The sequence below is a fragment of the Haliotis cracherodii genome, unplaced genomic scaffold (genome assembly GCF_022045235.1).
Source record: "Haliotis cracherodii isolate W230 unplaced genomic scaffold, xgHalCrac1.p SCAF_33, whole genome shotgun sequence".
Lineage (NCBI taxonomy): Eukaryota > Metazoa > Mollusca > Gastropoda > Lepetellida > Haliotidae > Haliotis > Haliotis cracherodii.
Window position 1 is genome coordinate 263,367 of NW_027266290.1, and position 72,089 is coordinate 335,455.

Here is a 72,089-nt window from a genome sequence, read left to right on the forward strand (position 1 = left end):
GAGAAACCCTTCTAGGCACACATTGGATTTGTCTTTTTAAAATCAAGGTCAGTTGTCAAGCATAGATATCAGAATTTGCTTCGGGAAATTTGAAAAAAGGGTTTGTTATGTCAACAACAATGACTGTCGTGCAGTTAAAGTTATTCGCTGGTATCTGAGAAACATATGTTAACATAACATGTTCTATTCAATTCTTGGATGTTTGAATCAAATCATGACTTAACTCTGAAAACGGTTTGTACTGGAAAGGTTGATAATAGAATCTGCATTTTATATTTTGTAAGAATTCGTGTAGTCTTAGTAAAAAATAAAAATAAATAAATAATAATCATATATGAAATGGAATCACAAAGTTTCAGTTCTTCCAATGGTATTACTAACTATATCGATATTACCTGATTATGCGAAATGTGCAGCAATATTAGATTCTAGATCATTATAAATTCTGGTCATTTACTGTATAAACAACACTGCTCATTGTCCAGTTTAATAATAATCATAACCATGTTGAAATTGCATAGCAAATGGAAATGTAAAAAATTGTAAGTTCAACAAAAAAAGCGCTATGTTTTTTACAACGTTTGTGTGCTTTGGTTATCAATGTTGTATTGATATTAACGGATATTTGTGTATATTAAATTATGTTTTGGTGGCTATGATTTTGTTGTTGTCAATGATCTTAATTTCTATTTCTGCTTTTGATTTTGGGTTGGTTTTGTTCTTCTGGGGTTAATTTTTCAATAGTTCAAATAATATCGGTGGACAATTATATGCACGATCGGAAAAGATTTATCACTGTAATGTTGATGGTATTCACAACATGGACGGACCGCCTCCGTGGTCCAGAGGGTTAAGCGTCGGCCCGGAGAGCAGGGGCCACTTGCACAAAGCCATCTTATCGCTAAGGTTATCTTAAGCCTATGTTAAAGTATGGGAGTTACAATCATCTTAGCGCTGAGATCGCTTTGTGCAAGTGGGCCCAGAAGGTCGAAGGCATAATCTCCGTCCTCGTCATACCAAAAGATCCGGGGAAGAATTGGTCTTCAGCAACCCGTGTTTGTCGTAAGAGGCGACAACGGGATAGGGTGGTCGGGCTCGCTGACTTGGTTAAGGTTGATGCATGTCATCGTCTCCAAATTGCGTAGATCGATGCTCATGATGTCTATCACTGGATTGTCTGGTCCAGATTCAATTATTAACAGATTGCCATCGTATAGCTGGAATATTGCTGAGTGTGGCGGAAAACAACAAACAAACAAAGATACCAAAAGACGTTAAAGGGGTACTTGTTGTTTCCCTGCCTGGCACTCGGCAGTGAGGGGCTTGAACAAGGACTGGTCGGCTCGGAGTCAATATACTGTGTCTGAGTGAGGTATCCATGTTAAACGGTGGCATGGAATCTCAGTGGGCTAGCACCATAAAACCGGCATTGGTCCGGGACAAACACATTTCTGCTCATGGACCAAGCTATACTGTTATCATATACGTTATATGCCTATCAAAGAGAAATATCGCGTATGGTTTTACGCTGCTTTTAGCAATATTCCAGCCATAATTATCACATCGCGGGAAACCAAAAATGAGCGTCACGCATTATATCCATGTGGAGAATCGAACCCGGGTCTTTGGCATGACGAGCGATCGCTTTAACCATTAGGCTACCCCACCGCCCCATTGAAATAGAAAACAGGACCAATTATGAAAAAAAAGTCGGCTAAACGTGGCACATGAAAATTGTCAGTATCCGATTCGTGTGAACCGAAACGATACAGATCTAACATTCAATGAAGGCTGCTTTGCATACGTACATGTTTCAGCATTAAGCAATCAGCTAGTGTCAATGCTTCGGTAAATACATCAGTTTTAAGAAATATCCGTGAAATACGCCATCGCAACCCCCTTGAGCGATCAATGTCTATATCTGCTTTGAACAGGCTATATCTGATTCTACAAACATTACATGTCCGACTCTCCGTGCATTATGAGTTGCTAAGATTAATCTCAGATGTCAGGTGATGTTTTAGATTAATCTGACGGGATATGATTGGTCAAGATTAATCTTGAAAACGCCGATTGGCTGAGATTAATCTTAATGGTCACGTGACTCTTCAGATTAATCTGTTGAATTCCGATTGGTCCAGATTAATCTCAGGGATCACATGACCAGTATAAGTTGCCGTGCCATATATGGAGAGGAGGCGTGAAGACGGCAAGGGTGTACAGTATGTCAAAACGAAAACATATTACACAAATTGTGCAGTCTTTGGGTCAGTTTTACCAGCACTACGAAACTCTAAATGGAGAAAGAGCTTGACAAGATGTTTTAAAACGTTTTATTGATAATACCAAGAATCCTACACTGATTACTTTGTTACGCTCGATAAGTTGCACCCCTCGAATTCGGACTGTTCCATTAACATCGCAATATATTGTTTGATCAAACTATGACGTCACCAGAAGCCCGCCTACACACAGACAGCATACAGTACCATACATCATTAATTTGACACTTAAATGTGAACCTAATATCAGTGTTTATAACATATATACTATGAGAGTGCTCTGTTTTATCTTATATCATTACTCGTTTAAGAGAGAACACCTGATTTTGACAACAAGCAAGCAGCAAGCAGGTTTTCACAATCGTGTCGTGAAGAGCAGTGTCGCGACTTATTCGGTCACGTGATAGTGCAGGGCCGTAAAACGTAAACAACACCACGTGGCAAGTCGTCTGAAATCACAACTCGGCTGTTGACGGCTGCTCGCCCGAGGAAAACGTGCTGATGGCTTGAAACATTTTATGTGTGTTTTGATGTGTTTCTGTGTGGACGTATAATATGGCATGGGCAATATATTTTTTATAGGAGAAGGCTTATGGTTAATGTGTTTTTGCTTATTGTTTTGTGTATTATGACCAACCAAAGGTGTATGGACGCATATATGTCTTTGGACCAACGATGTAATGGCTATATAAACATGGGAGAAAGGAAGACACGGAATGTTTTGCCGTCTATATGGAGGCCCAATATCTATAAAGCGCTGTCTGAAGCCGGTAAGCGGATGTCGTTTAGGAACTGGTCATTTATTACAGGAGAGGGGAGCCGATGAGATTGGCCTTAGAACAGTATCATATTTTGCTAATTTTAAAAGTCATATCCTGTATATTTCTCACGAAACCCACTGACTTATACTGAAATACAGATCGAACTAATGTCGAGTATGTATGGAATATTAGAAGGGACATCGTCGCTTTGTCACCCGTACAAAAACAAGCAAAAAGTGTCAAACTTAACACCAAAGCGCAACAATGCGACATTTTGACCATTTGTCGCATTGTCGCTCATTTTAACGCATTTAGCAGATGAGGCAACATTGCGACAACGCCACATATTTTGACCTTGACTTATTTTGACGTTATTAGGATTCCGTAATTTTGTAATCACATGGTTTGAAACTGATCTATGGCAATAGATGTATGTTTACCCTTTATGTTTCTTCTGCATCTTTGTATTACCCCGTACTTGCGACTGAAACTGCCTTTGCATTCTACAATACACCCCCCCCCCCCCCAAAAAAAAAAAAAAACACAAAAAAACCCCCAAAAAACAACAACAAAAAACAAAAAACAAAAACATTAAAAAAAACCAAAACAAACAAAAAACACAACAAAAATAACAACTACAAAATACTGTACCAAGCATACGAAAAGAAACAAAACATAAAACCCCAACAAAACAAACAAAGCAACTAATAAAAAACAAAAATGTATAATTGTGAGAGTTTTTTAATGTGAGACTCAGTTCAATATCGGAAGGCAAAATAACTGAAAATCGACTACAGGCACTCTACCACTAAACACGGCCTGGGTGTAAGGGGAGATAAAAAGTGTATGCTTCCTGTGAAAGATGGCGTCGATTTTTCGGCATTTTGTCTGTCGTGTTGTTGCTCCAGTGAGATGTACTGCCACCAAAAAGCCCTGTCACAGATATCTGTCTACCAGGTGATCCATTTAACTCTAAAGGGATATCTTATTAAAGGGATAGGGCATCTACAGTAACAGTATAGATCGACTAGATTAGTAAACTGTAAAACATTAGGCTCCAGACGGCGTGATGACCAAAATTAAAAAAAACCCAAACCAACATGGTCTAGATTCGTGGTCATGGTAGTGTGCAGCTGGTGAGTTTTTCAGGAGTGCACTTTCCTGGGTGCTGTGCTGTTATTCCATTATAATTAGTGCTGTCACCTAAAGTGGGCACATTTGGTCCCTGACAATAAAATTGGTTACGAAATACGTGACCCGTAAAGACTCGGGGTAGAATAGTTTTTCAGCAATCCATGCTTGCTGTAAAAGGCGACAATGCTTGTCATAAGAGGCTACTACCAGGATCGGGTGGTCAGGCTCGCTGACTTGTTTGTTGCATGTCATTGTGTTCCAGTTGCGTGGATCGATGCGCATGATGTCAATCACTGGATTGTCTGGTTATCTGACTCGGGATACACCAAACTCGCCTAAAATCCGACTCGCCTAAAAAGGTTTTGACCCGACTCGCCTAAAAAAAATTTGAGCGAACTACGGTCGGTTTTTGTATTTTAGAATAAGTATGTAACTATCAGAAATGCATAGTTATGCATTTTATACACATAATGTAACTAAATGTTAGTGTTGTAGTCTCGGTCTCAATAGGGTAACCGACTTTTCATTTGCTGTTTTTATAACGTCATTGGGCCATTGGCTGACCATATCCAGGACCCGGGTTCGATTCCCAATATGGGAACATTGTGTGAAGCCCATCTCTGGTGTCTCTGGCCGCCACAGTTCTGGAATATTGCTAAAAGCAGCCTAAAAGTATACTCACTCTATCAGCATATCTGATATCCATGTTATTAGCAATTTTGAAAAAATAGGGGCATTATCGGTGATAATGTCAGTGTGCTTGAGCATGAAACATGGAGAAACCCTTCTATGTGGAACAGTGGAACAGTTGAGCTCCATTTAAATCATTTTCATTTGGTTTCAGATTGGCAGAAGTTGGGATACTAGAAACACCGAAAGAACATGGAAATTCCTATGAGACTGGGCAGGTAGGTGAGGGAGGGGGAGCCTTTTATGATTGTTGTTCAGAATTGCCACTTTGTACATGCTGTAGGACATAGGGCCTGTCTGGCTGAGGCAGCATCTGCTGACTCTGGGTTTTCAATCCCAGTTTATACTGATTAGGATACTTGGTTTTACCGCTTAATACCGACTCAATGGTTTCACTTTCGCCAAAGTGGTCATCTTGTCTTGCTTGCATCACTTTGGGCTTTCTCCATTATTTCATTGTCAGAACACATGGTATAAGCTTCCTGTGTCCTTTGGGGCGGTCGGGTAGTCTAGTGGTTAAAGCGTTCACTCATCACAGAGAAGACCCCGGTTCAATACTTCAAATGGGTACAATGTGTGAAGCCCATCGTGATATTGCTGGAATATTGCAAAAAGCAGTGTAAAACAATACTCACTCACTCACCCCTGTGTCCTCTGCCAGGTCAATGTCATTGTGTATGGGTATTGTGTACACACGCACAGAAACTCAGACACACACAGACATACACACTCCTTCACAATCCTGGCTCCACCTCTGAAGCTGAAATACTATTCAAAGCTCTGTTAACATGGGTTAAAGCCAAATTCCCCGCCTCTGCTCACTCTCCATCTTGTACATTGATTGATTGTTTGTTGTTTAACGCCACACTCAGCAGTATTCCAGCTATATGACGGCAGCATAAATAATCAAGTCTGGACCAGACAATTCAGTGATTGATCTCATAAGCATTGATCCACGCATTTGGGATACGATGACATGCATCAACTAAGTCAGCGAGTCTGACCACCCGATCCCGATAGTGGCCTCTTACGGCAAGCATGGGTTGCTGAAGACCTATTCTACACCGGGTCTTCACGGGTCGCAACTTGTACATGCCGTATTATGATTATCCATGTGTAGTTCTCTGACAGTGTTAATCAGAGGTTATAGGAATAGGAGATGTAGGTGTTTGTTTCAATTACAGCATTTGCTTAGAACTCTGTTTCTTATAATCAGATGCCCAATACTATCCATGCCATATTGGACCTGTGAAGATTTGGGTTAGAATAGCTCTTTAGCATCCCAGGGGGGCGGTCCGGTAGCCTAGTGATTAAAGTGTTCGCTCGTCACGCCGAAGACCCAGGTTCGATTCCCGACATGGGTACAATGTGTGAAGCCCATTTCTGGTGTCCCCCGCCGTGATATTGCTGGAATATTGCTAAAAGCAGCTTAAAACCATACTCACTCATTCACTCACTTAAGCATCCCATGTTTGTGGTAAGAGGTGACTATGCTTGATGTAAGAGGTGACTAATGGGATCGGGCTTGTTGATTTGGTTGATGCATGTCATCAAATCCCAATTACGGGGATCGATGCTCATGATATCAATTACTGGATTGTTTGATCCAGACTCGATTGTTTACAGACTGCCGTCATATTGCTGGAATATGATGAGTGCAGGGTTAAACAACAAACAAACATGCAAACAAATATGACATATTACATATATAATCATGATAATGAATCGTTATTGTTAATCATTTTAGTCACAGGTTATCGTTATACTTAAGTGAGAACGTAAAACTATTAACATTTGTAAATGTTTTTCACTTTTGAGTGAGTTGGGTTATATCACAGCGTGTCAGCTTGGTGTCGTAGGAATGCCCAAAGTGATGCAGGTCTCAGACATTTACCACTTTGGTGAAACCCACCAGAACAGGTACGGTGTTGACAAACCAAGAAACATAATCGGGGTGAACCGGGATTTGAATCCATGAGCCTTGGTTTCTGGTGTACCCAAGGGATGCAACTCTGCACAACTACTAGGTCACCCATGCACCATTTTTCTCTAGATTCCAAGGCAGGCTTTAACAAGATGAATGGGAGGAAACATTCCTGTTGCTGTATCGGGGGCTGGGGTAGCCTAGTGGTTGAAGACTCGTGTTGGAATCCCCACATGGGTACGATGTGTGAAGCCCATTTTCAGGTGTCCCCCGCAATGGTATTGCTGGAATATTGCTAAAAGTGATGTCAATCCGTACTCACTCACTCACTCCTGTTGCTGTAGAATGCTGTATTATAGCAGTAGGGCTGAGACGATAGACTAACTGTGGGATCATATACATATCACGATACCTTGCTCACTATCCGATACGTATCACGATACTTGCATGTGCTCTTATCAGTGGTGCATAAGCCATCTTTTTTATAGACAGGATGGCCAAATACCTGGCACACCAACAAATTACTGTTGACAGTATGGCGCAATGGGTGAAAAACTATACCTTTTCACCATGTTCACTGCTCATTTTCACTTGTAATTAGTGTTTTGTGCAACATTTATTAAAGAATACTTTTAAGGTTAGAATCGATTCTTTTTACTCAGTGTGTGATTGTGATCGATACTTTTATCGAGAAGTAAGATATCGCGATCCACTGATGCATCGTTGTATCATCCCACTACTATATACCAGTAAGGCAGTCAGACATGAAGACAGCTAGATCTGTAGAACTGTCTAACTTAGGACTAAACAATTCCAGTGTCAACCAATTGCTAATCAAGGTGATGTCATAAATATACAATACATAATTGTTTCAGCTGTTCCTGCATCGCATATTTGGTTATCGTGGTATTGTCCTCTTTCCATGGCTGGCCCGAGTGTATGATCGAGACACAGCCACGAAGACTGAGGAGAAGTAAGTAACCATGGTAACAGAAGCTGTAGACAGCGATCTAGACAATCCGTCTGACCTCATCCTCAAGTATGTCAAGACAATGACTTGTTGGATTCGATAACATGGTTAAGTTAAGCATGTTTAGCAGAAGAACATCAAATGAAGAGGCTTTTATCATCATCCTGTTGTTACCCTGTCTGGCACTCGGCATTAAGGGGCTAAAGCAAGGACTGGTCGGCTCGGAGTCAGTATACTGAGTGGGGCATTCATGTTAAAGTGCAGCATGGTATCTCAGTGGGCTAGCACTATGAATCGGCATCAGTCCGGACTAGTACAAGCAGCATCACATACACACACGTGCATGCACGTCGCTATATAAGTGCAATAATCTTGGACGCGACGTTCAACCCCATTTCACCTCACCTTTATCATCATCCAGAACTTTCTTCAGCAGGAGATAATGCTCAATCAATGTCACCTTGGCATTATCGCTTCAATGAAATTGCGTCATAATGCTTTGGTGACCATTGTGACGTCACCGTCAGTGGCAGAGAGATCAATTGCGATGCAATTACATTGAAGCAATATTTCCTAGGTTTTCTCCCAAGGTATATCTTCTGTGGAAGCCAGTTGTGGTTGATAAATAAAGTATAGACACATCATGCATATATTCCTTTTTATAGCTGTCCATGTGTTCTGTGTAGAGGGTGCGGACATCTTCCCAAGGCAAGGGGGCAACTGACTATAAAAGTCCAGTTTCCACCCTTGCCAAACTAGGCCAAATTTATGGTTTGACTGGACTAACAAATCGTTGCATAGTCCAATCAAAATCGCGTAACGAAATCAACATCCGATTCGTAAAATGCTGTGCAGATTTTGGTCGACTGCAGAACTTGCAATGCATGTGTACTGTCAAGTTAGCCTTAAACGATATTTTCGAAATATTTTCATGTTTTTAATCAAGGTTCTCATGTGATTCAATGTACTTCGTGAAGTAACACCCGTTTATTACAATATAGATCTTTATGATCAGATCGTCTTGACTAGGTGCCGCCATTTTGTTTGAAGCAAATGCAAGTGATATGAGAGGTAGTCAATTGAAGGGACATAGCAGGGACATAACTCATACTAGTCCACTGGTGGTGCTACGATAAAGCCCACATATTCCAGCCTCGTTCGGTAAGATTGGAAACTGGACTTTTGCAGTCAGTTAACTCCCTTGCCTCAGGAAGATGGGGTGCAGACAACCACACTACAGCTTCAGGGCAAGGCATGCAATTTACAGTTGTCATTAGTTCCATGTGTTCTGTGTTACAGGAGTGTGGATGACAACACCACAGCTATAGGGAAGGAGGTTAAGGGCAAGAACCACTTGTACTACCAGGTGCTCATCGATGCCAGGGACTGCCCACACATTGTATGTACTCCATTCTTATATATGACAACATACCACCATGTCTTATATGTACCTGTAGGTTCCCAGTAACCTATTCTAGTAAGGCGACTATGCTTGTCGTAAAAGGCGACTAACGGGATCGGGTGGTCAGGCTCGCTGACTTGGTTGATGCATGTCATCGATCCCAATTGCGAGGATCGATGCTCATGATATCAATCACTGGATTGTTTGGTCCAGACTTGATTATTTACAGACCGCCGTCATATAGCTGTAATATTGCTGAGTGTGGCGTTAAACAACAAACAAACAAACAATCAAACTGGTTGCAGAAGGCAACTTAATGGATTGGGTGGTCAGGCTTGTTGACTTCATTTATTGCGTTCATCTTACCTCAATGGATCTTTGCTCACAATATCAAGCACAAGTTTGTCTAGTCCAGACTTGATTATTTTCTGCCTTCATATAGCTGGAGGAGCGGTCGGGTAGCCTAGTGGTTAAAGCATTTTCTCATCACGTCAAGACCCGGGTTCGATTCCCGACATGGGTACAATGTGAGAAGCCCATTTCTGGTGTCCCCCGCCATGAAATTGCTGGAATATTGCTGAGAGCAGTAAAAACCATACTCACTCACTCACTCATATAGCTGGAATATTGCTGAGTCCTTCATTAATCATTAAGCAAGGAAATATTTGACATAATGGAAGACGTTTCATCTCAGTCAGAACACAGTTATCATGCTTATATACTTACAGTGTCTAGAAAGTGAATCGACTAATATACCTACACATGGAAATATGTCAAACAAACTTTGAAGTTACCTTAAGAGTGAATAATTTTACCTTATCCTGACTCATACTAATTTGTTTATTTCTTCTTATTCCTGAAAGGTAGTGGAAACTTCCTGTGCTACGTTTCTGGAGAACAGAAAACATCTCATGCAGATGCACCCCTCTCATGGGCAGGTGTACCTTAACCACATAACCAACCTGCCTGACTCATCACTAAATTATTATTTTCGAGCCAACTAGCTAGTTGAGAATATTTTTTCTGTACTTACTATCTGAACCATCCAATCGAAATTATCCATTCCCATTAAATTGTTTGGTTCAGATGGCCTTTTCCTGTCATCCCTTCATCAAATTAATCGATTATTTTTTTAATTTGGCAAGAATTTTTTTTAATTTTCGCCCTTTGAAATTCTGCCTGTTTTCATCATGAAATTGTGGATAAAGTGTCTGCTTCATATTTCTGATCACAACCCGGACCACCTCTGCGCAGCATCAGTTATTCCACAAACCTCCGACATTTTCACAGGCTCAGCCTTTCACGCAGGCACATACCTTCGCGCGGCCATAAACCTTTGTGCAGTCTCCGACCTCGGGGAAGCCCCTGACCCTCGCGAAACAGTTTGTCCTCAAGCAGCTTTCAAAATTCGCACAACCTCCTTTTTTTGCGGCTGGGCTCTGTACCTGCTTTTTCATCAAACACTGACTTGGTAGCTAGTGTTATTCTGCAGGTCGTTTTAGCCATGCAACAGGATCAGCCTTTGAGCTTGACAGCGGTATAAGGATCTATACCGAAACGTTGCCTTTACAGTAATAAAAGCAGTTATCCATAAATTGTGTGTACTTTGTCACCTTGACCATTGCTCTTATCAATCCAATCTTTCAAATAGATAAGTATCTTGATGCTTCTTTTATCAAGGCTATCCGGACTCAGTGTACTATGCACTATGGTACTATGCAGTACCACCACTAAACTTCAATGCCAGAAGTTTCCCTTTACAGCATGGCAACTTTTCTCCTGGCTCTGGAGATTGATGAAGATTATATACTTTGATGTCGGATTAAAAACACAGGACATGTTGACGACGTGTTGACGCAAAGAAGTTAGCGCAGCGATGATTACACAAAGAATCAAGATGTCAGTTCCAATTCAGCTGGACCAACTCTTCTTTGTCACCATGGCTTGATAGCCAACTCCCATTAGTGTGATCTTTATGCAAAGCCTCAACTGCGTCAGTCATGGGATTCCTCTGACATCTTTGATGGCCACATCCGCAGTATTAGTGAGGTGGTCCAAGATTACAAGGAGGACCAGATGTTCATCAAATCAGTTTAGACAATGAACTCTATGTGCAGACAATCAATGCAGAAGACACAGTTCAAGAGCCTCTTCTCTGGAATCCAGAAAGCAAAGGACAAGGGTTCCACTAGCTATCCAGGAGGCATGACCACAGCCTTTCAAAGACCCTAAGACAGACCAAATGAAGCAGAGCTGTTGAATGACTGGGACCTTCCACTTGTAGGTGGAAGACTGGCAAGATATTGGAGAAATTGGGACGTCTTGGATGACCCGTTTGTATCAAACATTCTCAGAAAGGGCTACGGTCCAGAACCTCCTCTCTTTCTCTCAATCCACTGATTGTTCAATATCCATGGACACTGCAATACATGCTGACAGACGTGATAGGCACACTTCTTATGAAAGGAGCAGTAGAGATAGTACAACCAAACTCCCAAGTTATTATCCACCTATCATCTGAGTCCCCAAATAGAGCTCAAATGAGAGGTTTCATTTAATCTACAACAAGAAAGAATTCAACAAAAAAGTATTTTCAAAAGCCAGACAAATTCAGACCTACCACAACTAAAACAAGTGATAAAGAAGGACGATTACCTGGCAAGCATCGATCTCCAAGATGCCTACCTTCACATCCCAATCCATCCAGCCTCCATGAAATATCAGCATTTCCTATGCAAAGGACACCATCACCACTGGACAATCCTACCCTTTGGAATTTACACGAGGGACGAAACCAATCTTGACCCTTCTGCACAACAAGGGAATCCTTCAAAAGCAGAGCTACTCAGACTCCAACTGAATTTCACTCTGAAATTACTAACACAGTTAGGATGGTAAGTCAATTATCAGAAGTCCGACCTCCAACCCTCTCAAGATCCCCCGTTCATGGGGGTTCAGGCTCCTGACGGGACAGAACCTTATCCAGGTTCCAGAAGATCATAGGATCAAAATTTAAAGTTACCTTCAGCAGCAATTCACAAACAGGTATCAGTCTACCCACTTCCTCCCAAGCTTTGAAAAAACAAGGTAGACTTCATCTGCATCCCATACAAAGATTACTCAAGCCGTTCTTAGATCAACAAGAACTCAAACTTCAACTCCCACAACACCTGAACAAACATCTCCGATGGTGGACAATTAGGTCAAATGCTTGTGTACGAACTAATTTGAACGAGCTGGAATACAACAACAGCTATTTGTAGATGCCGTACTCCAATGATGGGGCCCACCTCGACTCAGAAGTAGCATCTGGTTGTGGTCCACAGAAGAAAAGAAGCTCTTCCACATCAACCACCTAGAGTTTAAGAAAGTAATCTGGGCAATATCTCAGTGGGCATCACTGTTGACAGAATCTGATGACAAGAACGAACAACTCAACTGTGTCCTTCTACATAAACCTCCAAGGCACGACATGGTTGGTAACCCTTCTGAGGTTAACATTTCAGCTGTACAAGTTAACAGACAGCCTGAATCTAAGAATCAAAGCAAGACACATCCCAGGAGCATCCAGTGTCTTAACAGACATCCAGTCCAGACCATCAGTACCGTCACCAACAGAATGGATGCTATAGCACGCACGAATACGGTGTTAGCGCTGGGCGTCTCAACATGCGTGATTTCCGTGCACCCTTTCGAGTTAAGTTGATTTGTTCAACTGGGTCATATGGCCCTGTGACGCAGGGGTAGCATTATGCAGATGTCTGTTTCAATGAATGCTCGTTCCACCCGTGACGAACAGGTCTGGTTGTTGATGAAATAAAGTGATAGCTAAATAGACAGATTTTTTATTCATCCTCCGATTGTCTTTAAATGTAATATCCAGTTATGTATGACTGTTTAATAATCTCATACCAACTTTGACTGCAGTAGGTCCGATAGTTTTTCAGATATTGTAGTAAACGTCAGTACCTTAAATTACCTTCCAGACTATTCATCAAGAAGCATTCCAACTGGCGACAAGGGTAGAAGATTGCCCATAAGTGGACCTGTTCATAGCCAGGTTCAACAGACAGATAGCAACCTTCATGTGCCCAGTACCAGATCCTCATGCTTTGTCCACCAACATGCTGGCATTATCTGTGGTGAGAACATGCTTCCTAGACCTCTACCCAGATCTTTAAGAGCTTCAAGTATGGAGAATATTATGAACAACCTCACAAGATAAGGCTACTCGACCAGGGCAGCTAAGGCAGTCTCCTTACCTCTTCGAAGATCCACTAGGAACGACAAGTGGAAGAAATTTGTCCAGCTTGTGAAAAGGGTTCACAGCAACAAAGCTACTTCACCACAAGTTGCGGAAGTCTTGTGTCATCTAAGGAGCACAAGAAACCTCAATGGCTCAATCTTTGGAACTTAATTAGCAGCAATCATCTCCGTCTTAACTATGACTACCCGAGAGAAACTCACCAAAGTTCCTGACTCATAGCCCTGCTGAGATTCTACAAAGTTTAGGATCTACAGAAAGAGTTTAGAGCCCCAGGTTGGGATTTGGACATAGCAACATCTTACCATCATCTGAGAACCACTTGAAGATGAAGATGACTTCGACCATCTGACACAAGAGACCTTTTTTCTCCTGGGACTAGCTACAGCAGCCAGAATGTCAGAAATACATGCACTCAACTGATTTGTCAGCGGTGGACGTATGTCGGAGATTGGATTTCTTCACGAAAAAAACAGTCGCCCAGTGTGTTCGTCCATTCTTGGATCAGAGGACATTGAAGACTGTCCCTTTGCCCAGTTAGGTCCCAACACACCTATCTTCAAAAGTCAAGCTCTAAAAGAAAAAGACTGCGAAGACTATTCATCCCGTTCATGAGAAATGCTTCCTCAGAAGTCTCCAGAACAACTGTCTCCTTCTGTATGAGAGCAGTCATCCTAAGAGCTTACAGAGCAGCAGGTCTGGACCCACCTAAAGCATCCCACCCACATGAAGTAGGAGCGATAGCAGCAGCTTTAGCCTCGAACAAGAGTTGCTCTATTCCAACTATTGTGGAAGGATGCTTTCCGGAGATCTTTCCGAATCATTACCGAATCATTACCTTGGAGACTTGGCCACTGAAGATGTCTCTGGCATGCAGCAATTCTGAGACCTGCCCCCATCTGTGAGATTAAAGCAAATTAGTATGAGTCAAGATAAGTAAAATCTGCATTTTTTTATCTAAAAATGTCCTTTATACTTATCCTGACTCATACACTGAAGCACCCGCACAGCCGGGCCGCTCTCCCCAATGTGATTTCAACTTAAGAATGTTAGGAGAAAGCTAAGAGTGATAGGTCAGATGAGTTAATCACTTGGTTCCAGTGTGCCTGCCCACGAGAGGGGTACGTTGGGGTGAGATGTTTTCTGCTCTCCCGGAACGCAGCACAGGAAGTTTCCACAACTTTCTGAGAATAAGAAGAAGAGATAAGCAAATTAGTATGACTTAGGATAAGTAATAATGACAGTTTTATCATAAAAAATCATTTTACTCTTTCAGCGAGCACAGACGGAAGCCGTGACATTCCTTGGTAACCAGGAAAACAGCCGAGCTCTGTACGCTATCCCAGGTAAAACGCAGTTTTTGGTTGCGCTGTAAACGATTGACTAACATTCTCAATAAGTTTAGCTAGAAGTTACCTAAGGCTAGAAAAATTATTGTCTTGGTTCTCAGGCACCACCGGCATCATCATAAAGTCTGTCACACATTTTGTTTTTAATTCCATTTTCAAAAAAATAATTAAAAATCCTAATACTTCAACACAATGCACAAAAATAAATAAATTGAGAATGGAAACAATAACGAAACTTTATGATGATGTGGGCAGTGCCTGAGAACCAAGACTATTATTGTTTTTAGCCTAATGTGTGGGTGATTATGAAGACGGACATAGCACTATATGATAAATATAGTTCACTCAAACACTGTATTCAGACGTGGTTTCTTCAATGAAACAAGGGACGGTCGGGTAGCCTAGTGGTTAAAGCGTTCGCTCTTCACGCCTAAAGCGGGTTCGATTCCCGACATGGGTACAATGTGTGAAGCCCATTTCTGGTGTCCCTAGCTGTGATATTGCTGGAATATTGCTAAAAGCAGCGTAAAGCCATATTCACTCACTCACTCAATGAAACAAATTACCGGTATGTCTTTAACATGTTTAACATCAATTATTTTAAGAATGACATTATATTATAAGAAGATTTCCTTATGTGTCTTCGACACATCAATTATTTTAAGAACGACATTATATTATAAGAAGATTTCCTCATGTGTTTTCGACACATCAATTATTTTAAGAATGACACTATATTATAAGAAGATTTCTTCATGTGTTTTCGAATTGTAAATATCAAATATTAGGATACCATGTATTTCCCTCAAATGTATTTATGATACGGAAACAATAATATTTCTCTCAATCCAGGCTGTAATTCTTTGGTTGGTTGGTTGGTTGGTTGGTTGGTTGGTTTGTTGTTTAACGCTGCACTCAGCACTATTCCAGCTATATGACTGTGGTCTGTAAATAATCAAGTCTGGACCAGACAATCCAGTGATTGATATCATGAGCATCAATCCACGCAATTGGGATACTATGACATGCATCAACCAAGTCAGCAAGCCTGACCACTTGATCCCGTTATTCGTCTCTTACGACAAGCATAGTCACCTTTTACGGCAAGCATAGGTTGCTGAAGACCTATGCTACCCCGGATCTTCACGGGTGTGTAAATACTTTGACAATATACTGACAGTGGTTGTGTGTTGCAGGCTTGGACTACGTGGCCCAGGAAGACCTCCTCCCCTACACCAGCACCGAGCGCTCACCCATACAACACGAGCTGTTCGACAAGTTCCTCATGCACGATACAGACAGCTGTAAGTGGTCGTCAGTGTTGATAATAAAAACAGTTATCAGCCCTGAGTAGTGAGTTAGTGATTGAGTGAGTTGGGTTTGGGTTTAACGCCGCTTTTAACAGTATTCCAGTTATATCATGGCGTGTCAGCTTAATTTGGGAGGAAAACCCGAAGTGGTGCAGGTCTCGGACGTTTACCACTTCGGTGAAACCCACGAGCACGGGTATGGTGCTGTCTGAGTAGTGACCATTTTGGTCGCAAGTGTGACTTAAATTTTTCATTTGCGTCTAAATTTGATCTGCTACTAGCCACTTTAGGTACCTAAAAATAAACGTAAATGGAGACAATATCTTCCTTATTATGTAAGCATACTGTGCACACCCGCCTAGGGATGCAGAATTTTGGAAAATATTTTTAGACTTCACACCGTAAAACCCATGTGATCTCTCAGTCTGGCTCCTTTAGCCTCGAGATATTAGGTTTGGCTCCTAACATATTCATGTTAGGAGCCACTTGGCTCCCTAATAAAAAAATGAACTTAGAGTGCTGGGTATCTTGTATCGAGGATACTAAATGTCAGCCTTGATTGTATCGCCATTATTTTATGAAATGTAAACTTGACCATTCCCTCACCCCAGTAACATTGTTGGGAAGTGATGTCGCCATCTCCCTTTATCACTAGCTTTGCACAGAATTGATCTTGTTTATAATCTTGAAGTTAACCCATCAAAACGAATCTTTCAGAAGAGTTTGTCATAGATGTAAACATCAGCCTTGTACCACCAAGCTCGTAAAGTCATTGATGAACTTTAATGGGACAAGATGTCAACCTTCTGAAACTTTTGTCTGTAAACGGTAACCAATAACCCGCAAATTTATTCAGCTCTCCTCGCCTTATTCTGTGACAATGTTCTGCTCTGGTGGACACACCATGGGTGTAGGGTTATCACGTGACAAGACTTTTCCCTTGTTAGTAAAGCAACACACTTTTCTGAAATAAGATCAGATGGCATAATGCAAGCCTTTTGGTGCGCTTTACATATTGTTTTGCTTAATTATACAAGCAAACTTCTACAACTGCTGCAGTGCAGTGCAGTGCAGTGCATGAGAACATAGCTTTACACATCAAAGTGACCGTATCACTAGCTCTCCCTAGGGCTTCAATGACAGCTTGTGGGGGATAGATACACAAATGAAATAGTTCTTGATGTTTTTGTATATTTACTCAATGAAAGTTATGTTTGTCTAAATGTGTAGAGATGAAAAACCATGAATGGACTGTATAAGACTTGATGATGTGACTGACAAGCTGGCTGCAATGGACTCTTGGTTGGAGAGTGACTGGCTTCATACTATCGAGAGGGGGCACCGGTGGCCCAGTCGTCTAAGGTGCCGCGAATTCGCTGTGCAGAGTTGCGTCCCTTGGGCACGCCAGAAACCTATGATTGTGGGTTCGCCCCAATTATGTTTCTAGGTTTGTCAGCACCATTCTCGTGCTCGTGGGTTTCACCGAAGTGGTAACCGCCTGAGACCTGCATCACTTCAGGGTTTCCTCCCACATTAAGCTGACACGCCTCGATATAACTGTAATACTGTTAAAAGCGGCGTTAAACCCAACTCACTCACTCACTCATACTATCGAGGCATATTTATATTGTAATCTAGGCCTATACCCATCTTTCAGCAAGCTTATATGTATTCTCTTTCTGATTAAATCCTCCTTGGGGCACTTATTGCATTTTCCTTGCTGAAGAAAATCTACATGACATAGTTGTAACCATTTTCCTTAATAAAAAATGTTACCACACAAAAAACTTCGTTTTTGTATGATATACGACCACCCTTACGGGGCCTCACCACCAACGGCGCCTCACGCCAGGGGGAGCAACTCTCACCCAAATCACTTTCCTTATGTCATCTGTAAGAGACAGACGTGTTGATTTTTCACACAAGACAAAATAAGAGAAATCTATCGTTCGACAAGAACCATGGCTGACCAAACTGTATGTATGGTACATTTCTTTCATTGCAAAGGCGTAATACCTCGCATTGTGAAGTTATAGAGTTGTAATTGACGCCACGTGCACGGTACCTTTGAATTCAAATGGCCGTAATGGCGTCCATATTGTAGTTCCACGGGCTGATACATGTAACACCAAGGCCATTAAGAAACGGCTTGGGGTTTTGTTATATCATACAGCATTGGACTACAATGTTTTCCTTTACAAAACCCAAGGTGGTGTGTTAATTTATAAACTACACTTACCTTTTTTACGGGTTTTACACCTTAGCGCGTAACACGCCCCTTTGGTGTTATAGTTAAACTACGACATTGGCTATTAGTATCGCGTTACAAATCGCATTCTACATTACGCCTTTGCTTCTAGTTTCACAATTTATGCACGTATCTTTCCGATCTTTATATCGCACTGATACACGTTAATACCCTTCCCGCCCACCTCAGAAATTACGGTCTTGTTTACAAAGACCTTCAAACTGTGTACGGGTTGTTCTAAGACAGGCACGAACGCTGCCTGATATGTCTGGCGGAGGACATTGCCTTTACCCCCCAAAAGAGACAAGTTGACTTGTTCCACTTTAAAGAGGTATATAAAGGCGGGGGTAGATATCAGATCTACTAAGACATCCCCCCCCCCCCCCCCCATCTAAAAAGGGTAAAAAAGCTGCCGAGATTGTCTCCCCCGCTCCCTCTCCGGGGGCCGGGGGAGAAGGCTCGAGGGTCCCCGTAGTAAGCACTGCACCCTCTCCTGCACTGTCTTTGGCAGACTGTTCTGCGTTACTTAACTCGCCGATGGCGTCGATGATGGAGGAGGTGAAGTCTCGGCTCCGGAGGAGCTACGGGCTGAGCCTTCCCCGTTGTCGGCGCCGGACGCGGCTTCGAGATCTGTGTTATGCCCGGCGTTGGCCGAGGCAGGCCACTTGATCTCGGGGACGATCCGAGACCGGGCTTCGGCTCCGGCTCGAGGTCGCTCCCCAGCGGAAGGGTGGCGGGCGCCGGCCCGTGCACTACCGACGCACAATTTTCCCTAGCGGAGCCAGACGCCTCTTCCGAGGCCGAGGCTTTCACTAGTGGATTCGTAGCCCGGAGCCAGGGGGGTTCCCTTTGTCTCGGGGACGATCCGAGACCGAGCTTCGGCTCCGGCTCGAGGTCGCTCCCAAGCGTAGTGGTGGCGGGCGCCGGCCCGTGCACCACCGACGCACAATTTTCCCTAGCGGAGCCAGACGCCTCTTCCGAGGCCGAGGCTTCCACTAGTGGATACCTGCCCCGGAGCAAGGTTGGTTCCCTTTGTCTCGGGGACGATCCGAGACCGAGCTTCGGCTCTGGCTCGCGGTCGATCCCCAGCGTAGTGGTGGCGGGCGCCGGCTCGGCCCGTGCACTACCGACGCACAACTTTCCCTAGCGGAGCCAGACGCCTCTTCCGAGGCCGAGGCTTCCACTAGTGGATACCTAGCCCGGTGCCAGGTGGGTTCCCTTGAACCTCCGGCACCTCGGCACCGGGACTCGGCATCGGGCCGGGTGCAGAGGCACGTGCGGGACAGGATTGTCCAGGTACTGCCTCAGGTGGCTGCGCCCATGCCAGAGTCGGAGACACCCAACTTGACTAAGGTCAAGCAGGGCCGGCTGTTGCCCCCCTTTCCCGCGTGCGGTGCGGAATTGAAGGCTGCTTACATATGCTTCGAGGAGCAATATCATAATGCATGCCAACAGCTCCGTGTGTCCGTACACTCCGCGTATCTGTCGGCTGTACAGAGGGAGTTAGCGGGAGAGGGGCCGGTCGACTCTTCGGAGTTGGCCGCGCAACTAACGGAAGTTCAGTTATCTTACGCGGGACGCTATTCGTAGCTGTGCCTCGCAGATGATGTGCGCTGTTATGGGCATGCGCAGGCGGTGGATGTCGGTATCTAATACTCGACTTACACATGCCAAGACTTACTTGCTTTGCCGTATAAGAGGGTGCCACCCTCTTCCCTGGGGCTCAGCAGGTGGTCCGAGAGGCCGCTCAATGGTATACTTCCATCAAAGACTCATGAGGCCATGTTGGAGGTACCAAGCGTTAAAACCGCGTAAGCGGGCCTCTCCAATTGTCCCCCCCTACGCTAACGCACGGGTCAGACGTCCACACCTGCTTGGAAGCCGCCGCTTCCTTCAGGTATAAGGGCGCCGGGAGGAGCAAGAGAGGCACGGGCCGGGGCAAGGCAGCTCGTCGAGACCAACAGCTTATTCGCGGGGCTGGGAACGATGGGTTCCCATTAGCGCCCGAAGAGCCCCGGGTGAACCCACAGTCGCAAGTTATCGAACTGCCGACAGCCGGGGTTCACTGCCTCAAGCCGGATGTCCCCGTAGGCGGCCGACTGGCTCTATTCCTGAAGGAATCGGAGACAGTTACATCACAATCCCCGGACCCCGTCCATTTTAAGGGATGGCCATTTGCCTCGGTGGAAACATCATCCGCCCCTCCCCTTCTCCGGGATAAAGCACACTCCGGTGCCTGCTACCCGAGAGAAGACGGAATTCCTCCGTGCCGAGGTTGACGCACTTATGAAAGCTGCGATCGAACCGGGTCCCGAGGGACAGGAAAGCGAGGGCTTCTACTCGACTTGTTTCCTAGTCACCAAACAGTGATCTCGCCTGTCGAGACAGGAGAATGGCTAACGTCAATAGACTTAAATACGCCTATCTCCACATACCAATACACCCCGAGTTCAAGAAATACCTGAGGTTTTCTTTCGACGGGAGGTGTTATCAGTTCAGGGTTCTACCATTCGGGATCTTCACGGCCCCGAGGGTGTTCACCAAGCTGATGTTGAGTCCCGCCCAAGTGGCCAGGTCAAAAGGTCGGTTCTGCCATCCGTACCTCGACGACTGGTTACTAAGAGCTCTATCGCAATCCCTGAGTCAGATAGCTACACAACAAGTGATAGATATTCTGATCACGCTAGGGTGGATGGTCAGTCTCAAGAAGTCAGATCTGAGCCCCACTCAGAATCTAGTCTTCCTAGTGGCTAATTTCAACACGGTGAGAGGACGTGTATCTCTGTCACAAGATATCAAGTCCCTTAAGCGCAAGTCACACTGCTCGTACATAGCTCCAGTTACTGGACAACATGGCGGCGACAGTGGATTTGGTCTGGCGGGGCGCTTGAGAATGAGTCCCATTCAACAAGCACTCTGTCGACTTTGGGCGAACTCGGAAGATCTCGAGACTGTGCTCGAGACTCCGTATTGGCTCATTACACACCTCCAGTGGTGGACCGAGGTCGGGAATCTGTCCCGGGGGCTCCCCCTCGACACTCCCGTTCCGTCTCTCACAGTTCAAACAGACGCGTCACTCTCCGGCTGGGGAGGCGTTCTGAATGATCACACTGCCTCGGGACTATGGTCCCAGCAGGAGATCAAACTGCATATCAATGTGCTAGAACTGAGAGCGGTCAGGTTGGTGTTCCAACGCTTCCCGGGTCTGCTTCGTGGCCAAGTGGTTCGTCTAGAGATGGACAACCAAACGGCGATGACTTACATCCGGAAGCAGGGGGGAACGGCGTCTCCGTCGCTTCGACGAAAGACGTGACAGTTCCTACTATAGTGCGACTCGCACGATATCAGGGTGCTACCTGTTTATCTCCCGGGGGTGGACAACGTCCGTACGGACGCTCTGTCTCGCCGGATCCTCGCTCCTCACGAGTGGAGGCTCGACCCGGGGATATTCGGGATTTTCTCCCTGTTATACAGGCCGTTACAGGTGGATCTGTTTGCGTCTGTGATGAATCACCAGACACCAACGTTCTGCTCCCGAGTCCACGACCCAAGGTCGGTGGCACCGGACGCCTTCCAGCTAGATTGGACGGACAGAATTCTGTGGGCATTCCCCCCAGTACCTCTGATTTCCAAGGTCCTGTCTCAGCTAAGCACTCAGCCTGCGCGACTAATTGTGCTCCTGGCACCTCTTTAGTCGGCGCAGAGTGGGTTTCAAGTAATACTCAGGTTTCTGTCTCAGCCTCCTGTTATATTACCTTTATGACCGGACCTCCTATCCCAGAACGGGGCCCTCCACCCGAATCCCAGGATTCAATGGGTGGCTTAGCCACTGTCAGGAATCGCCTCCAGAAGAGCGGTATTCCTGCACGAGTTGCAGACACAATACTGGCTTCGCGGAGAGATTCGACAAACGTTCAGTACGATAGATAGGCCTGCTATGCGCCCTGGCATGTCGATAGAGGGATTGCAGATCTTTTTTTCTGCAGATCTCGTATCCGTGATTGAGTTTCTCCAGTCGCGACTAGATGACGGCCTGGCCGCATCAACAGTCCGGGGTTACTCTACAGCTATCGCAGCTTTTCACGTCACTGTCGACGGGGCACTTCTGGGTGCACACCCATTAGTGCAGCGCTTTTTAGCAGGTGTGGACAGGATCCGACCGCCAGTCCGGCGGATCAGTCCCCCTTGGGACTTGTCAATCATTCTCGATTGGCTGTCCGGTCCTTCCTTTCGGGATCTGTCGTCTCTCTCTCTTCAGCTGTTGAGCTGGGAGACGGCGTTCCTTGTGGTGGTAACGTCCGGCAGACGGGTAGGCGACATTCGTGTTATGTCAGCCGATCCCGAAATAACTGTCTTCCATGCGGTCGATAAATATCACCGGGACAGAGTCAGTTTTCGACTACCGGACTCTTACTGTCAAAGGGTCGCACACGCTTCCACGTGAACGGCTCCTATTGAGCTACCTGCTCTTTCACAGCCTTCCTCGTCGGGGACCACTGCAAGACATGCTCATGTCTTGGATGTCCGCACGACTCTCATGGCCTATATCAGCAGAAATATTGGTGTCCGTAAGGATAACCAACTATTTTGCTGTTACGGCGGTAGGAAGGTTGGCTCACCTGCGAGTAAACAATCTATCTCGAGGTGGATAGTTTCAACCATTTGTACAGCGTATACGCTTACAGGCAGGGACCCCCCTACCAGGTTGAAGGCTCATTAGGTTAGAGCAGTGGCTGCATCAAGAGCGTACGCCGCGGCTCTGCACACTGAGCAGATCTGCTCCGCGGCTATTTGGAGCCAGTCGAGCACGATTCATCAAACCTTACCAACTCGACAAACACTCAAGCGAGCGTACTCGGTTTGGTCAGTCAGTTCTCCGAACGGGGCAAAGTTCTAATCTCTAGCCGATTGAGCATTCGAGATTTTAGACAGTCCTCCGGTTATACTGCTCGGTAATGGTCCGGGTTTTATCTTCTGCGGTCGATAAATATCAGTCCTTACTACTCGATAATACTCGTATTTTGCGCACGCGCTCCTTCGATCCTCGGGGACCCTCTGGCCTAGCTCAGCGCTGGTTATGGTCTCTCGTGATCTACTCCCCTATATCACTTGTTCAAAAAAAGTGTGGGGGTGGGAGGTGTTTCGAGTTCTCAACTTATGACAAGCCGCGAAAACAGGCTTTATCATAATATATGGTCGACCACGCCCTGTCTCTAGCCCCCGCTTTTCGACGGTGGTGCCTCACGATAAGGTTGGTTCCATTTATTGAACTCAATATTTTATTCTGTTGAATAATCAAATACGATGTATTTATTTACGCCTGTTGCTGACGGATGCCACTTCCTAGATTATCTTTGGGAGTCTGTCCTGATGCAATAAGTGCCCCAAGGAGGATTTAATCAGAAAGAGAATTTTACAAACCTGTAGAGGTTATGAATTCTCTGATGAAATCCTCCTTGGGGCACGGCCACCCACCTCCCCACATTCCGTCACCATTGGACATATGGAAAGTGATTTGGGTGAGAGTTGCTCCCCCTGGCGTGAGGCGCCGTTGGTGGTGAGGCCCCGTAAGGGTGGTCGTATATCATACAAAAACGAAGTTTTTTGTGTGGTAACATTTTTTATTAAGGAAAATGGTTACAACTATGTCATGTAGATTTTCTTCAGCAAGGAAAATGCAATAAGTGCCCCAAGGAGGATTTCATCAGAGAATTCATAACCTCTACAGGTTTGTAAAATTTTTACAACACGGCAAATGGCCAATCAAAGAGCTAGATTCTTGAACGACTAATGATGTTCCTTCTCTTTGTAATCAACTTTTAGCACCTCCCTTCATGGCACGGGAGACGTTGCGAGCATGGCAGGAGAAGAACCACCCTTGGCTGCAGCTGTCCGACGTTCATCGAGAGACCACCGAGAACATCCGCGTCACTGTCACTCCATTCTACATGGGATGTAGGGTAGGTTGGCAGACAAGAAGGGACTCTTATCTGTAGCAGATTGGGTGATTCATTCCACATCACCTCTGTGGGGGTTCCAAGCAACCTATACAGCGATGGAAACTAACAGTTTTATCCAACTAGTCCTTAAAATGATAACATATAACAAAGCCCTAACAAGGGATCCTAAGGACTACTAGTCCTTAGGATCCCTACACTATTGGGCAGTTTGGCAAGGACAACAGGACTAGTGCCAATTTCTAACGCTGCTATAGAGGTGACTAAAGGGATCAGTTGGTTAGACTTGGTGACTTGGTTTGTGAGTCATCAAGCCCAGATGAAGTGGTTTGTTGTTCACAATATGAATCAGTGGATAGTCTGGTCCATAATGATTGTTTATAGGCCACTGTCATATACCTGGAAAAGTGCTGAGTGTGTCATTAAACAACAAACAAACAACAGTAAGAGGTGACTAAATTGATTGGATGGTCAGGTTTGGTGATTAGGTTCATTGTGTGTCATCATACCGCCACTGGTGTGGCATGGCTCATGGTATCAACAACATGTTTGTCTGGTGGAGACTTGATTGTTTACAGGCTGCTGTGTTAAAGCTGGAATATTGCTGAGTGCAACATTTTGCAGGTTCTTTGTTTCGAATAATGAGAACATGGATTCTGGTGACATGGTTACGTGGTAAATGTTTCACTTTTGATTTCAGGAATCACAACAGACACATGTATACTGGGTAAGTAGGGCCTGTTATTTTGCATTTGTTTCACCAATCTTGGCACGTAGGTTGGTCTGATGGTGAACTGGTGCCTTTTGATACAGTTACATTTGACATGAAGTCAGTTGACTAGTTGACCTATTCACCAGAAGTATTTACCATTGCAGGGAATATTGATGACTTTGTCCTCATGTGTTACATCCCCAGCAGCGTACTAATTTCACGTAGCCAGCTGAGAAATCAATCAGAACACATTGTAGGTAACTTGTTCATCTCAAGTATCTCCACCAGGATTGCTGGAATATTGCTAAAATGGAGATGGTTTAATTGGTTTTACACTGCTTTATGCAATATTCCAGCAATATCACGAGAAGGGACACCGGAAACGGGCTTCATGTGAGGGGGCATGGGTGGCCCAGTCGCAATTCGCTGTGCAGAGTTGCGTCCCTTGGGAACGCCAGAAACCTATGATTGTGGGTTCGAATCCCGGTTCTCCCCGATTATGTTTCTAGGTTTGTCAGCACCATGCCCGTGCTCGTGGGTTTCACCGAAGTGGTAAACATCTGAGACCTGCATCACTTCGGGCTTTCGTCCCACATTAAGCTGACACGCTGTGATATAACTGGAATACTGTTAAAAGCGGCGTTAAACCCAACTCACTCACTCACTCTTCTGCGTCATAATCGAACACTTAACCATTCGGCTTTAAACCATCCCGAATATTGCTAAAGATGCCAAAAGACCTCACTCACTAGAATACAATTAAACTTGGAACTATATTTGGATATGTTGAAAACGATGTGGTCGATCAGAGTCACTATTGACACCGTGTTCCTCTACTCCACACCATGTTCCTCTACTCCACACCATGTTCCTCTACTCTACACCATGTTCCTCTACTCTACACCATGTTCCTCTACTCCACACCATGTTCCTCTACTCCACACCATGTTCCTCTACTCCACACCATGTTCCTCTACTCCACACCATGTTCCTCTACTCCACACCATGTTCCTCTACTCCACACCGTGTTCCTCTACTCCACACCGTGTTCCTCTACTCCACACCATGTTCCTCTACTCCACACCATGTTCCTCTACTCCACACCATGTTCCTCTACTCCACACCATGTTCCTCTACTCCACACCATGTTCCTCTACTCCACACCATGTTCCTCTACTCCACACCATGTTCCTCTACTCCACACCATGTTCCTCTACTCCACACCGTGTTCCTCTACTCCACACCATGTTCCTCTACTCCACACCATGTTCCTCTACTCCACACCGTGTTCCTCTACTCCACACCGTGTTCCTCTACTCCACACCATGTTCCTCTACTCCACACCATGTTCCTCTACTCCACACCATGTTCCTCTACTCTACACCATGTTCCTCTACTCCACACCATGTTCCTCTACTCCACACCATGTTCCTCTACTCCACACCATGTTCCTCTACTCCACACCATGTTCCTCTACTCCACACCATGTTCCTCTACTCCATGTTCCTCTACTCCATGTTCCTCTACTCCATGTTCCTCTACTCCACACCGTGTTCCTCTACTCCATGTTCCTCTACTCCACACTGTGTTCCTCTACTCCATGTTCCTCTACTCCATGTTCCTCTACTCCACACCGTGTTCCTCTACTCCATGTTCCTCTACTCCACACCGTGTTCCTCTACTCCATGTTCCTCTACTCCACACCGTGTTCCTCTACTCCATGTTCCTCTACTCCACACTGTGTTCCTCTACTCCACACCATGTTCCTCTACTCCACACCATGTTCCTCTACTCCACACCATGTTCCTCTACTCCACACCATGTTCCTCTACTCCACACCATGTTCCTCTACTCCACACCATGTTCCTCTACTCCACACCATGTTCCTCTACTCCACACCATGTTCCTCTACTCTACACCATGTTCCTCTACTCCACACCATGTTCCTCTACTCCACACCATGTTCCTCTACTCCACACCGTGTTCCTCTACTCCACACCATGTTCCTCTACTCCACACCTTGTTCCTCTACTCCACACCATGTTCCTCTACTCCACACCATGTTCCTCTACTCCACACCATGTTCCTCTACTCCACACCGTGTTCCTCTACTCCACACCATGTTCCTCTACTCCACACCATGTTCCTCTACTCCACACCATGTTCCTCTACTCCACACCGTGTTCCTCTACTCCACACCATGTTCCTCTACTCCACACCGTGTTCCTCTACTCCACACCATGTTCCTCTACTCCACACCGTGTGGAGTTTCCAGGGTAGAACATGTCCTTAGTAGCCAGGGTTCGAGGGGACTTGACTTAAAGGGCAAGTTCACACGGAAATGAACCATTTTTTCTTGTACTTTTTCCACATTAAAAGTGTTAACATAGAAGATATAAAAACATCATATTTAATTAACATATTTTTTGCACTAAAACAATTCATATTTTTCACATTTACCAAGTGTTCTATTTCCATAACAAAAACACCATGGCTTATGCCCCTTGCAATATGACGTCATTGGTGCCAATTGATAAACATTATGACGTCATCATGCTTTGTTAGAGCTGCTTCACGTGGTGTAGGTACAGTTTTGTGATTCTAGCATCTCAGATGCCAGCCAGAATTGTGTTATGCTGAGACACCACTGCGCCGGAGTGTGTCGTAGACCATGTTGTTTTACCGCAAACTGGTCCTTGATATCTTTTGCGTTGAGAATAGACAGGGACCCAGTTGAATTGGCACCAATTACGTCATAATCTAAGGGGGGTAACTCAGGCCTATTTCGCTCGTAAAACGAAGGCCTCATAACGGCATATCACTTTCACACTATTGTGAGCTTCCTACTTTCACTGTGAAAAAAAATGAGTGTATATTTTCAAACACAGATACTAACTAATTCTAAAAATGCGTTTTGTTTAGAAAAAGAAAGAAAGTGATTTTTGCGTGTACACTTCCCCTTTAACTTGCACCAGGTGCATATTGACATAAATATCTAGTTGCACCAGACAAAACCAGGTGGCACCCCGGTCCCATTCAAATATCAAAGTTGAAACGCAGGTGCATAAAATTGTCTAAATTTAGAACCAGATGTCAGATGGTTGTTGACTGTGTCATGATTTTACATCAATGATCTGTTGCTGCTAAACATAATAGGAACGACACATGATCTTGAGTACCCACAGTCTGATGTCAAGAAAGCAAGGCAAATTACAAAGAACAGTAACATAGGGATTAGTGATAAATATATCTAAGCAGTAGTTATAGTGCTTAAAGATCGATGTTGTGTGGAAAAGAACGGTTATTTTGAATTAAGAGTTTGAATTTTTTTATACATGCACTTATATAGCTAAATTGAGCCCTGGTAACAATTGCTTATTGTAAGAGTTATGATTGTGTGACCTGAGTGATTGTGTCATCATGCCCTGATGGATGATTGTGACCTGTGTGATTGTGCCATCATGCCCTGATGGATGATTGTGTGACCTGAGTGATTGTGCCATCATGCCCTGATGGATGATTGTGTGACCTGAGTGATTGTACCATCATGCCCTGATGGATGATTGTGTGACCTGAGTGATTGTGCCATCATGCCCTGATGGATGATTGTGTGACCTGAGTGATTGTGCCATCATGCCCTGATTGATGATTGTGTGACCTGAGTGATTGTTCCATCATGCCCTGATGGATGATTGTGTGACCTGAGTGATTGTGTCATCATGCCCCGATGGATGATTGTGTGATTGTGTCATCATGCCCTGATGGATGATTGTGTGACCTGTGTGATTGTGCCATCTTGCCCCGATGGATGATTGTTGCTCTTGCTATTTGCCACTGGATCGATTATTTATGGACCTCTGTGACATAGTTCAAATGAACTGCTGAATGCAGGGTAAAACAACATTCACCCCCACACTTAAGGTGAAACTGACCATGTCATGTTTTGTTGTAGTGGAGGTACTGTGTGAGGCTTGAGAACCTGGGGGAGGAGACAGTTCAGCTCAGGGAGAGGCATTGGAGAATATTCAGTCTGTCTGGCACCCTGGAGACAGTCCGCGGGCGGGGAGTAGTGGGGCAGGTAGGTGATGAGACAGTGTTGCTATGGGAGAATATTCAGTCTGTCTGGCACCCTGGAGACAGTCCGCGGGCGGGGAGTAGTGGGGCAGGTAGGTGATGAGACAGTGTTGCTATGGGAGAATATTCAGTCTGTCTGGCACCCTGGAGACAGTCCGCGGGCGGGGAGTAGTGGGGCAGGTAGGTGATGAGACAGTGTTGCTATTGGAGAATATTCAGTCTGTCTGGAACCCTGGAGACAGTCCGCGGGCGGGGAGTTGTAGGGCAGGTAGGTGATGAGACAGTGTTGCTATGGGAGAATATTCAGTCTGTCTGGCACCCTGGAGACAGTCCGCGGGCGGGGAGTAGTGGGGCAGGTAGGTGATGAGACAGTGTTGCTATGGGAGAATATTCAGTCTGTCTGGCACCCTGGAGACAGTCCGCGGGCGGGGAGTTGTGGGGCAGGTAGGTGATGAGACAGTGTTGCTATGGGAGAATATTCAGTCTGTCTGGCACCCTGGAGACAGTCCGCGGGCGGGGAGTAGTGGGGCAGGTAGGTGATGAGACAGTGTTGCTATGGGAGAATATTCATTCTGTCTGGCACCCTGGAGACAGTCCGCGGGCGGGGAGTTGTAGGGCAGGTAGGTGATGAGACAGTGTTGCTATGGGAGAATATTCAGTCTGTCTGGCACCCTGGAGACAGTCCGCGGGCGGGGAGTTGTAGGGCAGGTAGGTGATGAGACAGTGTTGCTATGGGAGAATATTCAGTCTGTCTGGCACCCTGGAGACAGTCTGCGGGCGGGGAGTAGTGGGGCAGGTAGGTGATGAGACAGTGTTGCTATGGGAGAATATTCATTCTGTCTGGCACCCTGGAGACAGTCCGCGGGCGGGGAGTTGTAGGGCAGGTAGGTGATGAGACAGTGTTGCTATGGGAGAATATTCAGTCTGTCTGGCACCCTGGAGACAGTCCGCGGGTGGGGAGTAGTGGGGCAGGTAGGTGATGAGACAGTGTTGCTATTGGAGAATATTCAGTCTGTCTGGCACCCTGGAGACAGTCCGCGGGCGGGGAGTTGTAGGGCAGGTAGGTGATGAGACAGTGTTGCTATGGGAGAATATTCAGTCTGTCTGGCACCCTGGAGACAGTCCGCGGGTGGGGAGTAGTGGGGCAGGTAGGTGATGAGACAGTGTTGCTATGGGAGAATATTCAGTCTGTCTGGCACCCTGGAGACAGTCCGCGGGCGGGGAGTAGTGGGGCAGGTAGGTGATGAGACAGTGTTGCTATGGGAGAATATTCAGTCTGTCTGGCACCCTGGAGACAGTCCGCGGGCGGGGAGTTGTGGGGCAGGTAGGTGATGAGACAGTGTTGCTATGGGAGAATAGTCAGTCTGTCTGGCACCCTGAGTTGTGGGCGACTTAACAGTCAACTGAGACAAGCTAGTTGACTTCTTCTTATCATAAGGGGCACAGGTGGCCCAGTTGTCTAAGGCGCTGCTATTCGCTGTGCAGAGTTGCGTCTCTTGGGCACACCAGAAACCTATGATTGTGGGTTCGAATCCTGGTTCACCCCAATTTTGTTTCTAGGTTTGTCAGCACCATATCCGTGCTAGTGGATTTCACCGAAGTGGTAAACGTCCGAGGCCTGCATCACTTCGGGCTTTCCTCCCACATTAAGCTGACACGCCGCGATATAACTGTAATACTGTTAAAAGCTGCCTTAAACCTAACTCACTCACTCACTCACTCTTCTTATCAGAATCATGCTGAAGCTGTTTCAATTTTAAGACATGGGTAACATTTTCAGGTTCATTCCACTGATTTTTACAGGATGAATTCTCTCTCACTCCTAAATGATCTTTTTACATGTTTTAACTCACTGTAGTTTAAACTTTGTAATTCAGCACGATCAATTTATAATAAAATAAATTCATCACAAAGTTAAACGTTTATTATGATTCCTGAATTTGTTGTTTCAGGAACCGATCTTATCTCAAGAGCAGCCAGCCTTTCAGTACAGTAGCCATGTGTCATTACAAGCTCCTAGCGGCCATATGTGGTAGGTACAAGAGTTCTGTCCCTTGTTGTCTTGATGGCCCAGCCTGAAGTTCATCATTATGTCCAAAAAATAGAAGTGTGCAGTATTACCGTTATACTGATAAGCCACGATTTGAAATACTAATGAATATGTATTAGTGCTATCACAATACGTTTGGCAAATACTATATATTGCCTTTTTAGAAATAATGCATATTTTATCTTGTTTGCAAAGTGTACGTAAGTAACAAGTCGAATTGAAATTATGAAAGTCAAAAGTAAGCGACATGATTCATGTGATTGAAAACAATTTAAACTATTCGTGACCTGATTCCTGTGTTAAATGTCGTTGTGATTACAGCAACATCCAACAAAATGGTGGACGCTAAACGTGAAAAATTATTGCCATAAAATTCAATACGAAAGTCACAAGTCAGAACAGTTAAATTTTGATGTTTTGAGGAAAAATTCCTCTTATATTGAACAGGAACAAGCCTTATTTTGGAACCTCTATCTTTAACAGGGGCACGTACAAGATGGAGAGAAGAGACGGAACTACTTTCGACTGCAAGATTCCTCCATTTTCATTAGAGAGTAAATCAGAAGACAACACAGGCCCACATGCCTTCCTGGGAAGCTAGCACTGTGTTGCTATGGTTACTGCATGGACATGTGTCTTGGGTGTCATTGCCATGGTTAAGGACTGTATGTATCATTACTGGGGTGTTGTTACCATGGTTACAGACGCCATGGACTTGTTACAAGGGTGTTCGTTACTGACTACCGAAGATGTGCGCTGTGTGTGAAAACTACAGGAAGAGCACATAAAAGAATCTGTAAATACCATTGTTTTCTTTAGGCTGTATATACCGCATGTTCTGTGGACTGTATATAGCAAGTGTTTGATGGAGAGATTAATGTTTCCTCTGCGGAATTGTGCACGAGCAATGGTGTGTGTTATTGGGGACATCTTATTAGTATGTCTGAATTTGTTTCCTACCTTTTCGTACTGTTAACATTCAGATTTATTTTACTCAAAATTTTGCTATCTTTCCTACATACTTCTGTCTCAGGTCATGCCAAAAGTAAAATTCATTACCTTTGATTAATCAAATGAAATGGAACCTCAACATTCTAAATTACCTCTTTACGTTTGTAAATGGAATAAAGATGGATAGGCATATTCACAGCTTCAGAAAACATATAACCTAGATATGACAGATTGCCTGTAGTAATATGAGAGAATCAAGTGTTCTTTCGACCGTTTAATATTCTGACAGATTTAAGTGGTTCGACAATTCGAGGTTTTTCTCGAGAAAGCAGATGTATTTGAAAGTATTGGTCAAGTAGCCTGTGGGACATGCTTGATTATCCAGGGGAGTATATCTCCATTGTCTTGATATAAATACCCTTGACCTTTCGCCACCATGTTTGGGGCGGTCGGGTAGCCTCGTGGTTAAAGCGTTAGTTCGTCACGCTGAAGACCCGAGTTCGATTCCCGACATGGGTACAATTTGTGAAGCCCATTTCTGGTGTCCCCCGCTGTGATATTGCTGGACTTTTGCTAAAGAGCGGCGTAAAACCATACTCACTCACTCATAGATTTGTTTTAAGTCTGATTTGACTGACATGATGCTGAAATTACCGTCCTGTCAATCTTACACTGTTCTTACACAATTAAAACTAGCACTGATATCACCAGTACTTGCCTGTACTTGTTGCTTACTGTCTCAACACACTCGTGATATCACTGCTAGTTTCAAACGGCAGACAGGAAAGAGGTATGTCCTACATGGCATAACAGATAGATTAAATATGGTAAGATGAAAGAATTGGGTGTTTTTAATCTTCATTGGAGTAGTATAAGTTAAAGTTTAACAGTTACACTACTACAATCAATTTTTACATTGTTCTTAACTATAGTCTGGAAGGTAATTTAAAGTACCGACGTTTACTACAATATCTGAAAAACTATTGGACCTACTTCAGTCAAAGTTGGTATGAGATTATTAGACAGTCATACATAACTGGATATTACATTTAAAGACAATCAGTGCATAAATAAAAAATCTGTCTATTTAGCTATCACTATATTTCATCAACAACCAGACCTGTTCGTCACGGGTGGAACGAGCATTCATTGTAACAGCCATCTGCATAAAGCTACCCCTGCGTCACAGGGCTATATGACCCAGTTGAACCAATCAACTCAACTCGAAATGTTGCACGGGAATCACGCTCGTGAGACGCCCAAAGCTAACACCATATTCGTGTGTGTGTGATTCTCATACCAACTTTGACTGGAGTAGGTCCAATAGTTTTTCAGACTATTATGTGAGATGTTTTTTGCCAAATATGGACGCGGAGTGAAGAGTGATGTACAAGTAGGTTATTATAAACACATGGGCTTGGATCAAAAGCCAAAGAGACTATTTCAGTGTAAGATCTTTTACTCTCAGACATAGCTTCCTTATGCCATTCACAGTTACAGTTAAATGTTTGGCCTATCTGCTCATTCTTTTGGATTTTGAACCCAATGATGTGACCCTATGACGTGACCCTGTGATGTGTTACAACTATACGTCCTTAGTTTGTTAACGATATTGGTTGACACTGTTAAGCATTTCAAACACAACAAACTTTTCATCCATTGTAATTCCGACAGATTTAAGTGGTTCGACAATTCGATATCCTTCCCGAGAAAGCAGATGTATTTGTACTTATTGGTCAAGTAGCCTGTGGGACATGCTTGACTATTGTGAGATGTTTGTTGCCCAATATGAATGTGGAATGATGTACATGCAGGATATTGTAAACCCTTGAGCTTGGACGAAAGCCAGAGAGTCTATTTCAGAGGCTGTTAACATGGATCTACAGGGAAGTGCGAGAAACCCGCAGATGTATGAGTATGGTGTGAATAAACATGGATTTTGTGATGTTTTGTTCTGATGATGTCACTTTTTGCTCTGCACAGTTTGTGCCATGGCTCACCATAACACAAAGTACAGAGTTAATGATGTGGTATAAACTATGTCATGTGTTACTGTGAACCATGGTATAAACTCTCTGGCTTGTGTCGTCTTAACACAATTGAGAGTGTGTAACTGTTTAATATTTGTTTAGCTAGAGAGTTTATACCATGGTTCACCATCTCTCTAGGTACAGTTTTCATATCATGCCACATCACATCTTAAGATACAGAATTTATACCACGGTTCACCATATCTCGAGATACAGAGTTTATACCACGGTTCACCTTTACAATAGGAACTGAGTTCACACCATAACACAAGGTACAGTGTTCATACCATGGTTCACCATATCTCAAGATACAGAGTTTGTACCATACCACACCATATCTCAAGATACAGACTTTTTACCAAGGTTCACCGTTACAATAAGAACTGAGTTTATACCATAGTTCACCGTGACAATAGGTACTGAGTTTATACCATGGTTCACCGTGACAATAGGTACTGAGTTTATACCATGGTTCACCATCACACAAGGTACAACGTTTATACCTTCTGTTCATGATGTCAGTACCTTGTGTGCTCTGGTTTTGTTTTCACTCTTGAGTGGAGTAGTTTCCACATTTCAACTCTGGGACGACTATCAACAAAGCCTCCATGGCGGGGTCGGGGCACGGATACCCAGTCATCTAAGGCGCCCCGATTCGCTGTGCAGAGTTGCGTCCCTTGGCCATGCCAGAAACCTATGATAGTGGGTTCGAATCCAGGTTCGCCCCGATTATGTTTCTAGGTTTGTCAGTACCATACCCATGCCCGTGGGTTTCACCGAAGTGGTAAACGTCTGAGACCTGCATCACTTGGGGCTTTCCTCCCACATCCTCACACACATGTATATCATCGGAAAACAAAAGGAGAAATAACTTCACGTTCCAGGAGTTGTTTGTATACCATCTATATAATTTGCCTCATTGCTCGGCTGATTCTTTTTTTTCACTCCATGGCGGGTAAGAAAACAAGAAAGGGAATAAATGCAACGGAAAATTCCATATTTCTTTGGGACTGCTTTGTCCTCTAAATTCGAATCTCAATTAGATCTACAGGTCAATGCAACGGTTCATTAATTGTCTAAACACACCTCTATCTTTGATGATTTTATGTTCCACACCCCTTCCTTACTAATAATATATCCTGTAAGCTGTTTTCTGTGACAACTGTTCACTGAAAACATGATCTTCGCCGAGGGCATGAAAGGTGACGCATGGTCTTTCGAAACCCACAAGCGCGCAGACGACACTATCTTGACACGCGACTTAGTTTAGCTGCACATGAGCAGTTGGCGTGACAGGTTAATACAACGGACTATGGCTCTTTTGAGTTTGTGAATAGGCTGAACGATGGAATATGTTGCAAGAGTATTGTTGGCATAGGCTTGTTTTGTAATAGCTACAGATACAATCGCGATTTATCAATATGCTTCATGATTAATGTTTTGATTCAACTGGAGTCTTGTCTCTAAAATTACCGGTATGACTTCATGTTCAAGCATGTTGAATAGATCAAACTCTGTGTATATACAGGGAACATATTATTCTGCTTTTTGTGCAAAACTTACACGAAATTCCATGACATTCCCCATGCAAACATTTGTTAAAAAGAAGAAAATAATGTGTGGATCCTATTGCAACGTCGCTTTGATACTGTCTTTTTTCAGTTGAAATAAGGGGGCACGGGTGGCCCAGTCGTCTAACGCGCCGCGATTCGCTGTGCAGAGTTGCGTCCCTTGGGCACGCCAGAAACCTATGATTGTGGGTTCGAACCTGGTTCGCCCCGATTATGTTTCTAGGCTTGTCAGCACCATACCCCGCTCGTGGGTTTCACCGAAGTGGTAAACGTCTGAGACCTGCATCACTTCGGGCTTCCTCCCATATATAAGATATAACTGGAATACTGTTAAAAGCGGCGTTAAACCTAACACACACACACACACACACACACACACAGTTGAAATAAATCTCCTGCTTGTCTTCTGTCTGACTAAAACAGTGGACCAGGAAAGAAGGGTCGCTCCTTGAATTTGTGAAGTTCTGAGGTTCCACAAAGGAGTCTAAGGGCAACAGCTATCGTATTTGCCATTCATTCACTAAAATGATGCTAAACGTATCATATAATATTTTGATAATTGACCATGAATTCAAATCGAACTTAACAGCTAAAATATACACTGTACTGCACAAACATGTTTTGACGTCCTATCATGTCAAGTTACAAAAGCGATTAATAATATACTTTCACAACACTTGTTTTATCATCTTTTTGCACACTACCCCACAAGATAAACCTGAGGAAGAACTTTATTCCTTGGTCCACGGGACATTTGTCACCAAACGTGGGGACAGTCGATAGCTGACTTAAGGTTTCAGGACAAATTGTCAATAATCAAAGCAAATGTCATAGGAACTTTCTGTTTCATATCATATCAGCTCACCAAAAGGGTGTATGATGGGAAAGGACTTTCCAATGGTCAACTATCCCTTCATGTCGAGCAATATTCCAGCAGTTCCAGCCTTTGGTGTCTCATGTTGAGGTACCACAAAGCATGCTTTTTCTCCGAAGATTTGAAAGAGCATCATAAGACTCTTGCTCTTGTTTGATCACAGTTACAAGATTCAAGATCTTATTGTTTTTTAATGTTTTCATGACGATAAGTTGGACTTTACTGAAAATGAGGATACTGTTCGTTTCCGGAGCAGAGTGTCAAAACCGTTGAATATTTCTTGATGAAACTTGCTATACAGATCAGTCTAGTAGTGAACTGGTGCCCATTGATGATTTGGGATGTATTCTTTTTAAAAATGTCTTTATGTTTTTATGGCAAGTTGCTCGTTTCTGGGGCAGGACTTGCTATGCAGATCAGTCTAGTGGTGATTTGGGATTTTGATAAAAAATACTGAACAGCATTATTTTCACCTTCACTGAACTGAAAGTACGCAATGGCAAGCCAAACTTCATTTCCGAAATGCACCAGACCGTGAGGATATGCCATCTCCTGATGACTTTTGATTTATTGACGTAGACGTATGATTCTCTGGAGCTAATATCGCTTTGTGGGGCCGGTCCCTGATCTCAAGCCGTTGGGTTAGCCTTAGTGGTTGGCTCGTCCTCACGACAAATATAAGAGTTCGATTTCCACTATGTGTGAAGCCTATTTCTGTGATTACTAAAGGCTAAGTTTTTGGTGACTGCAAGAGAATGGTAAGTTTCAGATGACTGAGTGAGTGAGTGAGTTTGGTTTAACGCCGCTTTTAACAGTATTCCATTTATATCACGGCGTGTCAGCTTAATGTGTGAGAAAAGCCCGAAGTGATGCAGGTCTCAGACGTTTACCACTTCAGTGAAACCCACGAGCACGGGTATGGTGCTGACAAACCTAGAAACATAATCGGGGCGAACCGGATTCGAACCCACAATCATAGGTTTCTGGCGTGCCCAAGGGACGCAACTTTGCACAGCGAATCAGATGACTGAGGCAGTGGATGATGTGATTATGGACAGTAGTAAATTGTTATATAGGAATCATAAAAATATCTGTAGTGAAAAGATGGATAAATGGTGTGTTGCAGGCAACTGTCGTCGACGCTCCATAAAGAAGAGTGAGTGAGTGAGTGAGTGAGTGAGTATGGTTTGACACCGCTTTTAGCAACATTCCAGCAATATCACGGCGAGGTACACCAGAAATGGGCTTCATACATTGTACCGATGTGGGGATTCGAACCCGGGCTTAGGGCGTTAAAAGCGAACGCTTTAACCACTAGGCTACCTCACTGTCCCACGTAAAGAACTGGTAGAAACGTGACATGTAGTTTGATAACATCGCTGTGTTAATGGATATTGACAGGCCAAAGCATAGCTTGGGAATTATTAAAGATAATAATTTCCTAAACGTGGAATGATTTAATCATTGGTTTGTCAATTATGAACATTCCGAGATAGAAACGGTCCCATTATCCTATTCTTGTCGACACGCATCTGTCAAAGAATATTGATTGGAGGGACAATGTCGGACCAAGGTGAAAGTCGATATTTAGGTATAATTGCGTGGACGGACGTGGAACATGGCCGCCAGAGGATTGTCTGTCTCAGACCCGTCGGAGTTGACACTTTTTGAGGGTGTCAGTCACAGGTTTTTATGTCTCAGACCCCACGAAGTGGACGGATGTTAACAGTGTCAGTCAGGTTTGTCTGTGCATAGTGGAAATCGACCCGACAAAGTGGGCGGAAGTTAACAATGTCAGTCAGGTTTGTCTGCCCCAGAACCGACAAAGTGGGAGGATGTTGACAGTGTCAGTCAGGTTTGTCTGACAAAGAAGTGGACTGATGTTAACAGTGTCAGTCACAGGTTTGACTTTCCAGGCCCGACGGAGTGGGCGGATGTTAACAGTGTCAGTCAGGTTTTTATGTCTCAGACCCGACAAAGTGGACTGATGTTAACAGTGTCAGACACAGGTTCGCCTGTTCCAGACCTCGGAGACTGGTTTGTCTGTTGCAAGCCCGAACTGAAGTTATACACGCTTGATGAAACGCCTTACAACATGAACTTGACGTGCCTAATCCCACAGTGGCCCACCTTCCCATACGACATATTGTAAGACAAATGGAGAAATGACTGAACACGAAAAAGGCGTCAGATGTTGCCCTTTATGTTTTAAAAACGATAGATCTGAATTCTGTGCTTCTGTCGTCAACACACTGACATGCATGGCCTTCTTTTCACGGCTTACGTAGGCGCACACAGTGCCCCATTAACCAGTCAAATGACCCTCTCAATACGACATTATCTGATTTGTCGCTACCATAATTAAAGACACCTCGCACGCATAAATATCACTCAGCACGCCAGTAGTATATTTCAAGGAATTTTCATTCCAATGCACTACAAGATAAATGATCATATATAGCGTGTGTGATGTGTTTATCACGCATCCTCATTTATTAAGGTCGGTCGATACACGATCGTCATGAATTCTCTGCGGTTATGTAGAATCCTAGTTCTACAGTTAACAATAATGACATTAATTTAATATAGCAACAGGCTTTGGCAATCGGTAAACAAATCGCAATCGGAGTTCCTCGGGTCCAATCTGTTCACCCTCGGGCAGCAACATATCACTCGGATCTGTCAAGTACGTGTATCTACCTACGTTCTCAGATACGCTGGCGCCACCTATGAGCGACCGTGGTCATCTGGCTTTGTCCTAGGATTATGGGATAATCTGGGGTTAATCTAACTATGTGAATGTTCCACTTGAAACATAACGCTGCTCGGACAGGTAACACACCTGCCTTAGTGATCTCAGCAGCCAGGCAGATACAGCCGGGGATACCTGGAAGCTTAATTACAGGTATGTTGTATGTTATTACTAAGAGTTTTCCAATCTATTTTGTATATTGCATCGTTATCCTACGCACTGCAAGGGAACATCTGATGACTTCAACGAGATAACCCTCCTTTGCGAGTACCGTTTGTTTCAAGTTCCTGTGTTTAACTGATTGGATGGCAGTGGAGCGGTCGAGTAGTCTAGTGGTTAAAGCGTTCGCTCGTCACGCTGGAGACCCGGGTTCGATTCCCGACATGGGTACAATGTGTGAAGCCTATTTCTGGTGTCCCCCGCCGTGATGTTGCTGGAATATTGCTAAAAGCGGCGTAACACCATACTCACTCATTCACTTGGATGGCAGTACCACGTACTATGCGCTACCAGTAGCCCACGTCACTTATACATTTTGCATAAAAAGTAATTGTTTGTTTGTTGCTTAACGCCGCACAGGAGTACTGCCATATGATACCATATAATCAATCCTGACCAGACAATCTGGTGATAATGACCAGATAATCCAGTGACACGACCGGGCGTTTATTGTTTGTTTGTTGTTTAACGCCGCACTCAGCAATAATCGGGGCATATGACGGCGGTCTGTAAATAAGCGAGTCTAGACCAGACAATCCAGTGATTGACATCATGAGCATCGTTCCACGCAATTGAGATACGATGACATGCATCAACCAAGTCAGCGAACCTGACCACCCGATCCCGTTAGTCGCCTCTTACGACAAGCATAGTCGCCTTTTACGGCCAGCATAGGTTGCTGAAGACCTATTCTACCACGAATGAGCCTTTACTGATATTATTGAAGCTAAAAATTGTATACAAGATAGTTCTATGGAGATACAACTTCTTTGTAACAATGATTGCCACGTTTCAGTGTGATAATTATCAAACAACTGTGTTAGTATCTACACTAAATTTATTGCAATAAAGAAGTTGTATATCCACAGAACTATCCCCCTTGTTCAACACACCAACTTCTAAATGCCCCTAGAAGAAGTTAAAACATACATGATAACTTTGAATTCCGTCTGCTGTTTACAACTGCAGAAATTCTGCTGGGGTGGGTTGTGGATGTGTTTTGGGGTGGTTGGGGGTTGTTGGGGTATGGGGCCCCGGGTCTTAAGAATATAGATCCCCAGAAACCTATGCTTTTAAGAGGCGACTACGTTGATCGGTCGGTCAGGCTCAATGACTTTGTCGACTGCATGTTACCGCATCCCGATGCGTGTGTTGATGTTCGTGATGTCAGTCACTGGATTGTCTGGTCCATACTCGATTATTTACAGACCGCCGTCATACAGCTGGAATATTGCTGAGTATGGCGTTGAACAACAACAGAACAGAACTTTATTACGCCCAAGGCTACAAAAAGTAGCATGTTGAGGTTTAACAGGAGATGCGACGTATAATAGTGAACACTGTTTCTCAATGCAATCTTAGGGCTACGACTGTCGTACATCTAGGTCAGTGTATGGTGAGGCGAGGTGAGGTTGGGTGAAATGGGGTTTAACGTCGCGTTCAAGATGATTGCACTTATATAGCCACGTGCATGCACGTGTTTTTGTGGCTGTTTGTACTAGTCCGCACTTAAGCCGATTTTTGGTGCTAGCCCACTGAGATACCATGTCTCAGTTTAACATGAATACCCAACGGTATACTAACTCCGAGCCGACCAGTCCTTGTTTTAGCCCCTTACTGCCAAGCGAAAGGCAGGGTAACAAGGAGCATCTTGTAACGTTCTTTGGAACCCGCGACCTTCCACTCTCCGAGCGGACGCTCTACCAGGGAGGCAGTCTTAAGAAAAAGGGGGCGGTGGGGTAGTCTAGTGGTTGGAGCGCTGATGCTCTAGGTTCGATTCCACACATGTACACATTATAAAAATGTTAAACAATATTCATTCATTCAGCCAGAGATGCAAAAGCCTTAAGATATGAAAATATCAATTTTCACTTGTCAATTTATTTCAAGAACTGTTTCAACAATTGCAACAATCGCGGCTGTCAACAGCATGAATATCAATATTCCACCAATGTATAACACGTTCATATCGTATATGTAACATGAAACAATATGATCTGGAAGCTTATATATAACTTAAGCCTAAAACCCATACACCTACCAACACGACTACAACACTGTCATTCACTGTGACATAAGACGTGCTGTATAGCAATATGAATGCACAATAATCTCCAGCCTTCAAACGGTATTCCCAGTGTAGTTCCAGTTAATCATGCCATTACCTCATAGGCTAGCATGGAACGGACCAGCTTACAAAGCAGCTAGAAATGTGTAGGGGTGTTAACTTAACCCGATTCCCTGACTGAAACCATTGTAAGGTTGCACCCAGCCGTAGGACTGAAGCCATTGTTAGGTTTCACTCAGCCGTAATTAGCATTAAGCATGTTATTGACAGGGGTAATGGTGTTAGTGCTCAGGTATGGCTGGGCTCACTCAACGATTAAATTTAATTTTTGGTGCTATATCCGTTTTTAAAATAAATAAATTATTATTCATCACCCGGATATTCCGGAAACCTTATGGTCCGGACGGTCCAATGACTGTGGAATATATGCACGCAGAATAATTAGGCTAGAAACTAGTCCAGATGATCAAAATATTATTGTTGTCGCCCCAGGGATTGAGATAGGTTAAATACTGCAGCTCTTCCTTACATGTTTGTTTGTGGTTTAACATCACTCTCAGACGTTTGATTGTTGTTTAACGCCGCACTCAGCAATATTCCAACTCTATGACGGCGGGCTGTAAATATACCAGATAATCCAGCGCTTGCCATTACGAGCATCGATCAACGCAATTGGGATACGATCACATATTCAGGCTATATGTCGACGGCCTGTAAATTATCACATTTGGACCAGACAAACCAGTGAACGATACTTGAAGCAACACCTCACGTCGTCGGCGTGCGATCAACAAAGTCAATGATCCTGACCACCTGGTCAGTTATCCCCTTGAGGATCCGGGTTAGTATTGGTTTTCAGCAACCCATGCTTGTCGTAGGAGGCGACTAAGGGGATTGGTTGGTCTCGCTGACTTGGTCGATGCATGTCAATATATCCCAATGACGTAGATCGATGCTCATGATATCAGTGAATCTAGTACAGGAGGTGGCATGGGGTTTAACGTCACGTTCAAGATAGCGCCGTGCATGCAAGTGTGTGTGTGTGTGTGTGTGTGTGTGTGTGTGTGTGTGTGTGTGTGTGCTCGTGCGTGCGTGCATTCGCGTGTGCCGGTTTTATAGTCCTAAAGCACTGAGATACCATGCCGCAGTTTAACATGGATACCCCAATAAGACACAGTATAGTGACACCGCGACGACCAGTTCTTATTTGATCGGGTATCCAACCACCGACCTCCCGCTCTCCAGGCAGACGCTCTATCCACAAGACCACGGAAACGGTCACCAGCAAAGGAAAAATTCACGTAACATCAGCAGTACTTATACGCTTGCTGCATCGATGTATATTAAGGAGTATTTTATTATATATTATAAATTTTGAAACAATGAGAATCCTCGGAAACAATCTTGTCGACGCCGACCGTTTGTAGTGAGTGAGTGAGTGAGTGAGTATGGTTTTACGCCGTTTTTAGCAATATTCCAGCAATATCACGGAGGGGGACACAAGAAATGAGCTTCACACGTTGTATCCGGGTCCTTGGCGTGACGAGTGAACGCTTTAACCACTTGGCTACCCGGCCGCCCAGGACCGTTTGTAAAGCCAAGCCCTGTTTAAGTAAACACTCTGTATGTCTATCTATTGGTAGTACAGGCAGTTATTGTGGGGCAAGTACTTCCTAACAATCAACCCATGTCAGACTGTTTGTTGGGCACTCGAGACAACTCACCTATCAGTAAAAACAATCTTTACAAGTTCTGAAGAGCTTTGACCCAAGAGAAGTGGGTAACCGTATTCGCATAAAGTATTTGTCCCAGTTATTAACTGTGCCGGGGGACGTGGTTTCTTCTTTTCGCATTTGCGGAGTGAGTGAGTGAGTGAGTGAGTGAGTGAGAGAGTGAGTGAGTGAGTGCTGAGTGCAAGAGGAAATTTCATTATAACACATAGTAAACTTTTGCCGCTTTGGTGAAACCCACGAGCCGTGACATTGTAACAAATTAAGTATTATAATCAGGGCGAATATGGGAGTCGAACCCAGAATCAGCGGATCATGTCACGGGTAAGGGACACAACTCTGCACACCGAATTGCGACGCCCTTGCCACGACCTGAAAAGATATTCAGTCTGTTGGGAGTTTAAAGAATTAATAACCACATACCACCTTTTCCTAATCTTATGTTTAATCTGGGAGGAGCCAGTTAGTAGGGGGGGGGGGGGGGGGGGGGGGGGGGATTGCAGCGACTGGGTAGATGTCCATCCGGGTTCACTGCTACGTCATAGTCAAGTGAGGATACGGATATCTCAAGTGACCCGCTGCATGTGAGCAAGTGGCAGTATTCAATGACATTTACGTCATTGCACCGCGGGGGTAAACTTTTTGATTGGGGGATGTTTACTGTGTGACAACTCCAGATACCACAATCACCCGCTGGAGGTCGTCTTGCTTCTCTCAGAAGATAGCTAAACAAATGTTTCTCTCTTACTGACATGTACTGGACGGGTAAATATGTGTGGTCATGTACTTTTTTATTTCATTGTTCTTGATTTATGTTGATTCTTATCGAATGTTATTTTTGCCTTGTGAACATTACCCCAATAAATTCTTAACGTCCCACCATGTTTGTAAAAATATAGAGGAAAAACGTATTAAATTTCGTTTAAAATGTTATTTCTTGTCATAGCGTATTTAATAACATGTCAGGGGCGGTCGGGTAGCCTAGTGGTTAAAACGTTCACGCCGAAGACCCGGGTTCGATTCCCGATATGAGTACAATGTGTGAAGCCTATTTCTTGTGTCCCCCGCCGTGATATTGCTGGAATATTGCCAATAGCGGCGTAACACACTCACTCACTTACTAATATCATGTCAAGGCATATAATCAGGTGATTAGAGAGCACGATATGAATGAGACAAACCTCAAAGAAGTTGTTATGCTACACACATCGCCCCGACCTCCCTTTCTTTTTGCTTCTGTCACACCAGCTCAGACTTGAGACTGGCAGATATATTGAGAAACCTAAAGCAGACAGATTGTGTTTAATCTGCTAACATCAATATATCGAGGATGAATATCGTTTTATTCCAACATGCAGTGTATATAATAATCTGAGATATAAGTACATAAATCGGAAATTATATGTAAATCCATCCCCGAATAAGTTTAACAATGCTAAAATCTTCAATGAATGTGCCTACTCTGCAAAACTTAGCGACTTATGTCTACAAAGCTCTGCGCCTTAGATATTCGTTTATACACTTTGATGCAGCATGGGTCTATGGCCTACACTTCTTTCTTACTGAATAAAGACTTACAGATGCCTCGTACACACTATCGAGAGGAACGCGGGAGAATCTGCGTGTCACACGGCAGTTCCCCTGGGGTCAGCGTGCGTTGTTATCTGTGTAAAACAGAGTTACTGCCGTATGGCTATCGATGACAGGCAGATACGCGACGCCCGACCCGCTGAGAGTCGCCTCAAATAGGCTGAAAAAACTTTTGACATGGTGTGCGACAAGGTTGTGTTCTGACTCCTATTCCTTTCAAACGATTGGGGCACTTTTGGACTTTTCCGGACCTGTACAAGGAGTGGCATGCCCAGTGTTACTAAGGTATGTTAATACATGATCTCTTACCGTGTGTACACATGCCGGGTGTTCCCGTGTTGTTGTATTTTTGTGTTTTTTTATTGCCTTTGCGTGTGTTTGTGGCGAGTGCCTGGTGTGATCACTGTTTGCTCACGGTGTGGTCGGAATCGTACAATGGGCTCTGCTTTTAGTGCAGATTTCTTATGGTTGTGGAGGTCTTTTTGTCGTTTTAATTTACCTATATATTGCAAGGTATTAAGGTGACCAGAGATTTTAAAAGAGGTACCTTGTCAATATGTCTGCTTCATGGTGAAGCACCACCATCGAAACCCCAATCGTGGTAATATATTTCTTGTAAAGGTCATAGGGTCATTTAGTTCAAAACCGGGGTAAACAAAAATATATGTCATAAATAAACCTTATAAAACAGAGTGTGTAGCATTGCAAATATTATGAGATTACAGCCTTTATAGTGAAACAATAAATCAGCAGCCTGTATCCTGCCCGGATCAATCACTGTCCTTTATATTGTTTGCTAACAAACAGTTGATACCCGATTGAGTTTCCTATACCAATAGCCAATGGATGATATATGTTGGATCAAACAAAACAGACGCTTGGAGTACAAGTAGGGGAAATCCAATGATTCATTTGTTCTCGGTCGATATTACTCATCCGCAGCCACGTGGAGTCTCTGGGTTAGAATAGGTTCCTAGCATTCGGGTCAATGTCACCCCTTTCTACATTGTACGTATTGTAGTTCGGCAGGCGGGGAGGACTCGGAAACTGGCTACCTGTTTCATTTCGCAACACTCTTTACGGGTTAGGATATTATTCGTCCCCAGTAAACTAGGCTTGTATAGAAGGGGACGGCTGAATGGATCGGGTAGTCATACTCGGCGACTTGATCGATTGCCTGTCCTCGTACGCCGACGGCGTGGAACGTTGCTCATGATATTAATCACTGGATTATATACAGGGCGCCGTCAAATAGCTGAACTATGCAGAGTCGCTCGCTCATATCTAAGATTCCATGTGCACATTGTATTATTTTGACGCCATTCGTTTTGTCCCCGCTGTGATACTGTCGGAATAATAGCATTGCTAAAAGCAGCGTAAAACTCACTCACTCCAGCTTCAGTCTAGGGTTATTTGAGTTCTGTACACTCCAGATCAGGGATGATTGTTTCAGATACCCATTGACTGTCAGTGTCCATCTTCCCGAGGCAAGAGAGTTAACTGACTTTAAAAGTCCAGTTTCCACCCTTGCCGAATTAGGCTGGAATTCCTGGGCTCGATCGTAGCGCCACCAGTGGCTATTACGAGTTATGTCCTTTCTATGCCTCTCCTATTTGACCAATCAGATTCAACCTCTCGTATCACTTGCATTTGCTTCAAACAAAAGATAATCAAGATCTATATTGTAATAAAACGAGTCTTACATCGCAAAGTGCATCAAATCACTTGATCACCTTGATTAAAACCATGAAAAGATTTAGAAAATATCTGTTGACAACGAGTTAGCGGTGCACATGCTTTGCAAATCCTGCAGTCGACCGAAATCTGCATGACACTTTACGAACCGGATTTCGATTTTGATTGGACTGTGCATAGACTCGTTAGTCCAGCCAAAATGTAACTCCATAATACCAGCCTAGTTCGGCAAGGGTGGAAACTGGACTTTTATAGTCAGTTAACTCACTTGCCTCGAGAAGATGGTCAGTGTCAAACAGAAGCAATACAGTGAAATCGGTATTGCCTTTCTCAGGAATGTCGACTTCATACAAGCAACACACTTGTGACATTTATTTTCCATACACACTTTGGCAATTCAGTATTTTTTGTATTGTTGACACCATCATATTGCAAAGAGGACTGCCTCGGGTTTAATGAACATACCGAAAGAGGCCATATGATCGTACGTGTTGTTATCTCCCCTGGCCTTCGGTATTAAGGGCATAAAACTGGTCGATATGGAGTCAGTATACTAAGAGGGGTATCCATCTTTAACTATAAAATTGTGTCGATTCCCAATTGAAACAATATGTTAACTCAGAAATCTGTACGTAAAAAAAACTGAGTGTAAAACCAACAAAAACCCAACAAGTGGCATACAATCAACAATGTATTACCAAATTCACAAGTTTGCAAATCAATTCAAATTACTGCACATCAATTACAATGGCAGTACACAATATACGATGGCAATATATAATATGATGGCAGCGGTCAGAATCGGATACAAAACTACAGTGGTGATAGCAACATTCGGTGATAATAATATATATTCACCCGGCGGCGACAATTGTCAAGCTTCAGAGATGGGTTAAGCAGGGAATCGAGGATGATGAGTGATCCTCACGTGAAAGCTGGTCCCGATCTAATAAAATGCGTGAGAGAGATACGTAATCATGCTCTTGTCCCCTTATATACAGCCTAAAAATCTACTTGAAATTTCTACACAGTTCCCTCGCCAGTCTAACGGCAAGTGTGAGTGAGTTTAATGCCGCTTTTAAAGGTATTACAGTTATATCGCGGTGTGACAGCTTAATGTGGGGGGAAAGCCCATAGTAATGCAGGTGTCAGACGCTTATCACTTTGGTGAAAACCACGAGTACGGGTATGGTGCTGACAAACCTATAAACATAATCGGGGCGAACCGGGATTCGAACCCACAATCATAGGTTTCTGGCGTGCCCAAGGGATGGCACTCTGTACAGCGAATTGCTGCGCCTTAGACGACTGGGCCACCCGTGCCCCCTCTAGCGGCACTAGAACATTACATAATATTTTTAATGTGTCCACGGTAAACCGGAGGTTTACATATCACGCCAGCATCTAAATATAGTAACTTCCTAAAAACTGCTTCCTTTAAACAGTACTATATTACTGTCAACTAATCACTGTCCAATGCAATGAGCGTCTACCGAATCTCAACAGAAACGATGAAACATTGTTACAATCATTGTTTAACAATTAAATACACTGCCACATAACAATTGACATAACTATTCCGGACGTGCCGCACACGTCGCTATATAAGTGCAATAATCTTGAACGCGACGTTAAACCCCATTTCACCTCACATATTCAAAGAGTAAAGGGAAATGAGTTTAACGTCGCGTCCAAGAATATTGCACTTATATAACGACGTGCATACACGTGTGTGTGTGCTTGTACTAGTCCGGACTGATGCCGATTTATAGTGCTAGCTCACTGAGATACCATGCCGCAGTTTAACATGAATACCCCACTCAGACACAGTATACTGACTCCGAGCCGACCAGTCCTTGTTTTAGCCCCTTGATACCGAGCGCCAGACAGGGTAAAAACAAGTACCATCTTATGGTATGACGCGGCCGGGGACCGAACCCCGGACCTTCCCCTCTCCGGGCGGACGCTCTACCACTAGACCACGAAGACGGTCTCAAAGAGTAAAGAAACACATAACTGTTTATACTGAGCCTAACCTATCACCAGACTGACATCCGGTGATGTCGGCTACCTGTGGCTGGAAGTGGCCCTCCGACAGCCTTGACGAAATAAGAAAGCAATGTTACATAAATTCACAAGAGGTACTTGAAAATCCGCGGATACAGTCAAGCAGATCCTGAACGGAGAAGGTAATTCACCTTAAAGCACCCCATAGTTTGTTCCTGGCCGCATATCAGAACTCTAGGCTTGTTTGAGCCGATGGCCTGTTATATAGATTAGGTACAAGTGTATGGCGTATTGTGAAGTGAGGACGTGCTTGTGGTTAAGCGCCAGTCTGTATACAGAGACTTACAAATGCTGACGTGTATGAACATAAAAAATCCTGGTTTAGAGATAAAGGAATTTAATGACCAGGCAACGAGTTGGTGTGTGTCTTTGGTTTAACGTCGCTTTGAACAGTTTTACGGTTATATCATGGAGACCTACGCTTAAGATTGTTAAACCTACGACAAACCAAGGATCATACTGGAATCGAACCCATACTCTGTAAAGCCTGAGGGGGTCAACGCCTTAGATTACTGCGCTTCCGACCCCCACTCTAAGTAATGCCTATGTTACTGTAAATGGGTTTATACTGGGATATTTACATGTCCGCCCTCAAAGACATTCTACTGAAAATGTAAAATAATTTCTTGTCCCAGTAAATACCCGTTAGGCCGTGTTGCTGGGAGAGTGTGTATTGTCACCTTGAGGGTCAACAAGAACCACTATAAAACAAGTATAGCTTTAAGTCCAACCCTCCATAGAAAACGGATTTGTCTTCACATAAATCTCACTACAATTACCGTAAATACTTCATTAACGCAGAGAAACTTCATCATTAATGTCTCAGACAGACACTAACTCAGTCTGGACTTGTAAGGAGGAGAGAAGGTTATTCTTTAAATAATGGGATCCAGATGAGCAGAGATCTATCTCAGACAGCACATGCATTATATCTGTGTTCCAAGCGTCCAAACGCATAATAAAAAAACATGTCATTTGGTTAGTTTTTCAGAGGACGGGGTTATTATATGTTGTTCATAAACGACTCCTTCCGATCGTAATTTGAATGATGTACGGTACTTGTTTTCATTTCTTGAGGCCCGCTTATTATTATTATGACGTTTTTATCGGGGTAAAGTATATGTTGGTTGGTTGGTTTTTTGTTTAACACTGCACTCAGCAATACTCCAACTATATGACGGCGGTCTGTAAATAATCGAGTCTCGGCCAGACAATCCAGTGATTAATATCATGAGCATAGATCCACGTAATAATCGATCGATGACATGCATCAACCAAGTCAGCGAGCCTGACCACCCGATCACTTTAGTCGCCACTTACGACAAGCATAGTCACCTTTTACGGCAAGCATGGGTTGCCGAAGACCTATTCTACCCCGGATCTTCACGGGTCTAAAGTATATGTACATTACCAATGATATATTACCAGTTAATTAGTTATATTGAGAGAACCATAATATCCCTGTCCAAAAGATTTTGCTTTCTGCTTTTTCGAAAGCGATAACCAAAATAATGGTTTTAACGCGTCATATACAGCTGATTGTGTGTCATGGTACGCTTTGCGTCACTCGTTGCTCAATCACTGGTCTCTCTAGTCCAGACTACAGAGCTGAAAGATTGTCATCGTGCACCTGCAAGTTTGCTCACTGTGTGCGGCGCAAAACAATATTCACACACTGATTCGAAGTCTCTGATTCGCGAAGAGCATGCTTACTGTTCCGTGATATGTATTGTAAGATTGCTGGACGAGCGGTCCATGGACGTTGTTTTAGAAGGCGGAGGCTTGAGTCTAGGTTTGGGGTATGTATTGAGTGAGGGGGAGTGAGTCTGTGAGTGATTTGGGTTTAACGTTAGCTTAATGTGGGAGGAAAGCCCGAAGTAATGCAGGTCTCAGACGTTTACCACTTTGGTGAAACCCATGAGCATGGGTATGGTGCTGTCAAACCTAGAAACACAATCGGGGCGAACCGGGATTGGAACCCACAATCATAGGTTTCTGCACAGCGAATAGCGGTACCATAGCCGATAGGGATACCCGTGTCCCTGGAGTATGTATAGAAAGAGAGGAAACTGCGCATATTGATGCCATTTATCATCCTCGGTTACCCAGGGTATTATATCTCTATTTAACATGTTGAACCGTTTTAGTTGCCATCATTTTGAAAACATTTCAAGATTGTGAACTATCTTGGGAAATGTATTGCAAACAGCATATTCAAGACATTCGGTAGCTGGATACCACAATCTGCCCCTTAAATTGATATGTGTCTATGCCCTCTGCTTCAATCTTATCACATTACACCGGAGCATAGTTCACACTACATACCTGGCAAAATCAATAACGCTGAAAGAAATACCTACATCACACCTGTATTACATGAAGCAATCAGCTGGCTACAGGCACTCCCACTCAAAGCGGTAAAGTATTGAATCCCTCTGTAGTCAATGTGACGATAAGCTGATCGCCCCTTGCCACAATCCTCCTTCGCCCGCCTAGGTTAACCCTGGCTGCTGGTTGCGACGCAAGCACTTAGATTGTTACACCAAGGGCTGTGTGTGCTTCAATACATAGAGCTCCATTGATCAGGACCAGTTCGGATGTGCTCCGTTGATTGATTTTGGAATGAATCTGTTTGTTTCAATATGGAATATGTTCTCGTCAAAAAGGTAAACGGTTTATTCATTAACCGGGCTTATTTGTGTCATACCCGGCGGTTCATCCCGACATCAGCACTTACATCCCTGCGTTCGGATATTACACAGTTGTATAGTGTAATTGTTACAGTAGGCACAGGACTGAAAGCATATATTGTCGCCGGCGACGATATAAACCGGGGATGCAGTGGGAAAGGCCATAGATATGATAGATTCATAGATGATTCAGGATATTGTTAATACAATATTTAATAATTATTGTTAATTTTGTTAATACGGACACCATTATGAAGATGCTTTACATTATCATTCATTGGCCCTCAGTTTACGATTATTAGATGTAATTGTTATTTCTATAGGTGGTCAGGTGAAATGGGGTTTAACGTCGCGTCCAAGATTATTGCACTTATATAGCGACGTGCATACACGTGTGTGTGTTTGTGTGGCTGCTTGTACTAGTCCGGACTGATGCCGATTTATAGTGCTAGCTCACTAAGATACCATGCCGCAGTTTAACATGAATACCCCACTCAGACACAGTATACTGACTCCGAGCCGACCAGTCCATGTTTTAGCCCCTTAATGCCGAGCGCCAGACAGGGTAACAACAAGTTCCATCTTTTAACGTCTTTTAGTATGACGATCGAACCCTGGACCTTCCGCTCTCCGGGCGGACGCTCTACCACTAGACCACGGAGGCCGTCTGTTATTTCTATAAGACTCTTAAGAGTGGATATGACCTTTAAACTTTTTATATGGAAATACAAATTTAACTGAAGATATTAATCTACGACCAGAAACCAGGAATGTATTATTTTATGAAATGTGTAGTGTTGGAATATATCTCCTATTCACAAGTTCTAAACTAGTGATATACAAGTGATACACGGGCTAGACATCTATAGTTTGCTTTATAATTATGTATCTGTAAAACTTTGGAATGTCTATATACATGTATATATTTATCTGTATGACACTTATTTGAATACCACCTGTAATTTGCTAAAAATGTTAAAGGAACTATTCTGTACAATGTTTGATGTATTTTATACAGGAGAGATAGTTATACAGGGGAACCCTTGTGTATACATCCCCATCCATTATACATATGATTGTAGAAATATATACTGTTTAACTTATATAATTGCTAAATATAAATACAGTACCTTTACCACATTCTACTCTTTAATATTTTCTGGTAATGTTTCAAAATAAAAACAATAAAAAATGGAATTTAAATCTCCATATCCAAAGGCTATACACTACATGACATATAAGCTCATGAAGTTGGCATGGAAGCCAACATTTTTTAAGTTTTGGATAACCCCCAGGAATGGATAAAAAGCAAGTCTAGCATGTTTTCTATAAATGTAATGATGATCATCACGATCAACATGACCATCATCATCATCAACATCGTCAACTCCCAGTTTTTTGCTCTGACGTATGCCGACAATATGATTGTACCGTGAACTATATGTGCCATAATTTTAACCTCTGTTTTCAATAAAAAATTAAGTTGAAGTGATATGTGGTTTAACGTTCAAGATTATTTCACGTGCATTCACATGTGCGTGCGTGTGTGCGCGCGTGTGTGAGTGCGTGTATGGCTGCTTGCACTAGTCTGGACTGGTGTTCTATTATTAATCTACTAGGATACCTTGCGGTGGTTTAGCATGGATACCCCACTCAGACAGCGAGTTCTATTCTATCCGTCTACTGCCGAACACCAGGCAGGGTAACAACAAGAACCATTTCTTAACGTCTTTAGGTATGACGCGGTCGGGGGTCGAACCCCTTCCTCTCTCCGACCAGACTTTCTAACCACTAGACCACTGATGCGGTCAATAGGAATTTAAACAATTATATACAAATTCGTTTGTTCGTCGATGGTATTTCGAATGAATGACAAAAAATATGGAAACAGAAACTGGAAACTGTTCCAGACTAGCACAGGGTCTGATGTAGTTCGCTGGTTCTAGAAGGACGTGTTTGTTTTGTTTATTGTAGCATGCGTATGCGATCAAGATAATGGTAATAGCCCATCGTGATCATTTCGAGCTGGGCTCCGTCTCTTCACATGACAGCGCGCGGAGAAAGCCGAGAACCAGTTAGATCTTTTTTTCCTGCTATATTGTATACAGGAATATTATTTGATATTGATCTGTGGGTATTGATGAACTACTTCATTAACATGGAGTGTGTTTAGTTACTGAAAGGTTTGTTATATTTTATCGTCATTGACGCATTGATTACAATTCAGAAAACTATGGATTAACGAACAGTCCGTGAATAACACTGAATACCGAACCAAATGGTGTAGCTGTATTTTCTTTTGCTTCCGATGCAGATCCCGTTCCTACTCAAAAGTGGGATACGGTTGTCAAAGGCATCTCAATCGCAATGTACCACACAGCCTCGTCCCGACCTTGACTGTTTATTAATAATTTGAATTATGTTTTTTCTTGTATGAGATGTAGACCATGGTTAAAATTGGCCAGCATCTAGGGCAAAGGTTCCCAATGGGCAATGGCGATTTTTTTTGCGCACAGTTGCGTTCCTTAGTTGTGTCTCATTTGTCAATGGCGCGGATTGACTACAGCTGCAATTTGCTGTGCTGAGTTGCCTCCCTAACCAGTGCCAGGATCTACTGATTATCAAATCCCCGAACAGGACCCATTATGATCTCTGCGTCCGTTTGACCGGAACAAAAATACTCTAGAAGGATGTTTTACTTGAGGTCATTTGGGCCCATATGTTATTTTCAAAATTTCGAAAGGATGTGGGTTTGAGTGAAAGAGTAGGTGTGTGTGTGTGTGTGTGTGTGAGAGGGAGAGAGAGAGAGAGAGAGAGAGTGAGAGATTGGGTGTGGGTGTGGGTGTGGATGAGGATGTGGGTGTGGATGTGGGTGTGGATAAGGGTGTGGCTATTGGTGTGGGTGTGGATTAGGGTGTGGATGAGGGTGTGGTTGGAGTGGTCACGACCCCCCCCCCCCACACACACACACACACACACACACGCACACACACACACACACACACACACACCTCACCCCCAACGACCCGTAGTGCCGCCACTGGGATATACTGCAACTTTAAAGAGGGACTGGGAACGGGTCAGCTGTCAAGTTTGACTCATGTCATGAAACTCACTTTGTTGGTCAACTTCACAGATCACTAGGTACAAGGTCCAGACCTAACCTGGGCACTGTCACCAGGCTTTGGAGCAGTGTCTCAGAGTTGGCACTGCCAAGGGTCTTACATTCACGTCGTTCGGGCACAACCTCTGCCTGCTAGCTCAGTTATGCCTTCATGTCTTTGTCATTAGTTGTTTAACGCCGCCCGCAGCAATATTCTAGCTACATGACAACGGTCTGTAAATAATCGAATCTGCGCGACAATCCAGTGATTGACAGCATGAGCATCGATCTACGAAATGGGATATGATGACATGCAGTATACCAAGTCACTGAGTCTGACCACCCTATCCACTTAGTCGCCTCTTAACAAAACAAAGGTTGCTGGAGAATTATATTCTTACCCGGAATCTCCACGGGTGCTCGTGGGGTTATAACAGTTGATGACCTAATTACACAGGTCTCAGTTCAACACAGGACACTAATTACAAGGTCTAGAAATAGGCGAGACTGACACTGCTTCATTTTGAGAGTGTAAGGTGAGCTATCTTTTAACGTTCCTCTTAATTAGGTAATGCCAATTTATATTTTGCTTCCAGAATCTAATTTCGATTCCAATCGAGTCCACGTAGTAGAAGACTCTTGTTTTGCGCCTTCGTCCACAACATCCCCGCTACATCTCGGCAACAGGACGATGCTTACGTTTCAATTCATCCATTCATGGTAAATATCAACTTTTCTGTTTATCTCCGGGCTCCGGGTTGTATCGTTAGAAAGATCTGCCACTGTGCACTGTAGGATTAACAGCGTATTTCTTCTTCTACGATCGTCTACAAATCAAAAACTACAGGAAACAATGGCAGATTTTTGTGCACCGGAATCCCTCGCGTAATAACGTCAGATCTCGTGTGTCAGGCAAATACCCATTTCTTTTGACCTGGCGGCAATCTTTCGTTCAATCGCGACGCGATAACACGAGTTGACGTACAGAAGCCTATTAGGGCCATTTGTATATTATTTTTTTCGATACTATCTTGAAATTTCAAGATACAGAAGTTGAAATTTCAAGAAACTAAGTTGAAATTTCAAGACAGATTCTTGAAATTTCAAATTAGTTTCTTGAAATTTCAAGAATCTGTCTTGAAATTTTAAGATGCTAAGTTGAAATTTCAAGATACAGAAGTTTAAATTTCAAGACATTAAGTTGAAATTCCAAGATACTAAGTTGAAATTTCAACTTATTATCTTGAAATTTCAACTTATTATCTTGAAATTTTACTAAGTATTTTGAAATTTAAACTTAATATCTTGGAATTTCAACTTCTGTATCTTGAAATTTCAACTTATTATCTTGAAATTTCAAGATAGTATCGAAAAACAAACAAAAATCAAATGGCCCTAAAAGGCTTCCGTATGACGTCCCCTCGCACGATTATTACATGAAGCAAGTCATGCGTGGCGAACAATATCTCTTGTCTATCTGGAGTGCGTATTAAACTTCAGAACTACATCGGCAGTTACGTGACTCTATCAATGCCCTGCCTTCCGACCGCCATCTTGAAACACGTTGTTGCCGACCATCACGAAGCATAAAATCAGATATCACAGTGTAGCGATCATGTTGAGTTAAAATACTCTAACGTGTCAGGGAATTGTATACCATTATTATAGCTGCAGAATGTGTGGGTTTTGTATTCTGTAACATTTGATTGTAGGTGTTACTCTGACCCCTGACCTTTCATGTGTTTCCGGGTCAATAGAGAGCTAAGGGTCATTAACCGAACGGCCAACGGGAAGTCTGATGATAGCGTATCTATACGTGATAAGTTGAACGAGGTATTATAGAAGCCATTGTGGATATGAACGTGTATTGTTGGATCTGTATTACAGTGTAAATATATACGTGTACATTATCAGGTATATTACCCGAAGCAAGAAAGCTAAAACTATGTAGACGCTTCATACTTGAAGACAAGGATGCAGATATCAGGCCGTTTATGTGACATATTAAATTTGATAACTTGAATAGTTTTGGCGTTCTGTAAGAATGCCATATGCTTTTATGTATTATCACATTTGAATCCGTGTGTAATTAAAATGTTGATAATGATTTGTAAAAAAAATAAATGATAATTTAATTTTTAAAAACGAAAAATTGGATTGGATTCGAACAGGGATACGAAACCCAATATCCATGAAAATGAAGATACTTATGATAACCGACTGTATAATATTACATTTTCTTTTCTCTAGATTTATGGTATTTATGGTTAGCTTCACTTGAAGGCATAAAATCTTTTTGAAAACTTGTTTGAGGCCTTGGATGGCCCACCAAGCATTTAAAAGATAAAAATAAATTGAGCTTAAGTTTCCATAATTTTTTTTATATTAGGCCACAAACAATGGGTGGGGCTTTGTCACTGATTTCCAATTGTTGCCTATCGTTTTTGTGTGAACTCAACAGTCTGGGAAGTTATTATTTTGACGTATTTATTTTAAGTATTGCCCGGGTAGAGGGGTTTCAAGACTAAGAGGGTTCCGCTGTACACACCGTCAAATACCCTGAATTAACATGACTAATCACGCCAGTAAACAATGTACTCCTAACGTACCAACTGTCACTAACAAGCTTTATTAACATTGATATGTTGCTGGTACACGCTACGACAGCCTTTGGATTAAATCTACCGTTCAATCAGTAAATAACACAACGCCTTAACGCTGAGTTAAGTCTCAGGTCTGCTCTGGAATAATCTCAAACCAGCTTAAGACACATTCGATTAGATTCGGGACCCAACAGGGGGTCGGAGTTGGTCGGTGAAATTCACATTATTAGATAATAAATCAAGCATTCCTAGTCAACAATGGATAACTGTTCTAGTGGTCTCTTTCATAAACAGATTGACGAATCTATGTCAATATTAGAAGTCGTAAATACAGAGCATTATCAGTCGTTATGAGGCCGAGACTGCTCCATTGTGTGTCTTGAAGACTGATATTGAGACGATAAAATGGAGTACATATATTATTCAAAAAATTCAAAAAAGTTTTTTTTATTTCAACATTCTTTGGAATGTAGTACATTCCATGTTTAGCGTTGTTGTTTTCTCTCTAAAACCCATAGCTGTACCCCACGATCTCTGACAGTTGATGGTTCATTAGTCATCCACTGTTTTATATGAACTTAATATATCAACAATATTAACAATCTGAGACTTTTTCAACAATGCCTGCTCATTTACACCATACTGTTCCTTTCCTATGAGTGAGTGAGTGAGTGAGTGAGTTCAGTTTAACTCCGCTTTTAACATTATTACAGTTATATCACGGCGTGTCAGCTTAATGTGGGAGGAAAGCCCCAAGTGATGCAGGTCTCAGACGTTTATCACTTCGGTGAGCACGGGTATGGTGCTGACAAACCTAGACAAACATAATTGTGTCGAACCGGGATTCGAACCCACAATCATAGATTTCTGGCGTGCCCAAGGGACGCAACTCTGCACAGCGAATCGCGGCGCCTTAGACGACTTGGCCACCCGTGCCCCCTCCTTTCCTATGATGAGGCCAGACTAATAAATGTTTCACGGAAACGCATATCCTTAATTATGTGGTTTGATGTATCGTTTTAACATCTCATTGTTTTTATTCAAGACTTATTTTAAAGAAATTAAACTTAAATATCTTTTCAACAATTACATTTTTACATGTAATTTTGAACAATTACATTTCAAAACATTTAACGTCCTGTTAAAACAATTCAATTCTATATGACGGCGGTCTGTAAATTTTCGAATCGGGATCAGACAATTCAGTGATTGACATCATGAGCATCGATCCACGCAATTGGGATTCGGTGACATGCATCAACCAAGTCAGCAAGTCTGACCACCCGATCCCGTTAGTCGCTTCTTACGACAAGCACAGTCGCCTTTTATGGCAAGCATGGGTTGCTGAAGACCTACTCTACCCCAGTCCCGTTGTAGCCTATCATACCACGATAAAGAAAGATTATTTACTGCATTCCTCACATCACAATGTACAACACAACTATTAATCAGATATTAATTCAAATATAAGACCCTTTCATCTATTGTCCAGGTATCAGTTCTGCGGGGAGGGTGGATTGTTTGACGATACACACACAAAACAAATACCACCCCGATTTTCCGCTTCTTATTAATGTGAATAGAGGCTTATTCGTCTGACACGGGTATTGTGCTTAAAGACCTTGGGCCAGCTTGCTGACAGTACATGGTTGTTACCAGTAGACGGTGGGGATCTATGGTCCAGTACGTTTGGACAACAGAATATGTCCGTCATTTGTGACGATGTTTGTACAGCTAATAGCGTCATGTTTTGTTATTGATGTGTATACTTTCGGTAAACAGGCATGTTGATACAACGATTTCTGGATGTTGTCTGGTGACATGTGACAGTTCATTAGGGGTTAGAGGTAGATTTGTCGACGGTATTCTACATGACTGTTACGTGGGCTCAGTTAAAACAGGACTTACAACGAATATGTGCGAAGACTGTAAATTCAAATCCCTTTGGTTAAAGCTACAACTAGTGAGTGAGTTGGGTTACAGTATTACAGTTATACCACGGCGTGTCAGCTTAATGTGAGCCGGAAGTGATGCAGGTCTCAGACGTTTACCACTTCGGTGAAACCAACGACCAAGGGTATGGTGCTTACAAACCTAGAAACATAATTGGGGCGAACAGGGATTGGAACCCACAGTCATAGATTTCTGGCTTGCCCAAGGGACGCAACTCTGTACAGCGAATCGCAGCGTCTTAGACGACTGGGCATCCGTGCCCCGAACAGCCATGGAGGCTCTGTTGATAGTCGTCCCAGAGTTGAAATGTGGAAACTACTCCACTCAAGAGTGAAAACAAAACCAGAGAGTACACAAGGTACTGACATCATGAACAGAAGGTATAAACGTTGTACCTTGTGTGATGGTAAACCATGGTATAAACTCAGTACCTATGTTTCAGATGCCACGGTTATATGTTGATAGACCAATTCCAGTAAACATTTGCGGTGGAACCATGGGGTTGGTTGGTTGGTTGGTTGGTTGGTTGGTTCTGGAATGGCATATGAAGTCTTAACAGTTTCGCTCTTGGTTTGGAAATCTTGGATCATTTGAGTGCAAGGTGAACTCCTGAACATTTCAATGTTTTCTCTTGTAGGTGCTGATTAAAACAGGAAGTGACCACGTGGACGACATTAACCCGACATCTACGGTCCTGTGAAGATTGTCCTGCTTGACATTTATAGTGACAATAACCGCACAGCGGATGCATGTTTCACGTCGCCCACAAACGACTGTAAACCTATGAGTGTAGCGACTCAGAAGAAAGGTCAATGGACTCTGTTGACCATCTGAGTAAGTCCTCCGCAAGGGATCGAGTTCGCAAGTTATCTAAATCACCCGCACACTCACTGCCCAAAGCGCCTCCCACGATGTTGATTTTCGGCCTTTATGAGGGAGACCGCGTGACCTTGGACGTCCCGACCACGTGCTCGGTGCGCGAGTTGAAGCAGATGATCCAGGGGCGGCTGAACATCCCGATGGACGTGTACCGTCACGACAAGAAGATCCTGGTGCTGACGTACGCCGGGGCGGATCTGGGGGACGACTGGATGTTCTCTGACCTTGGGATAGTCCCAGGGACGACTGTGAGGATCCAGCTGAAGGAGGAGGTCAAACCTGTGCTGTTCATCAACTGCTCCCACAACAATGAAACCATCCACGTGGTCGACACCCTCACCATCGGCCAGACACCTGTGGAGGAGCTCAGGTAAATGTAGACTACAGAGTGAGTGAGTGAGTTGGCTGCATTTTTCAATATTCCAGTTATTTCACGGCGTGTTAGCTTAATGTGGGAGGAGAGTCCACTTTGGTGAAACCATCGAGCACGTGTATAGTTCTGAGGTACCTAGAAGCATAATCGGGGCAAACCGGGATTCGAACCCACAATCCTTACTTTCGGGCGTGCCCGAAGAAGGCAACTCTGCACAGCGAAATTCGGGCACCATCACCACTACCTTTAAGCTCCACATATCGATGCAATGTCTGTTTGATCAATACGTTATTGTCTGATGTTCCCAATAACTTCAGAGAGGGGTTTCGCGATGTGAAGATGTATGTAGATAAACATGATAGTAAATCACATGGCACTATCTTACAAATGAGGCGGTTTACTCAAACACTGTATTCATACGAGGTTTCTAAAGTTACTTCATTAAGTGATACGTCTTAAACATCGATTAATTTGAGAATGACATCATACGATAAATAGTTTATTGCCCTCGTGTGTTTCCGTATCGAAAACATCATATATTAAAAATAGAAATATGTATTATGCTCGCCAAAGGGCTCTCATTATAAATTTCTATTTCTAAGATGTGATGTGTATGATAATGTTTTTTAGGAAAAAATATGTTTATCAGGAATATAAGATTTGTATAATGTTCGCCAAAGGCTTAACTTCTGTTCCTATGATATTTACGATCCGGAAACAAAATCGGCTAATACTCTTTATTTATAACAACTTGCAGATCACTAGCAGCGAAAAGATCCGGTCTCCCTGTCAGCATCTTCCGGTTGACCACAACGGATGGCAAGGAAATGTACGACGGCCACCGTCTCGAGGACTACGGCGTGGACACCGGCCACACCATCAAACTAGACAATTGGGACGGCTGGAACGAGTTCCTGAACCTCTGCGCCCTTGGCTTCACGCCCCAGGTGGTCGCCCAGATTGCCCCTGACGACGTCATCGGCCGCTTCCAGATGAAAGTGGCGCTGTTTGTGGCTGCCCATTGTGGTAACGTGGATCTGGCTCGTTGCATGTTGAGGTACGGCGTCCGGTGTGACGAGCCGATTGGGGAACATCCACAACGACAGTGGTGTAGCAACCTCTCCCACATCGAGAGTCTGAAATCGCCGGTGCACGAGGCTACGGAGATGGGACAACTTGGGGCACTGAGGATGTTCGTGAATCATGATATAACCTGCCTCATGGCGAAAGATGGCAATGGGTTAGCTCCCTTGAATATAGCTCTAAGGAAGAAGGTTAAAAATTGTGCGTCCTTCATATTGACAAAGCAGTGGAGTAAGCTTACCTTCAAGAAGGATATATCTCTAAACCTTGCACTCTATACCAAAATAAAGCAATGGTGTGACGCTGCTAAGGAAAAAGTTTTCATCAAATATGGACATTCTAAATCTTCCCTAAAACGGAAATTATTTACAACGGGACCTTTGGTCGGCCATGGCGTGTCGGTTGACGGGTTCTCGGCCAGTCCGATGACAGGGAAACCGAAGGCTCAGATTCTCAAAGAAAAGAGAAAACATGGCTTTCACATTGAGTATGATACAACCTTAGATGCTGTAGACCCTGAAGTCTACTTCAGGCAACTTGGAGCAATGACTGCTTTAAAATCGATAGGAGAAAAGAAGACAAAATGGGGGAAGCTTTCAGACAGGGTGAGGGTCAAGGAAACGGTATCACGTGCCAGTAAGGCCTTCGTCAAGGACGGCTGCAGTGACGTTGAAGATAAATCGCTGTCGTCGCGTTCTCCGGTAACAATGACACCTGAGACGTTGAAAAGAGACACTCCAACCGGAAGTATAGCCGCTGATGGAGAGGTTAAACTCCCACCAATAAAAGGAAAATCGCGTCCATTGAGGATTCCTAGTCTCTCACAGTCTAACCTTATGTCTGCTTGTAAAGATGATCAAAAGTCGCAAAAATCTGACAATGATTCTGCCAGGGATAAGATTGAGAAGCTTGGGGGTATTGGACGATTATTGAAAGGCAAAGGAGCATATTTCTTGCAGACAAAGGGAAGCAAACTGTCCAATTCTATGCCAAATGTTAATGTTATGAACTCCGAGCGGAGTGATACAAAGAGTAAAGTGGCCACAGAGTTTTCGATGACGTCAGCGTCCAGCGTCACGGATGAAGTACTGAAATCAGATGATCTCTCAGACGGCAAAAAACGCAAGAAGAAAAACCGGATGTCATCCTCTGTCCTGCTTTCTAAGGCTAAATCAACGGAAGGAACAATTCCACTTCCGTTAGTCAGCACGGAAGTGGACCAGCGGCCATTTTTCTACCTCAACGGGATGAGAGAGGAGGACTTCATCTTCCCCGTCATCAACCTCGTCACGCGCATGAAAGGAGGCACAGCTCGTGAGCGCGCGCTTGAGTCAATGTCGATAGCAAACTCCTTCAAAGACAAAACGTGGCTGTCTCAGGTTAGAATGGCTCTATCCCTCACGTCTAAATCGCTCAAAAGAAGTCGAAATGACAGAAGAAACGTGGCATCTTAAAGAGGCAGTAGGTCAAGCAAATGAAATTCACTTCTCTCTAAAGCCTGCTTTTCAAAATCTTCATTTATCTTTTCCAATTCAGCATTGGACTAGTTACTTTAATTACACACATTGTCTGAGTTTTACACAAGGCATTGATTCCAAGCTTATACATAGGGTGGTAATTGGTGCCAGGGAGTTGATAATAGTCCCTTTAAACTGATATAGGGGGCGGTCGGGAAGCTAGTGGTTAAAGCGTTCGTTCGTCACGCCGAAGACCCGGGTTCGATTCCCGACATGGGTACAATGTGTGAAGCCCATTTCTGGTGTCCCCCGCCGTGATATTCCTGGAATATTGCTAAAAGCGGCGTAAAATCATACTCACTCACTTAAACTGATATAGTATATTTTACCTGGTTCGCAAAACCCGTAAATACGTTATTGCAGGATTACGTCAGGATTGTCAGGTGTCGTTATTTTGAAATTTGTTCTATTTCGTCTTATTTCGCGTTGGGATTGAGTCGGGCCGGGCCGTGGTAGAGGGGCAACTTTTTCGTAACACAGAAGGGGTCGAACTTCCTGTAAAAACGATCTTACCATGATCACGAACGTAGGGTTATTTGAACTGTATTCCTTCCATAGTTTGACGTTCATTACCTCAGCCTCTGACACTAACGCAAGCTGGGTTTTTAAAAAAACAAACCCATTTAGCTTATAGTTTTAATGAAACGAAAATATGTGGTTTAGCAGACTTTGCTGGAAACATAGCTGATCTCCGTACAAAATAATAGCAATCATATGCAAGTCATTAGAATGCAAGATAAAAATTTATTCAATGCACGGTTGTTGAATATGGACGACAGACTGAACAGGAAAGTCGTCCATTCATTAATTGTGAAATTCGTTGCCGATAGACATTTCTTTACAATCAAATCGTACCAAGTCATGGATAAAATGTGTCATTAAGGCACGTTCCGTCCCTTGGTAACCTGTATTAAGTGTATGGTTTAATCTCTCCAGTGTAGCCAGCCTAATCACATCGTAGTTAATCCAGGATTATCTAGCCTCCAGTTAAATACCAAAGATTATAATGATTAGACTTGAATGAACACGTCGTATTGTGCTTCATATACACAAGCACGTGAGTGGATTAACCTACTTATTAAAGGGTAATGACTGCAAAAGGGTACACAATTTCGTAAAAACTGGGAGGTCTGATAAAAGATACTACTCTTGCTTCCTCATTGCTCAGGTGGCCCGGTCGTGTAAGACGCTGTACTTGGTTGTATAGAATTGCGTACCTTAGTTGTGTAAGGATCCACGGATCCGAATCCAAATTTCCACCCGTATTACACCGACTAGCCTTCAAACTCAGAATACTCAGAATGGCAGGGTAGCCAACTGATCAAAGCGTTCTTTCGTCACGCCGCAGACATGGGTTCGATTCTTCACAATGGTATTATATATGAAGCCCATTTCTGGTGTCCGCCGCTTGCTATTGCTTGAATGCTGCTACAAGCGGCGTTACTCCATACAACTCATTTCGCTATTTCGTTCTTATTATTATTCCTTCGAACGAAGGGTTTCAGTTTCAAACTTGATGCCGATATACATAAAACATAACTAAAGAAACAGCTTCGTTCAAAGTTTCTTTTTGTTATCTTAAACATCACCTGACAAAAAAGCACCAATTGTACGTTTTCGGTTACAGATATGTCAGAAACTAAGATCTCAGTAATAATATACAAGCTGTGACATCAGTCATTTAAGTGAGTGAGGTTTAACTCCAGCAATGTGCTGCAATATCTTGATTGAGACATCTTGAACGGGTCTTGCACTTTGTCCATAAACATGAAATCAAACCCCGACGTATCGATGCAACGCTTCTTCCACTTGACTAATCTGGCCCTATAACTGTATCGGTCTACTTTAGACTGGTGGGCGATGGATTGTCCCTTTAAGTGAACAGATGGAATGTCCCTTTAACTGTCCAGATGGAATGTCCCTTTAACTGACCAGATGGAATGTCCCTTTAACTGTCCAGATGGAATGTCCCTTTAACTGACCAGATGTAATGTCATTTTGGAACACGAAACAATTGTAACTTAATGAACAGTTAGTTCACTATTGTAATCACGAAGTAGGGTGTAGCTAAGACTTGTCTTCAATTCCGCTTCCCATGTGGAGAAGCGGAATAAATTATCAGTTTAAATGCGATTGCGAGATTTCAGGAGTGGTATGTAGCGTAACTGTTCGGATATAGCGAAATGATCCCTTTAAGTTCGTTCCATGAGGAGTTGATTGTACATACAACACTGTCACTGTTTTCGTTGTTGAGAAGGGATTGTGGCAGATGTTTTATAAGCGAAACTGTGATATTAAAAAAATTGATTCTTGTTTTGTTTACACACATGTATGCTTGTTTGTTTGTTTGTTGTTTAGCGCCGCACTCAGCAATATTCCAGCTATATGACGGCGGTGTGTAAATAATCGAGTCTGGACCAGACAAACCAGTGATATCATGCGCATCAACTCATGTGAATACACACATGTATGAATTCATGAATATGCTTTAATTACAGATTATTGTATATTTTAGTTTCGACATGCATAACACAGTACGAAATTGTGTGTGAATAAATATTGAATGATTTCTTATTGTTTACATATTTTTAGAAAGTGTATGTTGGGGGGGCTGAATAAAGGGAACGATTTTACGTTTGCTTCAATCAGTGAAGAGTGTCTTCTCAAAGGTGATGTTAACTGAGTGAGTGAGTATGGTTTTACGCCGCTTTTAGCAATATTCCAGCAATATCACGGCGGGGGACACCAAAAATGGGCTTCACACATTGTACCCATGTCGGGAATCGAACCCGGGTCTTCGGCGTGACGAGCGAACGCTTTAACCTCTAGGCTACCCGACCGCCCCTGATGTTAACTGAAATGGGGTTTAAGATTATTGCACTTACATAGCGACGTGAATGCACGTGTGTTTGTGGCTGCTTGTACTAGTCCGATTTTCTAATGCTAGCCCTCTGAGATACCATGCCGCAGTCTTACATGAATACCCCACTCAGACACAGTATATACTGACTGTGTCGTCCAGTCCTTGTTAAAACCCTAATGCCAAGCGTCAGACAGGGTAACAAGAAGTCCTATCTTTAACGCCTTTTGATATAACGCGGCTGGGGATCGAACCCCGGACCTTCCACTGTCCGGACGATCTACCACTAGACCATGGAAGTAGACCGTATTCCCAAAAGGAAAGAGTCGAGTTCATATTACACCAGCATTTATCCTCACATGATATTCATAACATTCCACAACACATTTATAATCTATATGAAGAAAACTTCTTTTAGTGACATTTACAAGTTGGTATGATAAACAAGGGAGATAATTCTATGGCTATACAACTTTTGTATTGCAATTAATGCAACGTTTCGGTGTTGAGGGGTGTTCTCACTGTGCCGGCAGCTATTGTTTAGGGTGATTTAGCTAATCTACCCTTTAACAATAGACGGATTAACATGGGGATTATCGTGCAGGAAGTTCTGGTCCAATGGAAAATGAGCCCTTTTATGAACACAATTTATGAATTTCTTAAATTTATTGATTTCAGACATACAATAATTTATAACCCAACAAGAAGGGAAACGGAATCTCCGTATTCTATTACACATTTTGTCCCAGAAACCAGGCACATTTTTAGTTCCAGTTGGCGGTACTACTTCTTTTTTGTCGTTTTCCACCACCCGATTCCAATTGGCTTATCGTAACTCCCGTCATCTTTTGTTCAGATTGAATCAAAGTGATATAGTCCATGAGCCAGACCCCTGATTTTTATGTTTGACTACCAAATGGAGGGACAAATTTCCATTGTGGTTGTCAGATAGCCTGATGTCCACACTTCATGAAATCACATGATGGACTTCTCACATGTCCAGCTAAATGTCATTTTGGCCGCCATTTTCAAGATGGCCGCCATTTTTTTCCAATTTGCTCCAAATTTCAGAAATAAGCATGAAAAACAGAATTTACAATTCCTAGGCAACGTTTGTGTAATGACATGTGTTAGGCACTAAATTCCACACATTTTGATATACAATTTGTATGGTTTTCTGCAATAAATGTTTCTCTGTTATCAAATTATATTAAAAAATCTATTTTTTTAATATTTTTCATAATGCAAAGACATTAAGAATTGTTTACATCAGTGTTATGAATTTACATAGCATTAAACTTTTGTGATTGATAACAGCTATTTGTTGTATTTGTAATAATAAGTGATCACAGAAATTACATTGTTTTCTTGCACTGCAAAGACTGTTTTCCTTGCTCAAAATGTTCTCCAAATTTACACACAAATTTCCGAGTGCTAACCTCATGTTTGATGAAATTTCTGCATTTCAGTTTAATACAAAAAACAAATAAATTATCAGCTTTAATGCGATTGTTCGGATGTAGCGCGATTGTTCGGATATAGCGAAATGGTTTTGCAGGTCCCTTTAAGTTCGTTCCATGCGGAGTTGATTGTACATACAACACTGTCACTGTTTTCGTTGTTGATCATGAGAAGGGATTGTGGCAGATGTTTTATAAGCGAAACTGTGATATTAAAAAAATGATTCTTGTTTTGTTTACACACATGTATGCTTGTTTGTTTGTTTGTTGTTTAGCGCCGCACTCAGCAATATTCCAGCTATATGACGGCGGTGTGTAAATAATCCAGTCTGGACCAGACAAACCAGTGATATCATGCGCATCAACTCATGTGAATACACACATGTATGAATTCATGAATATGCATTAATTACAGATTATTGTATATTTTAGTTTCGATATGCATAACACAGTGCGAAATTGTGTGTGAATAAATATTGAATGATTTCTTATTGTTTACATATTTTTAGAAAGTGTATGTTGGTGGGCTGAATAAAGGGAACGATTTTACGTTTGCTTCAATCAGTGAAGAGTGTCTTCTCAAAGGTGATGTTAACTGAGTGAGTGAGTATTTTTTTACGCCGCTTTTAGCAATATTCCAGCAATATCACGGCGGGGGACACCAGAAATGGGCTTCACACATTGAACCCATGTCGGGAATCGAACCCGGGTCTTCGGCGTGACGAGCGAACGCTTTAACCTCTAGGCTACCCGACCGCCCCTGATGTTAACTGAAATGGGGTTTAAGATTATTGCACTTACATAGCGACGTGAATGCACGTGTGTATGTGGCTGCTTGTACTAGTCCGATTTTCTAGTGCTAGCCCTCTGAGTTACCATGCCGCAGTCTGACATGATTACCCCACTCAGACACAGTATATACTGACTGTGTCGTTCAGTCCTTGTTAAACCCCTAATGCCAAGCGTCAGACAGGGTAACAAGAAGTCCTATCTTTAACGCCTTTTGATATAACGCGGCTGGGGATCGAACCCCGGACCTTCCACTGTCCGGACGATCTACCACTAGACCATGGAAGTGGACCGTATTCCCAAAAGGAAAGAGTCGAGTTCATATTACACCAGCATTTATCCTCACATGATATTCATAACATTCCACAACACATTTATAATCTATATGAAGAAGACTTCTTTTAGTGACATTTACCAGTTGGTATGATAAACACGGGAGATAATTCTATGGATATACAACTTTTGTATTGCAATTAATGCAACGTTTCGGTGTTGAGGGGTGTTCTCACTGTGCCGGCAGCTATTGTTTAGGGTGATTTAGGTAATCTACCCTTTAACAATAGACGGATTAACATGGGGATTATCGTGCCGGAAGTTCTGGTCCAATGGAAAATGAGCCCTTTTATGAACACAATTTATGAATTTCTTAAATTTATTGATTTCAGACATACAATAATTTATAACCCAACAAGATGGGAAACGGAATCTCCGTATTCTATTACACATTTTGTCCCAGAAACCAGGCACCTTTTTAGGTCCAAATGGCGGTACTACTTCTTTTTGGTCGTTTTCCACCACCCGAATCCAATTGGCTTTTCGTAACTCCCGTCATCTTTTGTTCAGACTGAATCAAAATGATAGTGTTAGGATGGTTGGTTGTCATTTTGTTGATTCTTGATGTTCTTACTCATTTATACATGTTTGATTAAAAGTATTCACTCAAATAAATTAATTTTTCACAATTACACGTTAAATCATATCACGAAAGTTCATCCTTGACATTTGTGAACAAATTTCGTGAACACTTTTCACCATACCTAATCAGTACCTGGCTGGTGCCGGCAGTGCAACAAGGCATGACGACTAATCCGGATTAACTTGATTAATCTTAATTAATCCGAATTATCTGCAGGCACAGTTGGAACAAACCGGTGTAGATACTGACACCGGCATCAAACAATCTAGTATCTAAACCGAAACGCAGCAGTCATTGTAATAAACAAGTTGTACAAGCATGGAACAGTCTTTCAGTACATTCTGTCGGCTATGAAGAGGGCCAATACATGTTCCTGGTGGCTTGCACAACACTATTGAGTAATTGCCAATATGGCTGCAATGTCGGGATCAATGTTGTTTGTGTAGTTTTCGACTGTCATTTAGAATCTAGGATCATTTAGGTCAAGTGTCAGCTTCATAGACGTTTAGATGTAGATAATGAAACCGTTATTGGCAGACGGCATGACGATCGACAATGCGCCAAGAAATATGCTCTTTTGACCTTCAGTCAGGTGAGCAAATAATGGCATACACATACAGATTTTGAAGGCTTTCAGAGAACTGTGGGTATGGTTTTGTGCCGTTTTGGCAATATTCTAGCAATATCACGTCTGGGAACACCAGAAATGGGCTTCACACGTTGTACCCATGTTGGGAATCGAACCCGGGTTTTCAGTGTGACGAGCGAATGCTTCATCCACAAGACTACCCCAGAAGTGCTTTCCATGATGAGTAACAGAAAACAAAAAAAATTAAAAATGTTTATTAACATAAAATCATTACTTAGAAACTGTAGGATGTCAGACAAAGGCGAGAAACTCACTATGCCATTACAGCAGTACTACTAATAAGAATTCAGCATTGACATTCAAACGAAAGAAACACAAATTAAAATTATTATGATAAATCAAATCTCTAATGATTTCAACAAAATATGATGTCATCATCAGGAGAAACAAACATACTTATAAATTGAGGGGCAAATATATCTGATTTTCAACTGAAAAGTTAGCAGTATCATATCCCCAAAATGAAGTTCACTGGCGCTCAGCACACAAAGAATACTTCTACACGGTTTTGTTTTTTAAATAAAATTCAATTATTTTTATAAAATAAACAACACAAATAGTATAATACATTACTGCTGATGTGCATCCTTGAATCTTATCTTTGAAAATCAAATCATGCATATACTCCTTCTGTCCATGTGTTCTGTTTAGAGGGTGCGGACATCTTCCCAAGGCAAGGGAGCAACTCGAGTTTCCACCCTTGACAAACTAGACTGGAATTGTGGAGTTACGATTTGACTGGACTAACAAATCTATGCATAGTCCCATCAAAATCGCGTGACGAAATCAACGTCCGATTCGTAAACTGCGGTTGTTTTTGTTTCGGGACAAATTTACAACATTTTTAACATGGTAGGGGTGATGTGGTTGCAAATTCAATTCTCACTCCAGTCTTCATTGGTTGGTTTGTTGTTTATAGTCCAATATTCCAGCTATATGACGGCGGTCTGTACATAATTGAGTCTGGACCAAACAATACAGTGACTGACATCATGAGCATCGATCCACACAATTGGCATCGATGACTTGCATCAACCAAGTCAGCGAGCCTGACCACCCGATCCCGTAAGTCGCCTTTTACGACAAGCATAGTCGTCTTTTACGGCAAGCATGGGTTGCTGAAGACCTATTCTACCCCAATCTTCATTGAACCAAGTTGCTTTGACACAATATTACCCAGCCACAGCTTACTTTTTACAATCGGTTCCAGGAATGAGTGATGGTTAAATAGGCTCAATCAACTTTTTACAACAGTTTCTTTCAATTTTCAATTACCATACAAAACAAACTAGGGAAGAGAATTTTTCGATGTCAACTTCCATTTGTCCCTTGCTAATCACCTTTCAGCGCCAATTAACTGTTAGCATCCCTCGTTAAGTTTCCACCTTCGTTATCTCATTACGTTTGTTGTTCTTACAGGTACATATATTTGTTCTCTGCTTCATAACATTTACATCCCATTCAACCCCCTTTACCATTTTTTCATTTTCTACCTTTATCCCCCCAAATTTACAGTTTTTGGGACCAGCCGATTACTTGTTATTCCCAACTATTATTTTTTTATCTTAACCCGTCTGGCCCCGACTGCAAAATAGACAACGGCTGAAGCGGTCGTAAAATCATTAAAACTCTCTCTCTCTCTCTCTCTCATAACATTTATTGACTGATGAAGGAGTAAGTATATACACCAAAACGTTGTGTTCCCCATAAAGAAGTTGACATCCACCACTTCTCTTCCTTATGTGTAGGGGCGGTCGGGTAGCCTTGTGGTTAAAGCGTTCGCTCGTCACGCAAAAGACCCGGGTTCGATTCCCGACATGGGTACAATGTGTGAAGCCCATTTCTGGTGTCCCCCGCCGTGATATTGCTGGAATATTGCTAAAAGCGGCGTAAAACCATACTCACTCACTCCTTATGTGTATCACCTCAAAGACTTACAACAGTCTGGGTATGGCTTTCAGTCAGGTGAGTTAAGAATGGTAACATTCCTACATCTTTTTCTGAGACTTTGATGTTTGAACACATTCCCTTAACAAGAGGTGAGGTGAAATGGGGTTTAACGTCGCGTCCAAGATTATTGTACTTATATAGCGACGTGCATGCACGTGTGTGGCTGCTTGTACTAGACCGGACTGATGCCGATTTGTAGTGCTAGTTCACTGAGATACCATGTCGCAGTTTAACATGAATACCCCACTCAGACACAGTGTACTGACTCCGAGCCGACCAGTCCTTGTTTTAGCCCCTAAATGCCGAGCGCCAGACAGGGTAACAACAAGTACCATCTTTTAACGTCTTTTGGTGTGACGCGGCCGGGGAACGAACCCCGGACCTTCCGCTCTCCGAGCGGACGCTCTACCATTAGATCACGGAGGCGGTCCCCTTAACATGAATATGAACCTTTTGGTATTGAAGGAGTATGACATGATGTAGCCAACCGCACTTATGCCTCGTCATATTTAATGTATATATGTTTAAATATGAAGTTTACGTACATGGCCCCCTTAATGGTTACAGATTTCATTTTGGAGAAAACTGGC

The 72,089-nt window shown here is 43.2% G+C and overlaps 2 protein-coding genes across 2 annotated transcripts; both read left to right on the plus strand.

Moving 5' to 3' along the window:
- Nucleotides 1-3,903: 3,903 nt before the first annotated feature.
- Nucleotides 3,904-34,005, plus strand: LOC139477389 (polymerase delta-interacting protein 2-like). The gene is made up of 11 exons (XM_071259951.1): nt 3,904-4,000; nt 5,022-5,085; nt 7,667-7,764; nt 9,061-9,160; nt 14,704-14,773; nt 15,973-16,080; nt 24,158-24,294; nt 24,992-25,018; nt 28,956-29,081; nt 31,030-31,109; nt 31,611-34,005. The coding sequence occupies exons 1-11, from the start codon at nt 3,906-3,908 to the stop codon at nt 31,726-31,728; spliced, it is 1,023 nt and encodes a 340-aa protein (XP_071116052.1). The 5' UTR covers nt 3,904-3,905; the 3' UTR covers nt 31,729-34,005.
- A 25,815-nt stretch (nt 34,006-59,820) lies between these two features.
- LOC139477407 (uncharacterized) lies at nt 59,821-62,886 on the plus strand. Its single transcript, XM_071259972.1, has 2 exons — nt 59,821-60,272; nt 61,033-62,886. Exons 1-2 carry the CDS (start codon nt 59,836-59,838, stop codon nt 62,810-62,812), a joined length of 2,217 nt encoding a protein of 738 aa, XP_071116073.1. The 5' UTR covers nt 59,821-59,835; the 3' UTR covers nt 62,813-62,886.
- Nucleotides 62,887-72,089: the final 9,203 nt, after the last annotated feature.

Excerpts from the sequence above, each read along its gene's own strand:
- LOC139477389 (XM_071259951.1), top strand. The coding sequence starts at position 3,906 with ATGGCGTCGATTTTTCGGCATTTTGTCTGTCGTGTTGTTGCTCCAGTG. Across the intron at positions 5,086-7,666 it reads ATTCCTATGAGACTGGGCAG|CTGTTCCTGCATCGCATATT; the intron begins GTAGGTGAGGGA and ends TAATTGTTTCAG. Across the intron at positions 25,019-28,955 it reads AACAGACACATGTATACTGG|TGGAGGTACTGTGTGAGGCT; the intron begins GTAAGTAGGGCC and ends GTTTTGTTGTAG.
- LOC139477407 (XM_071259972.1), top strand. The coding sequence starts at position 59,836 with ATGGACTCTGTTGACCATCTGAGTAAGTCCTCCGCAAGGGATCGAGTT. Across the intron at positions 60,273-61,032 it reads ACACCTGTGGAGGAGCTCAG|ATCACTAGCAGCGAAAAGAT; the intron begins GTAAATGTAGAC and ends AACAACTTGCAG.